The 72,089-nt window shown below is 43.7% G+C and overlaps 1 protein-coding gene and 1 long non-coding RNA gene across 2 annotated transcripts in view; both read right to left on the bottom strand.

The window, feature by feature from the left end:
• Positions 1–9,253: 9,253 nt before the first annotated feature.
• LOC140195171 (uncharacterized) lies at positions 9,254–36,348 on the bottom strand. The gene is made up of 3 exons (XR_011885382.1): positions 36,302–36,348; positions 27,278–27,381; positions 9,254–9,505 (listed from the first exon to the last, which is right to left on the bottom strand). It is a non-coding gene; the product is annotated as an uncharacterized lncRNA (long non-coding RNA).
• Positions 36,349–66,553: 30,205 nt separating this feature from the next.
• ccng2 (cyclin G2) overlaps positions 66,554–72,089 on the bottom strand; it is a 9,820-nt gene continuing 4,284 nt past the window's right edge. The window contains exons 7-8 of the mRNA XM_072253056.1: positions 69,169–69,374; positions 66,554–69,011 (exon numbers count right to left, since the gene is read on the bottom strand). Of these exons, the coding sequence (XP_072109157.1) occupies positions 68,858–69,011; positions 69,169–69,374 (360 nt within the window). The 3' untranslated portion in view covers positions 66,554–68,857. The remainder of the gene's footprint in view (positions 69,012–69,168; positions 69,375–72,089) is intronic.

The following is a 72,089-nucleotide window of genomic DNA, read 5'->3' on the forward strand; positions in this document are numbered from 1 at the left end:
TCTTCCTCCCTTCTTGAAGACAGGGATAACATTAGCCACCCTCCAATCCACAGGAACTATAGAACATTGGAAAATGATTACCAATGCGTCCACGATTTCTAAAGCCACCTCCTTAAGTACCCTGGGATGCAGACCATCAGGTCCCGGGGACTTATCAGCCTTCAGACCCAACAGTCTATCCAACACCATTTCCTGCCTAATATAAATTTCCTTCAGTTCATCCATTACCCTAGGTCCTTTGGCTACTATTATATCTGGGAGATTATTTGAGTCTTCCCTAGTGAAGACAGATCCAAAGTACCTGTTCAACTCGTCTGCCATTTCCTTGTTCCCGATAATAAACTCACCTGTTTCTGTCTTCAAGGGCCCAATTTTGGTCTTAACTATTTTTTCCCTTTTCACATACCTAAGAAGCTTTTACAATCCTCTTTTATATTCTTGGCCAGTTTACCTTAGTACCTCATTTTTTCTCCGCATATTGCCTTTTTAGTTATCTTCTGTTGCTTTTTAAAAGTTTCCCAGTCCTCTGGCTTCCCACTCATCTGTGCTATGTTATACATCTTCTCTTTTATCTTTATACTGTCCATTACTTCCCTTGTCAGCCACGGCCTCCCCTACTCCCCTTAGAATCTTTCTTCCTCTTTGGAATGAACTGATCCTGCACCATCTGCATTATTCCCAGAAACACTTGCCATTGTTGTTCCACTGTCATCCCTGCTAGGGTATTGTTCCATTGAACTTTGGCCAGCTCCTCCCTCATAGCTCCATAGTTCCCTTTGTTCAACTGTAATACTGACAGTTCCGAGTTTCCCTTCTCTCTCTCAAATTGTAGATTAAAACTTATCATATTATGGTCACTACCTCCTAATGGCTCCTTTACTTCGAGGTCCCTGATCAAATCTGGTTCATTGCACAACACTAAATCTAGAATTGTGTTCTTTCTGGTAGGCTCCAGTACAAGCTGTTCTAAGAATCCATCTTGGAGGGACTCCACAAACTCCCTTTCCTGGGGTCCAGTACCAACCTGATTCCTCCAGTCTACCTGCATGTTGAAATCCCCCATAACAACTCACTGCACACTGCTCGTATATCAACTACCCCATTCCTCAGCCCTATCACTTAGTTCCCATTCCCCTGCCAAATTAGTTCAAACCCTCCCCAACAGCTCTAGCAAACCTGCCCGCAAGGATATTGGTCGCGCTGGGTTCGGATGTAACTTGTCCCTTTTGTATGGGTCATCTCTTTCCCAATGATCTGGAAATCCGAAACCCTGCCCCCTGCACCAGTTCCTGAGCTACGCACTCACCTGCAAACTCATCCTATTCTCACCCTCACTGGGGCATGGTACAGGCAGCAATCCCGAGATTACTACCTTAGAGGTTCTGCTTGTCAGCTTTCTACCTAGCTCCCTACATTCTCTCTTCAGAACCCCCTCCCTCTTCCTACTTATGTCATTGGTACCAATATGTACCAAAGCATCTGCTGCCCCTTTAGAATGCCCTACACCTGACCCAAGTCGTCCCTGACATTGGCACCTGAAAGGCAATGTACCATCCGCGTGTCTCTGTCATGTTTACTCCTCTATAGAATCCCCTGTCACTACTGCAGTCCTCTTCTCCCCCTTCCCTTCTGAGCCACAGAACTAGAGGCCTGGTCACTGCAGCTTCCCCCGACAGGTTGTTTCTCCCTACAGTATCCAGAGCCTAATACCTATTATCGAGGGGCACAGTCACAGGGGTACCCTGCACAGACTGCCTATTTCCTTTCCCTCTTCTCACAGTCACCCTGGTACCTGCCTCCTACAGCTTGGGAGTGATGACCTCCCGTTAGCTCCTATCTATCTCCTCCTCAGTTTCCCGTATCAGCCGAAGGCCACCAAGATGCAGCTCACGTTCTCTGAGGAGCTGCAGCTCGGTGCACCTGGAGCAGATGGGGCTATCGGGGAGGCTGGAGTTCTCCCACAATTCCGGCATCTCACACGTAGAACAAAACGCTGTCCTGGAGCCATTCTCACTGCTCTTCCTATGACCCGGATGGTAGTCTGCCTCCCTGGTGCCAGGGTCCGGGATATTTCTGATCGTGTCCAAGATATCCTGAAGTGGGAGGGTGAGGAGCCAGAGGTCGTGGTACATATAGGTACCAATAACATAGGTAGGAAAAGGGATGAGGTCCTGAAAGGAAAATGTAGGGAGCTAGGAAGGGAGTTGAGAAAAAGGACCGCAAAGGTAGTAATCTCGGGATTACTGCCTGTGCCACGCGACAGTGAGAGTACGAATGCGATGAGGTGGAGGATAAATGCGTGGCTGAGGGATTGGAGCAGGGGGCAGGGATTCAAGTTTTTGGATCATTGGGACCTCTTTTGGCGCAGGCGTGACCTGTACAAAAAGGACGGGTTACACTTGAATCCTAGGGGGACAATATCCTGGCAGGGAGATTAGCGAGGGCTACTGAGGTGACTTTAAACTAGAATGGTTGGGGGGTGGGAATCAAATTAAAGAGGCTAGGCGTGAGGAGGTTAGTTCACAACAGGGGGATGGGAACCAGTGCAGAGAGACAGGGGGGTGTAAAGTGAGGGTAGTAGCAAAAAGTACTAAGGAGAAAAGTAAAAGTGGCAGGCCGACAAATCCAGGGCAAGCATTAAAAAGGGCCACTTTTCAACATAATTGTATAAGGGCTAAGAGAGTTGTAAAAGAGCGCCTGAAGGCTTTGTGTGTCAATGCAAGGAGCATTCGTAATAAGGTGGATGAATTGGAAGTGCAGATTGTTAGTAATGATTATGATATAGTTGGGATCACAGAGACATGGCTCCAGGGTGACCAAGGGTGGGAGCTCAACGTTCAGGGATATTCGATATTCAGGAGGGATAGACATGAAGGAAGGGGAGGTGGGGTGGCGTTGCTGGTTAAAGAAGAGACTAACGCAATAGAAAGGAAGGACATAAGCCGGGAAGATGTGGAATCGATATGGGTAGAGCTGCGTAACACTAAGGGGCAGAAGACGCTGGTGGGAGTTGTGTACAGGCCACCTAACAGTAGTAGTGAGGTCGGAGATGGTATTAAACAGGAAATTAGAAATGTGTGCAATAAAGGAACAGCAGTTATAATGGGTGACTTCAATCTACATGTAGATTGGGTGAACCAAATTGGTAAAGGTGCGGAGGAGGAGAATTTCTTGGAATGTATGCAGGATGGTTTTTTGAACCAACATGTCGAGGAACCAACTAGAGAGCAGGCTATTCTGGACTGGGTTTTGAGCAATGAGGAAGAGTTAATTAGCAATCTTGTCGTGAGAGGCCCTTTGGGTAAGAGTGACCATAATATGATGGAATTCTTCATTAAGATGGAGAGTGACATAGTTAATTCAGAAACAAAGGTTCTGAACTTAAAGAGGGGTAACTTTGAAGGTATGAGACATGAATTAGCTAAGATAGACTGGCAAATGACACTTAAAGGATTGACGGTGGATATGCAATGGCAAGCATTTAAAGGTTGCATGGATGAACTACAACAATTGTTCATCCCAGTTTGGCAAAAGAATAAATCAAGGAAGGTAGTGCACCCGTGGCTGACAAGAGAAATTAGGGATAGTATCAATTCCAAAGAAGCAGCATACAAATTAGCCAGAGAAAGTGGCTCACCTGAGGACTGGGAGAAATTCAGAGTTCAGCAGAGGAGGACAAAGTGCTTAATTAGGAAGGGGAAAAAAGATTATGAGAGAAAACTGGCAGGGAACATAAAAACTGACTGTAAAAGCTTTTATAGGTATGTAAAAAGGAAAAGACTGGTAAAGACAAACGTAGGTCCCCTACAGACAGAAACAGGTGAATTGATTATGGGGAGCAAGGACATAGCAGACCAATTGAATAATTACTTTGGTTCTGTCTTCACTAAGGAGGACATAAATAATCTTCCAGAAATAGTAGGGGACAGAGGGTCCAGTGAGATGGAGGAACTGAGCGAAATACTTGTTAGTAGGGAAGTGGTGTTAGGTAAATTGAAGGGATTAAAGGCAGATAAATCCCCAGGGCCAGATGGTCTGCATCCCAGAGTGCTTAAGGAAGTAACCCAAGAACTAGTGGATGCATTAGTGATAATTTTTCAAAACTCGTTAGATTCTGGACTAGTTCCTGAGGATTGGAGGGTGGCTAATGTAATCCCACTTTTTAAAAAAGGAGGGAGAGAGAAACCGGGGAATTATAGACCGGTTAGCCTAAGGTCGGTGGTGGGGAAACTGCTGGAGTCAGTTATCAAAGATGTGATAACAGCACATTTGGAAAGCGGTGAAATCATTGGACAAAGTCAGCATGGATTTGTGAAGGGAAAATCATGTCTGACGAATCTCATAGAATTTTTTGAGGATGTAACTAGTAGAGTGGATAGGGGAGAACCAGTGGATGTGGTATATTTGGATTTTCAAAAGGCTTTTGACAAGGTCCCACACAGGAGATTAGTGTGCAAACTTAAAGCACATGGTATTGGGGGTAAGGTATTGATGTGGATGGAGAATTGGTTAGCAGACAGGAAGCAAAGAGTGGGAATAAACGGGACCTTTTCAGAATGGCAGGCGGTGACTAGTGGGGTACCACAAGGCTCAGTGCTGGGACCCCAGTTGTTTACAATATATATTAATGACTTGGATGAGGGAATTAAATGCAGCATCTCCAAGTTTGCGGATGACACGAAGCTGGATGGCAGTGTTAGCTGTGAGGAGCATGCTAAGAGGATGCAGAGTGACTTGGATAGGTTGGGTGAGTGGGCAAATTCATGGCAGATGCAATTTAATGTGGATAAATGTGAAGTTATCCACTTTGGTAGCAAAAATAGGAAAGCAGATTATCTGAATGGTGGCCGATTAGGAAAAGGGGAGGTGCAACGAGACCTGAGTGTCATTATACACCAGTCATTGAAAGTGGGCATGCAGGTACAGCAGGCGGTGAAAAAGGCGAATGGTATGCTGGCATTTATAGTGAGAGGATTTGAGTACAGGAGCAGGGAGATACTACTGCAGTTGTACAAGGCCTTGGTGAGACCACACCTGGAGTATTGTGTGCAGTTTTGGTCCCCTAATCTGAGGAAAGACATCCTTGCCATAGAGGGAGTACAAAGAAGGTTCACCAGATTGATTCCTGGGATGGCAGGACTTTCATATGAAGAAAGACTGGATGAACTGGGCTTGTACTCGTTGGAATTTAGAAGATTGAGGGGGGATCTGATTGAAACGTATAAAATCCTAAAGGGATTGGACAGGCTAGATGCAGGAAGATTGTTCCCGATGTTGGGGAAGTCCAGAACGAGGGGTCACAGTTTGAGGATAGAGGGGAAGCCTTTTAGGACCGAGATTAGGAAAAACTTCTTCACTCAGAGAGTGGTGAATCTGTGGAATTCTCTGCCACAGGAAACAGTTGAGGACAGTACATTGGCTATATTTAAGAGGGAGTTAGATATGGCCCTTGTGGCTACGGGGATCAGTGGGTATGGAGGGAAGGCTGGGGCGGGGTTCTGAGTTGGATGATTAGCCATGATCATAATAAATGGCGGTGCAGGCTCGAAGGGCCGAATGGCCTACTCCTGCACCTATTTTCTATGTTTCTATGTTTCTATGTACTAACTAGGAATGAAGAAGAAATTTATCAGACACGTACCTCACCCAAGTCTGTTTGCGCTGAAGCCTGATGAGTTAAAGCCACTCCACTCTAACACTGGTCCACTCACACATTGGCTGCTCCGCTGATCCCTGCTCTATTTTTATTTGCCCTTGCTAATCAATCACTATTTCATTGGGCCACTGGAAAATCATCAAAAACCCATGAACACCCCTTTTTTAAATCTCAGCTCACAGACCTGTGAGTTGCCTCTTCTCTCACTCCCAATTCGATTGGGTTGGCAAAAAAATGCTGAAAGCCCATGAACTTCCAGTAATTTTTCCCTCCTCCCCATTCTCTTCCATTCCCCATTCTGGCTGCCCTATCACCTTTTCTCTTCTTACCTGCCTATCACCTCCTTCTGGTGCCCCTCCGCCAATTTCTCCCATGGTCCACTGTCCTCTCCTATCTTCTTCAGCCTTTTGCCTTTCCACCTGTCAACTCCCAGCTTTTCACTTCAATCCCTTCCCCACCCACTTACCTTTCCCCTCACCTGGCTTCATCTATCACTCTCTAGGTTGTACTCCTTCCCCTCCCCCTCACAGTTTTATTCCGGCATCTTCTCCCATTCATTCCAGTCCTGGTGAAGGGTCTTGGCCCAAAGCATCAACTCTTTATTCCTTTCTGACCTGACCTGATGCTGCCTGGTTTGCTGAGCTCCTCCAGCACTTTTTGTGTGGATTTCCAGCATCTGCAGAATCTCTTGTGTTTATTTATTTAGTGGTATAGTGCAGAGTGGGCCCTTCTGCCCATTTGAGCCATGCTGCCCCAGCAAACCCGATTAATCCCAACCTAATCACGGGACAATTTGCAATGACCAAGTATCCTACCCAATACGTCTTTTATAAACAACAGAAAACAGGGCTAACTCAAAACTAAGTTGTTTATGTAGTTGTGTGTGGAATTAATATCACAAATTGCAGGGTAAACACAGGCCATCATTGGATGTCACAGTTCAATGTGCCACATATTTTAATTCCACATATTGGCTATATAGAAATGCAATTGTATATGTTCTTTATTCTGTTTTATTTATTTAGGGACATAGCACAGTGATAGACCCTGCCGGTCCAACAAGCTTGTTCCACCCAATTACATAGAACACAGAAACCTACAGCACATTACAGGCCCTTTGGCCCACAGTGTTGTGCCGACCATGTAACCTACTCTAGACACTGCCCAGAATTTCCCTACCGCATAGCCCTCTGTTCTTCTAAGTGCCATGTACCTATCTAAGATCTTTTAAAGACCCTATTGTATCTGCCTCTACCACCTTCGCTGGCAGTGTATTCCACACAATCACCACTCTCTGCATAAAAAACTTACCTCTGACATCTTCATAAAGCAACATTTTATTTGGAACGCTTCAAGAGAAGTCTCATAATTGCCTTAGATCCTTTGGATTCTCTCCTCCATAGCTTCAACATGGCACTGTCCCTCCCCACTCCCACTTTCCTGACCTGATCACATGGATCTCCTTCTTCATCCACCAATCTCACTTCCAGCCTTCAAACACCTGCCTGATCTTCTGTTCAACTGAGACCCACAATGGAGGCTCAATCTTTGAACCCACCTCCTGCCTCTTCCTACCTGATTTCAGTCCCCCAGTCCACCTGGTTGTCATTCACCTTGAGCTCAGTCTTGCTAACTGACATGTCTCACCCACTTCCAACCTTGACTTTAATCATTGGCATCCCACTTCTCTGATTGTTAATCTGACCTCAGGCCCCAATCCACAGCTAACAACCACTGACTCTCCCCCCCCCAAAAAAAACATGGCCAGTCTCAGTTCTGCATTCTGAACACAAAAAGGAAGTGCAAGGCAATACTCCCTCCAATTTGTAATGACCTGTGTGTGCAAAAATCTTGCGCTGTGCAATTTTTTGCCCGGTGACAACAACATGGGGACACAGAATAATTTATTCAATATAAACAGTATAAATAAGCTAGCTTTAAAATCTGCAGACAAATCATCACAAATCCCACATTGCCAACATCGCCCAGATCAGAAACTGGAAAAGGAAATGTGACTGTGTACGATCGTGAACTTTATTTAACGAGATAGTGGGTGACAACCTTTCGTGCGCAGTTTTAAGTTCCTTTGTGTGCTAGTGGCAAAAGATGTGTGCATGCACACTCCTTAGAGGAAACATTGGCACAAGGTCCCTTTTGTGGTACCTTTCCCTTCTATTAAAATTTGCATCAGTAGTCACACGTACCATGACACACTGCATGCTAATTAGAATACAACAATATTTCTTGGCCAGTGACCATTTAAGAAACTCTTAGATAGACACATGGATGATAGAAAAATGAAGGGCTATGTAGGAGGGAAGGATTAGATTGATCTTAGGGTGGCAAGAATGGTCGGCACAACATTGTGGGCCGAAGGGCCTGTACTGTGCTGTACTGTTCTATGTTCTATGACTGCAAAAGTGGTGGAATAAGAGCCAATCAAGGCATTTGAAAGTGAATTGGACAAGATTTTGGGAGAAAATGATTTGTACAGCTATAGGGAAGAACAGAGGATTGGCATTGCTGGAGAATCCACATGGTATTGATGACCCTTAAGAACTGCCTGATTTCCTGAGTCCATTTGTAACACTGATGGAGTCCCTTCTCTCAATGAGTCTGCCACATAATCAATGACCCTTGGGGAATGTCACTCTAAGAAGCCCTGTGTGGGAGAAGGTTCACAGGGAACTTCGAACAAACTTTGGTTTCATCCCACAAGCAGCAGCCAGAAGCAACGGGTGTAGGGAAAATAGCAAAAGAATAGCATTTCAACAACATATCCCAGCAGTAAAATCAGACAAAGACCTGCAGATCTCTCTGGTGTGATAGTAGGGAATTAATGGTTAAGGGGAAAAGGCAGGTAGGTGGAGCTGAGTCCATGGTCAGATCGGCCATGATCTTATTGAATGGTGGAGCAGGCTCGATGGGCAAGATGGTCGACTCCTGCTCCTATTTCTTATGTTCTTATGTGATGGATTCCACACATGGGCATCCTCTACAGCCTCATAGATCTCAAGTCTGAGGGACCATTAACCCATGAAACATGGATCCATTTCAACATCTGCTTTCATTCTGACGAATTAATTTTTTTCCAAAAATGTGCTTTAATTATGTAAACTACCATGCGAATGTTGCAATATCTTCAAAAGTTTTGCATAATTTGTGTACTGCCATTCTAGAACTTTCAACTCCGTATGGTATTCTTATGTGATATTATAGATTTATCCAGATGGGCTCAAAGAAAATCCAATAATTATTTTATATTTTCTCTTGTAGACCTTTACAGCCCAAACTGCCCATGCTCATGTGACCAATGTGGAAGGAGAACCGAGCGCCCTGAAGAGCCCACGCAGTCACGGAGGGAACGTATGGACTCCTTACAGATGCTGGCGGGAATTGAACCCGGGTCACTGGCGCCATGATAGCGTGTTAATTACTACGCTAGTGTGCCGCCTGTGGTTATCATATGCCATTCCATTCAAATCCGTTCAGAAAAGGCGCACAGGAATTGGAACAACAATGGCTGACACACCAAAAAAAAGAACCAAGCCAAAAGCAAGTTAATTAATTGACCAGGAACAAATTCTTAATCTCCAAACACTACATAAAAATAGAGTTACTTTATAGCTGTAGTTTACTTCATCTCTTTTATTAACACCTGGCTCCCAAAGTTGATGCTAAAATAATCAGACATGGTTCATGTCATAACTCAGCTGATGTTGTGGTTTATGATATAACAAACAGTATAATCAAATGATCCAGGCAACTACGGTGGTGTAAACACCTGAAGAAGTGACATTGTGTTCTGTACTTCGGCTAAGGATGGAATTTCCATGGATATGCCTTGTTCTACAATAAATGAAAAAATTGATATAAAATGAAAGAAACCAAATAATATGAAAAATTGTAATATTGCAGCTAGGTTATATTGCAATGATACCACACTAATTTAATGTGCAATACTGATGTGATTTAGAAATATTCAGTCACTGCACTCTGCCCTTCATTTGGCTGATCAGTGTGCTCTAGACACTGAAAATGGAGGGAAAACATTTGCATTCGCCGAGCACCAATGCTCCGTCCACCAGAAAAAGCAGGATCTCCCAGTGGCCACCCATTTTAATTCCACTTCTCATTCCCATACCAACAGGGGTCTCCATGGCCTCCTCTACTGTCGCAAAGAGGCCACACTCAGGTTGGAGGAGCAACACTTTGTATTCCGTCTGGGTAGCCTCCAACCTGATGGCATGACATCGATTTCTCAAACTTCTGGTAATGCCCCTCCTCCTTCAGCATTCCCATTTCCCTCGCTCACCTTACCTTCTTACCTCCCTCTGGTGCTCCTCCCCCCTTTTCTTTCTTCCGTTCCCTTCTGTTCTCTCCTATCAGATTCCCCCTTCTCCAGCCAGGGCCAGATTAACCTAGTAGCAAAAGTAGCATATGCTACGGGCCCCGCATTTTCGAGGGCCCCACCTGCACTAAATGCTTGCAAGCTGCAGTCTGGTGAAATGGGCATCTCACCGTATTCTCACGACTGTTAGAGTGAGTTTTGGGAAGACAATTCATTTACACTTAAATAAATGACTTCAGCCATCGGTCTTCTGTTTGAAAAAGCACTGTGGATTGAGTTTATAACAATGCATTTCCTAGAAGCTGTGAACCCAGTTTCATTTGTAACAATGCATTTTTGGCGCCTCTGAGACAAGAATACTAAGTTTACAGGTAGTTGCGAAGACACCGTATCTATGCATTTTGAATATGAATTGTCCTCTATGTTAGCGCGTAACATACCAAATAATGTATTATGGATTTTAACTTGCATTCCTAAAGGCCATGAATGCCAGTTTAGGCATACTGGCACCAGTAGAATGGACTTAATCAAAAGATGTGAAAATTTCAAAGAATTGTCTATACTTGTAACTACGAACTATCCTCTGTGTTTAGCAAATAAATATCGAGGTCAATCACAAGGCGGTTAGACCTGTTCTGGCAGGGGTCTCTGCCTGCTGTAACCTTGTTTTGTCAAATAAAGAAACTGCCTTGTACTTACAGGTAACGCAATGCTCTGTGATTTCATCCACGCCACAACAACGACGATCTGGCAACGCTGTTATTTTCATGTTGGGGGAGCTACATGCTGCATGGTGCAGTATATGTGTGTGCAGGCGTGTGTTGGCTCCTTGCTGTGTCGTGGTATAAATGCTCGTGTAAACCAAGGAAGGGGACATAAATCATACCTACCTAAAACAACTAGTGAGGAATTCATCTATCTGATTGGATCCAGCATACTGGATTACATTATCGGTGAAGTGAAGAAATACAAGTATTATTCTGTTTCATTGCATTCTACTCCAGATATATCTAATGTGGACCAGCTGACTTTGAGTGTGCGCTATGTTTTGCCGTCTGGACCAGTTGAAGGATTTGTGAAGTTTTTGGATATGGAAGGTCATAGTGCTGAACAGCTTGCTCAAAGTTTACTTGACTTTTTAAAGGAAAATGACATTGATATAAAAGACTGCCGTGGTCAAAGTTATGGCAATGCTGGCAATATGAGCGGCAAGTATAGTGGCTTACAAGCACGAATTAAAGAGCTGAATGAGTTTGCGGATTACATTCCATGTTTTGCACATTCACTAAATTTGGTTGGAAAATGTGCTGCTGAATGTTGTCAAGAAGCATTAATTTTCTTTCAATTTGTAGAAAGCCTGTACACATTTTTTTCTGCTTCTACTTATCGGTGGGATCTCCTTTCTGCTGCATTATCTGATGGTGGTGCTCATTTGTCCATTGTGAAAAGAATGTCAGATACCAGGTGGTCAGCTTGTGCAGATGCAACAAAAGCACTTTTACACAGCTTTTCAGCAATAAAACAAATCTTGGATGACATTTCAAATAATGATCAGAAGGCAGAGTGTTGACAACAGGATCGTGGACTACTTTCAACCATGATGAAGTTGGAAACAGGAATAATGGTCATATTGTGGGATCAAGTATTACAGCGTTTTCAAATGACCAGTGCTTTTTTGCAATCTTCTGGCCAAGACTTGAACACAGCTTGTGCACTCTATGAATCCTTGCATGGATATATTCAAGCCATGCGGTCTACTCCTTCAGACATTGAGCAAAAAGCTAAGGATCTGACTAAATGTGAAGATTATCAACAGCAAACTCGAAGAAAACACAAGCAAAATCGCGTCTATGATGATTTCAGTGGTTCTAGCACTCTTGATCCACTTGTTGAATCTCAAGCACCTTCTCAGAAGTTTAAAAAGCCGAACATTTCTTGCCATTATTGACAGCTTGCTTTCTGCCCTGTCAAAAGAGCAGAAAGCTTATCTAAAGGTGAATGGTGTTTTTGGATTCCTTCATCAGTTACAGTCATTTACTCCTGAAGAGATCGTAAAGAGGTCATCAAATCTTATTAAATCATATCCGGAAGATCTGGAAGAAAGTCTTGATGAAGAATTTGTGCAGTTTACTGAACTGTTGAAAACTGATCTTGCTTCTCATATTGGCACCAAACAAGACCTTGTAGAGTTACAGTTGTACCGTTTGATAACTGACAATCCTTTGGAGCCAGGGTTTCCAAAATGTAGAAAATGCCTTGTGCATCTTTTTGTCACTCAGTGTTACCAACTGCAATGGAGAACAGTCATTTTCAAAACTGAAAAGGATTAAAAATGAACGAAGGACCACCATGGGTCAAAACAGATTGAACAATCTCACTCTAATGAGCATCGAACATGAACTTCTGCGTGAAATAGACATTTCCAGGATCATTAACAAATTTGCTCATGCTAAATCTAGAAAATGTAACTTTGAAATTGTAGTTTTGTTACTTTTGACATTTGAAATTGATACCTACATGTAAATAATACAATTACTGAAGTGTCAGACATTTGTCATATTATCTGGCTGTATAGCAAATGAAGAAATTGAATTACTTTACTATGCAAGTAAATAATTTATCTTTTAATACTTATGTGCATTTTTAAAATTTGGGGCCCCTTTACAACATATGCTACAGGCACCGCACTAGCTTAATCTGGCCCCGTCTCCAGCCCCATCCCCATCTCTTTCATCACCCCCACCCCTAGTTTCACCTATCACCTTGTGTTTCTTCCAGCCCTCCCCCCACCTCTTAACTATGACTCCTCATCTTTTTTTGTCCAGTCCTGAGAAGGTCTTGGCCCAAAATGTTGACTGTACTCTTTTGCATAGATGCTGTCTGGCCTGCTGGGTTCTCCAGCATTTTGCGTGTGTTGCTCAGACTTCCAGCATCTGCAGATTTTCTCGTTTGCATTCCTGTAACATTAAAAAAAATCACTGTATCCCAGAGGTTCTCAAAGTGGGCAATATCAACCCCTGGGGATGGGGTGAGTTTTTAAGGGGGCAATAAAGATACAGGGGGTGATGGTAGCTCGGTAGCAAAGGGTGCAGCTGAGGGATTACAGGCTTAATTTAAGAATGAATTGCTTATTATAAGCCTTTGATTCTCAGTGCCTTATTATTGCTTATAATAACCATGTAATCACATCATCTCTTGCTAACCCACTTTGCTTAAAGCCTGTTATAATTTTTGAAAAGCAATGTGACGCTTCTGTATTTGGTATATCATGAGAAATCTGGACTGAAGAAATTATGTTACTTCCAGACATTGTTCCCATTCACTGCTGTAGTACAGTGTTAGCTGGTACAATTCCCATACTCTAGTCACACAGTGACACAATTCCTGTGAATTAGGGTATGATAGTCAATGGAGTAAAGCTCAGAATCTGCCCTCTTGAATAGTCCTGAGCACATTTCTCCAGCCCATGACCCCGCTGAGGTATCACTGCCCCAATTCTTGTACCTTCAGGCAGAGAAAGGTTTTGCTTGAGCTGTGGTGACACCACACAACTTTTCCCTTTATTAATTGCAGCACTTCAGGTTGGATTAAACAATAGATGATTGACCGTGTTTGTTAATCCATAGCAAAAATGGCAGAAGCAGACCAAATGAAAAAGACCTGTAGACAGTTTAGTGTGGAGTATCTGAAATATGGATTGATACCAGCAGCAAGCAACCAACAGCAGCCAATGTCTCCGTTGGTGCAGACGTTTTTTTTCAAATGAGACAATGAAACTGTCCAGGCTACTTGAACACTTGAAGAAAATACATTCTGAGTGGAGGCCTGTGACTAGTGGTGTGCCACAGGGATCAGTGCTGGATCCATTGTTATTTGTCATCTATATCAATGATCTGGATGATAATGTGGTAAATTGGATCAGCAAGTTTGCTGATGATACAAAGATTGGAGGTGTAGTAGACAGTAAGGAAGGTTTTCAGAGCCTGCAGAGGGACTTGGACCAGCTGGAAAAATGGGCTGAAAAATGGCAGATGGAGTTTAATACTGACAAGTGTGAGGTATTGCACGTTGGAAGGACAAACCAACGTAGAACATACAGGGTTAATGGTAAGGCACTGAGGAGTGCAGTGGAACAGAGGGATCTGGGAATACAGATACAAAATTCCCTAAAAGTGTCGTCACAGGTAGATAGGGTCGTAAAGAAAGCTTTTGGTACATTGGCCTTTATTAATCGAAGTATTGAGTAGAAGAGCTGGAATGTTATGATGAGGTTGTATAAGGCATTGGTGAGGCCGAATCTGGAGTATTGTGTTCAGTTTTGGTCACCAAATTACAGGAAGGATATAAATAAGGTTGAAAGAGTGCAGAGAAGGTTTACAAGGATGTTGCCGGGACTTGAGAAACTCAGTTACAGAGAAAGGTTGAATAGGTTAGGACTTTATTCCCTGGAGCGTAGAAGAATGAGGGGAGATTTGATAGAGGTATATAAAATTATGATGGGTATAGATAGAGTGAATGCAAGCAGGCTTTTTCCACTGAGGCAAGGGGAGAAAAAAACCAGAGGGCATGGGTTAAGGGTGAGGGGGGAAAAGTTTAAAGGGAACATTAGGGGGAGCTTCTTCACACAGAGAGTGGTGGAAGTATGGAATGAGCTGCCAGACGAGGTGGTAAATGCGGGTTCTTTTTTAACATTTAAGAATAAATTGGACAGATACATGGATGGGAGGTGTATGGAGGGATATGGTCCATGTGCAGGTCAGTGGGACTAGGCAGAAAATGGTTCGGCACAGCCAAGAAGGGCCAAAGGGCCTGTTTCTGTGCTGTAGTTTCTATGGTTCTATGGTTCTATGGTAAAAGAACTTGGCTTATTTTAAGTCACTTCATGAAAACTTCCAGAAATGTAAATCACCTCAAAGTGTGTTTGCCAGCACTTCACAACATAGCAGTGATGGTATGAGTTCTTCAAACAACATTTCATTGTTCATTACTAAATCTGGAAAGCCCCATACAATTGGAGAAGAACTGATTCTGCCAGCAGTAAGGTAAGTTCTGAGTACTGGTTTACATATGTCACAAGACGAAATAATTAAAGTGATAATGCTCAGCAACAACTCTGTTCAAAGACAAATAGGTGAAATGTCTGAGACTGTGGAAGCCATATTGTGCAACATACTTAGGATAACAGAATTTGCTCTGCAGTTGAATGAGTCAACTTTGCTGGACAACGAATCTTTGCTTCTTGTTTATGTTCATTTCATAAATGATGAAAACATGGTTGTTACTTGCAAGAAGACTAGAAACAGATATGAAAGGGGAGTCAATATTTTAGGTTGTTGAGCAATTTTTAAAAGAGAAGGACATTTTGCTCACCAACATTCTTTCTTGTGCAACAGATGGGCACCATCAATAACAGAACACCATTATCAAGTTATTACTTTCTTGAGAAAAGTTGTGCCTAACATAATTACCATTCACTGGATAATGCACAGACAACATCTTGTCGCAAAAAAACCTAAATGGTCAGCTGCACAAATCATTAAACACTGTTATCACAGTGATAAATAAAATCAAGTCCCGTGTTCTCAATTCTCGATTATTTCAAGAGCTTTGTATTGAGAACGATGAGCAGTTTGAACTCTTGCTGTTGCACACAGAAGATGGCTCTCAAAAGGAAATTGCCTGAGATGCTTTTATATAAAACATAGAAACATAGAAAACCTATGGCACAATACAAGCCCTTCAGCCCACAATGCTGTGCTGAACATCTACTTACTTAGAAATTACCTAGGGTTACCCATAGCCTTCTATTTTTCTAAGCTCCATGTACCTGTCCAGACTTCTCTGAAAAGACCCTATTGTATCTGCCTCCACCACCATTGCCAGCAGCCCATTCCACGCACTCACCACTCTCTGCATAAAAAACTTACCCTTGCATCTCCTCTGTACCTATTTCCAAGCACCTTAAAACTATGCCCTCTCGTGTTAGCCATTTCAGCTGTGGGGAAAAAGCCTCTGACTATCCACACGATCAATGCCTCTCATCATCTTGTATGCCTCTATCAGGTCACCTCTCATCCTCCACAGCTCCAAGGAGAAAAGGCCAAGTTCACTCAACTTATTCTCATAAGGCATGCTCCCCAATCCAGGCAACATATTTGTAAATCTCCTCTGCACCCTTTCTATAGTTTTGACATCCTTCCTGTAGTGCGGTGACCAGAACTGAGCACAGTACTCCAAGTGGGGTCTGATCAGGGTCCTATATAGCTGCAACATTACCTCTAGGCTCTTGAACTTAATCCCATGGTTGATGAAGGCCAATGCACTGTATGCCTTCTTAACCACAGAGTCAACCTGCCCAGCAGCTTTGAGTGTCCTACGGACTCAGACCCAAGACCTCTCTGATGCTCCACACTGCCAAGAGTCTACCATTAATACTATATTCTGCCATCATATTTGACCTACCAAAATGAACCACCTCACACTTATCTGAGTTGGACTCCATCTGCCACTGCTCAGCCAATTTTGCATCCTATCAATGTCCCGCCGTAACCTCTGACAGCCCTCCACACTATCCACAACACCCCCAAACTTTGTGTCATCAGCAAATTTACTAACCCATCCCTCCACTTCCTCATCCAGGTCATTTATAAAAATCACGAAGAGGAGGGGTCCCAGAACAGATCCCTGAGGCACATCACTGATCACCAACCTCCATGCAGAATATGACCCATCTACAACCACTCTTTGCCTTCTGTGGGCATGCTAATTCACAAAACAAGGTCCCCTTGGATCCCATGCCTCCTTACTTTCTCAATAAGCCTTGCATGGGGTACCTTATCAAATACCTTGCTGAAATCCATATACACTATATTTATTGCTTTACCTTCATCAATGTGTTTAGTCACATCCTCAAAAAATTCAATCAGGCTCGTAAGGCGCAACCTGCCTTTCAAAAAGCCATGCTGACTATTCCTAATCATATTAGACGTCTCCAAATGTTCATAAATTCTGCCTTTCAGGATCTTTTCCATCAACTTACCAACCACTGAAGTAAAACACACTGGTCTATAATTTCCTGGGCTACCTCTATTCCCTTTCTTGAATAATGGAACAACATCCACAACCCTCCAATCCTCTGGAACCTCTCCCATCCCCATTGTTGATGCAAAGATCATTGACAGAGCCTCAGCAATCTCCTCCTTTGCCTCTCACAGTAGTCTGGGGTTCATCTCATCCAGCCCCGGGGACTTACCCAACTTGATGCTTTCCAAAAGATCCAGCACATCCTCTTTCTTAATGTCTATATGCTCAAGCTTTTCAATCCGCTTTAAATCATCCCTACAATCGCCAAGATCCTTTTCTGTAGTGAATACTGAAACAAAGTATTCATTAAGTACCTCAGCTGTCTCCTCTGGTTCCGTACACACTTTTCCACTATCACACTTGATTGATCCTATTCGCTCACGTCTTATCCTCTTGCTCCTCACATACTTGTAGAATGCCTTGGGGTTTTCCTTAATCCTGTCCGCCAAGGCCTTCTCATAGCCCCTTCTGGCTGTCCTAATTTCATTCTTAAGCTCCTTCCTGCTAGCCTTATAATCTTCTAGATCTCTATCATTACCAAGTTTTTTGAACCTTTTGTAAGCTTTTCTTTTCTTCTTGATCAGATTTTCAACAGCCTTTGTACACCACGGTTCCTGTACCCTACCATTCTTTCCCTGTCTGATTGGAACATACCTATGCAGAACATTTGCCACATTTCTGCCGTACATTTCCCTGAGAACATCTGTTCCCAATTTATGCTTCCAAGTTGCTGCCCGATAGCTTCATATTTCCCCTTACTCCAATTAAACGCTTTCCTAACTTGTCTGTTCCTATCCCTCTCCAATGCTATGGTAAAGGAGATAGAATTGTGATCACTATCTCCAAAGTGCTCTCCCACTGAGAGACCTGACACCTGACCAGGTTCATTTCCCAGTACCAGATCAAGTACAGCCTCTCCTTTTGTAGGCTTATCTACATATTGTGTCAAGAAACCTTCCTGAACACACCTAACAAACTCTACCCCATCTGAACCCTTTGCTCTAGGGAGATGCCAATCAATATTGGGGAAATTAAGATCTCCCACCACGACAACCCTGTTATTATTACACCTCCCTGCTTCTTGATGTCCCTGTTGCTATTGGGTGGTCTATAAAAAACATCCAGTAGAGTTATTGACTCCTTCCTGTTCCTAATTTTCACCCACAGGGACTCAGTAGACAATCGCTCTGTGACTTCCTCCTTTTCTGCAGCCATGACACTAGTTCTGATCAACAGTGCCACGACCCCACCTTTTTTGCCTACCTCCCTGTCTTTACTGAAACATTTAAAGCCTGGTACTCTAAGTAACCATTCCTGCCCCTGAGCCATCCAAGTCTCTGTAATGGCCACAATATTGTAGCTCCAAGTACTGATCTATGCTCTAAGCTCATTGTCTTTGTTCATGATGCTTCTTGCATTAAAATAGACATATCTCAAACCATCGGTCTTTTCAATCACCTGCCTATCTTCCCTCAAACACTGTCTCCAAGCTTTCTCTATTTGTGAGCCAACTGCCCCTTCCTCTATCTCTTCAGTTCGGTTCCCACCCTCCAGCAATTCTAGTTAAAACTCTCCCAGGTAGCCTTAGCAAACCTCCTTGCCAGAATATTGGACCCCCTCGGATTCAACTGCAACCCGTCCTTTTTGTACAGGTCATGTCTGCCCAAAAGGGGTCCCAATGATCCAGAAGTCTGAATCCCTGCCCCCTGCTCCAATCCCTTAGCCACGCATTTATCCTCCATCTCACTCTATTCCTATACTCACTGTCGCGTGGCACAGGCAGTAATCCTGAGATCACTACCTTGGAGGTCCTGCTTCTCAGCTTCCCTCCTAACTCACTGTAGTCTGTTTTCAGGACCTCCTTCCTTTTCCTACCTATGTCGTTGATACCAATATGTACCACAACCTCTGGCTGTTCACCTTCCCACTTCAGGATCAGATGACCACATGATCACACATGATCAGAAACATCCTGGATCCTGGCACCTGGGAGGCAAACTACCATCCGTGCTTCTTTACTGCGTCCACAGAATCACCTGTCTGACCCCCTAACTATAGAGTCCCCTATCACTGCTGCCATCCTCTTCCTTTCTCTACCCTTCTGAGCCACAGGGCCAGAGTCTGTGCCAGAAGCACAGCCACTGCTGCTTCCCCCAGGTAGGTCTTCACCTCCCCCAACAGTACTCAAGCAGGAGTACTTATTGTTAAGGGGTCAGCCACAGGGGTACTCTCTAGTATCTGACCTTTGCCCTTTCCTCTCCTAACTGTTACCCACTGATCTGTCTCTCAAGGCCCTGATGTGACTACTTGCCTATAGCTCCTATCTATCACCTCCTCACTTTCCCTGACCAGACAAAGGTCGTCAGGTTGCAGCTCCAGTTCCCTAACACGGTCCCTAAGGAGCTGCAACTTGACGCAACTGGTGCAGATGTGACCGTCCAGGAGGGTGGGAGTCTCCCAGACATATCACATCCGACACCCAGTACAGAACACTGGCCTTGCAGACATACTTCCTGTTTCTATTCTTCTCAGGTAACCTACCTCACCCCGACCCGTTTATCGCTGAAGCACTGTTGAGCCAAAGCCCTCCTACTCTGTCTACCTCTACTCAGTCACGCGCTCTATAAAGCTGTTTCCTTTTAAACTCTTCCGGCTGGTCTAACTCACTGACGTCCACGCGTTTGCACAGTCGTCCCTCAATGTACTTTTTGAAAATGGGATAAAATTCTTTGAAGACCCAAATGCTTCATTCAGTAATCAACTCAAGAATGTTAGGCATGACATTGCTTGTTTTTCAGAACTATTTACAAAGTTTAATGGAATCAATTTTCAATTGCAAGGAAATTATGTGAATTTTATCAAAGACAAATCAGTCGTCTCCACACTTTTATCCAAGTTATTGGCCATTGCATCCTGTTCCAATTTCCAAGCCTCCCTGAGTTGGAAGAGAAAGAAAGAATACCAGATGATGATCTTCAAGTATTCTGTGCTCACTTGCTCACTTGGCTGAGTTGCATAGAGACATGTCAGAGAGAGTTCAGGAAGTGTGAAGGAAGAACTGATCTCACTACAGAATGAATTTGAGCTGAAGCCAAGGTTCAAAAACTCATATCAAAACTTTTGCAGAAAGAAATCTCTGAATGCTGTCCTGTACCGTGGCAAAAGGTCAAGATGCTCTTTATTGCCTTTCTAACATCATGTTCAGTGGAGCGCAGTTTCAATGCAGTCGCCCAACTTCTCTGAAAGCAGTGAAACAGACTGCAAGTTACTGAACGTGGGGATCTGAGGCTCCTTCTGAGTGACATTCACCCTGATGTTGAGAAGCTGAGATCACTGCACCAAGCCCATCCATCTCATCGAAAGGTGAAAGAGCTCTTATGTCATGAATAGTTGGACTACTAATGTATGTTCTAAAACTGTTGATGAAAATTGTTTTTAATGTAATTAAATTTTATTTGTAGCTTTAAATGGATTTGAATAATTTTTCAATTATTTGTCACTGCATTGAATTTGCAGTTCCTATTTTCTTTCATGTGCATCATAAATCAAACTTCTTTATAGTTTTTATGTGTTGTGTCAGAAAGGGAGAGCGGGTGCCAGACAGGGTGGTTTGAGTATCTCAGAAACTCCTGATCTCCTGCGATTTTCATGCACAACAGTCTCTTAAGGTAAAGGTAATGATATACACTCAGTGGCTACTTTATTAGGTACATCTGTACACCTGCTCATTTGCATTTGTTGTGTACATACATCTATTGATGCTTCTGGACACAGCTTCAGTGATGTTCCTGGAATCATCGGGTGTTTCGGGTCTTTCAACATCATACAACCTCCTCCAGGTGACCCAGCCGGGGCTGATCAGACTCCAGCTTGTGTCCAGATGGCTAGCTACTTATGACTGCATGGCTCCCCTCTTTTGAGCCACAGCCATCTTGAGGCCCTCTCTGCCACATCGGTGGTACTGCAGATGGCTCTCCTCTTCCTCTCTCCCTCGATGCCCAAAATGCTGAAGGCTCTAACTAAAGAATGGGCTACGAATCCCCTACAACCACCCTCCACTGGGAGACACCTCGCTCTCCATCCAGCCTGCTGACCAGTCCTGCGTACTTGGAGAGCTTCCTTTCAAAGGCCTCCTCCAAGCTATCTTCCCATGGGACTGTCAGCTCCAGCAGCACCACTTGCTTAGTAGACTCAGACACTAGGACAATGTCTGGTCGCAGGGTGGTGGCTGCGATATGGTTGGGAAACTTCAGCTGCCCTTCGAGGTCCACCAACAGCTGCCAGTCCCTTGCAGAGGTCAGGATGCCTGCAGATGTTCTTTTGGCAGGTATTGGCTGCTCCCCAGCCTCTGACAAGGGCAATGGTCTGCTTGGAGGGTCGGGACCACTTCACCCACTCAACTCCTGCGCTGACGGCTTCAGCGATGGTCTTCAGGACCTGATCATCCCTCCACCTGTACCGTCCCTCACCAAGGGCCCTTGCACAGCCGCTGAGGATGTGCTCCAGGGTTCCTCGCTTGCACAGTGCGCACGCAGATGACTCTGCCTTGCCCCATGTGTGCAGGTTTGATGGGCTTGGAAGCACATCGTACACTGCCTGGATGAGAAATTGGATGCGGTGTGGTTCGGCTTTCCAAAGATCAGCCCAGGTCACTTTCCTCTCAACCGCATTCTCCCATCTTGTCCAAGCACCCTGTTGCTTCATTGCCACCGCCTTGCAGGCTATCTCCTTCACTACTGCTCTCACCTCCTCCTGAACTAGACGACGCCTTTCCTTCCCTCTGGTGTCCATTTGGGGAGTTGGAAAGGATCCTAGCCCAGCTCAGCCTCGTGTGACCACTCCCACCAGCCTCCTGTGACGCAGTCTTGCCTCTGCCTCCTGAACAGCTTCCTCTGCCCTCCACTTCCTGCCAGTACTTACTTGGCTCCCTGCTCTAGCCACCTTCGGGTCACTTGAGTCCCTATACTGTAGCACTTCTCTGGCTCTTGTTACCTTGAATTCTTCCTCCAAGGATTTGAAGGGCAGTTGCAGTTTGTTGTGGTGTCCATAGAGTGCGATGCTGCTCAGGCTCTTTGGCAGCCCCAGCCATCTCCTGAGGTGGTTGCTAACCCTCCTCTCTAAGGTTTCGACTGTCGAGATCGGAACTGCATAGATGAGGAGGGGCCACAGGATTCTGAGAAGAATGCCATGCTGATACACCTAGGCTTTAAACTTCCCAGGTAGGCCAGACTTGTCCACAGATTTCAGCCAGCCATCCAACTCGGTGCAGGTTGCCTGAATGGATGTTGTGTCCCTTAAAGAGCTGTCAAAAACTTTGCCTGAGCTCTTGACTGGCTTTTCTGTGATGGTTGGGATGGCTGTGCCTGCGATGCTGAACCGGAACTTGTTCTCCACCTTCCCTTTCCTCAGCACCATCGATCTTGATTTGGCAGGTTTGAAATGCATCCGGGCCCACTCCACCAGCTTTTCGAGCCCTTGCAGAATCCCCCGGCAGCCTGGGACTGATTCTGTGGTGACTGTGAGGTCATCCATGAATGCCCTGATAGGTGGCTGCCGTTGAGCGGAATTCATTCTGGGCCCTCTGCACTCTGGTTCAGCAGACTTGGTGAGCATGTTCATGGCTAGGGACAACTGTGTCACTGAGATAGTGCACCCTGTGATGATGCCGATCTCCACCTTGTGCCAGGTTGATGTAATTGCTCCTGAAGAGACCCTCATCCTGAAGTTGCTGTAATAATCAGCGATAAGGTCTCTGATCCTGCTGGGGACGTGATATTTGGTCAGTGTGAGCTGCACCAGCTTGTGCGGAATGGAGCCATATGCATTTGCCAGGTCGAGCCACAACACTGACAGGTTGCCCTTGTTCTCTCTGGCCTCCCTGATGAGCTGTGTCACCACACCGATGTGCTCCAGACAGCCCGGCATCCCTGAAATGCCACCCTTCTGGACTGATGTATCAATATAGGTGTTCTTTGCTAGGAAGGTGCACAGCCGGTTAGAAACTGCACTGAAGAAGATCTTCACCTCGACACACAGCAGGGAGATGATGCGAAACTGGTCTATCTGGGTGGCATTTTCCTCCTTCAGGATCCACACCCCTTCAGCCACTCTCCACTGTTCTGGGGTCTTCCCCCTTCTCCAGAAGGTTCTCAGGATCTTCCACAGACGCAGCAGGAGTTTGGGGCAGTTCTTGTACACTTTGTACGAGGTGTTGCTTGGTCCTGGAGCCGAGCTTGCCCTTGCTTTGCGGACGACCTCTCTGACTTCCTTTAGTTGCAGATCTGACATGTCGAACTGCACATCCGGTTCAAGTGGGTCTATTAGGATGTCGCACTCTCTCTTTCAGGATCATTATATATCTTCTTCAGATGTTGGTCTATGTCTTCCTGCAAACAGGCCAGTTTCCCACTGTGCTTCTCCCCCAGCAACTCCTTGGTGAACTTGAAGGGGTTGGCGATAAAGGCAGCACGTTTTCGAGCCCTTTCACGACGCCGCCTCCGATGCCACTCTGCCCGGCGGAGGACCCTGATCTTCTTTCGTAGTATGCACATCAGCTGGGCCAAGCCCATGCGCTCCTCTTCTCCTGCCTCCTTGTATTGGGACTTCAGCGCTTTCATCTCCTGCCTGATGTTGTGGATCCTCAATGCTCTTTGGTTCTTCGAGTTAGATGTTTTGGAGCCTTCCTTCTCCTCTTCTCCAAACCGTTCAGCTGTGATACTAACAATAATTGTTGTCATGGCTTGCAGCTTCCTATCAACCCCTCCCTTTGCCGTTGCCTCAAGAATTTGGTTAATGTCGTCATCAAACTGCTTCCACAGTGAAGTCATGTTAGCTGCAGGCCATTTGATCCGCCTCCTGTTAGACTTCATGTTCGAGGGATTAGTTTGCAACACTTGGATGTTCCAGGCATTATGAGGTGACTCCAGGCCTGGCCCCTCCTTCATCTCACCAGGTTGGACACCTGCGCGTTGTGCTGCTCCTGCTCCCGCCAAACACTTCATCCTCGCTTGGTGGATCTTCAAGCCGTGATCGTTCTTGCAGATTTTGCCACATGCACACTGCTTCCTCATCGTCGTTTGTTCATTGCCTGGGTCTGATGTCGTTGTGTCCATCCTCCCCCACTCTCGGGCACCCCTGGGGGTATCTTTTCCTTAGATTAATACTTAATCAACTGATCCTGTGGCAGCTACTCAATGCATAAAACATGCAGACATGGTCAAGAGGTTCAGTTATTGTTCTGACCAAACAGCAGAATGGGGAAAAAATGTGATCAAAGTGACATTGACCGTGGAATGATTGTTAGTGCCAGATGGGATGGTTTGAGTATCTCAGAAAATCCTGACCTTCTGGGATTTTCTTGCACAAATGTCTCTGGAGTTTGCAGAGAATGGTACGAGACACAAGAAAATCCAGTGAGTGGCAGTTCTATGAGCGAAAATGCCTGGTCATCAGACAATGTCCAGATTGGTTGAAGATGACAAGAAGTTGACAGTAACTCAAATAACCACACATTACAACAGTGGTGTGCAGAAGAGCATCTCTGAATACATAGCTCATCGAACCTTGAAGCGGGTGGGGTACAGCAGCAGAAGGCCATGAAAATTAGTTATCTTGAATATAAAATACATATTTGTAGTCAAAGCTTTTGAACAAAGGGAAATAGTGGCAATAAATCTTTAAATTTAAATCCAAGGTTAAAATCTGGATATGATCTCAAAAGATTTTCTGTGACATGAAGAAATTCATTTTGTAAAGACCAGCAAAGAAAACTAAAATTGTTATTTATTAACCAAAGAATCTTGTTGTTCAGCTTAATTTGGAAAACAGAGAAGGTACTTACTAGAATAAGGTGTCAATAGATGGGCCAGGATGGTTAAAAGAATTAAGGAGGACAGAATCCTAATTCCATTACCCAGATTCCCAGCGGAAGTTTGAATCAGGTGAACACACAGCTGAATTAGCTATTCAGAGATTTAATAGCCTGCTGGTCACTCAATTTATCTTAACAAGGGCCTTTGGTTTAGGTGACTATGCTGTTTGCCTGACTTAAACAGCAGATCAATGTTGTAGGTTATAGTATAAGCAGCAAAGGCTGGAAATTCTCAGCAGATCAGTCATCATTTGTTCAAAAGAAACAAATAATGTTTCCTATTCAGGAACCTTGGTCAGAAATGGGTCCAAGAGTTGAAGCATTAACTGTTTCTCTTTCCACAGATGCTGCCTGACACTTTTATCATAGATTTCCAGCACTTAATTTTAATTTAAACTCGGTTATTATGTTGAGGCCTAAAAGTAAGGGAGAAGTGGATTAAGATGGCTATTGGATGCCAGAAATTGGATTACATCGTGCTGCTTTTGCAGTAATGTGATTGAACATTGATTTAACCTAGAGTAATCCTGTTTACAGCCTTCTCTTGGCTGAATGATGCCAGTCAGGAGATGAGACTGACAACATCCTATCAGAATCAGGCTTATTATGGATGACAGATGGGGGGGGGGGGCAATCTCATTGAAACCTTTTGAATATTGTAAGGCCTAGACAGAGTAGATGTGGAAAGGATGTTTCCCATGGTGGGAGAGTCTAGGACAAGAGGGCAAAGCCTCAGGATAGAGGGGCTCCCATTCAAAACAGGTATGCGGAGAAATTTCCTCAGCCAAAGGGTGGTGAATTTGTGGAACTCGTTGCCACAGGCAGGTCATTGGGTGTATTTAAGGCAGAGATTGATATGTTCTTGATTGGACACGGCATCAAGGGTTACGGGGAGAAGGCCGGAAAATGGGGTTGAGGAGGAGATGGAAAAAAAGGATCAGCCATGATTGAATGGCAGAGCAGACTCGATGGGTCAGATGGCCTAATTCTGCTCCTACGTCTTATGGTCTTATTATCACTGGTATACCTGAATGTTGTGAATTTTCTTCTTTTGTGGCACCAGTACAGTGCAACACATTCAAAAAAACTGCTACAAGCTATAAAATAAATAAATGGAAACATAGATAAATAAATAGTATAAGATAGAAATCGCGTGGTAATATTCATGAACTCATGGGCCGTTCAGAAACATGACAGTAGAGGAAAGGAAAAGTGCAGATCTTCAGGCTCACAGAAGAAGCATGTCCCATGTCCCAGGTAGTGATGTCCCATGTCCCAGGTAGTGATGTCCCATGTCCCAGGTACTGATATCCCATGTCCCAGGTAGTGATGTCCCATGTCCCAGGTACTGATATCCCATGTCCCAGGTAGTGATGTCCCATGTCCCAGGTAGTGATGTCTCATGTCCTGGGTAGTGATGTATGTCCCAGGTAGTGACATATGTCCCAGGTAGTGATGTCCCATGTCCTAGGTAGTGACGTATGTCCCAGGTAGTGATGTCCCATGTCCTAGGTAGTGATGTATGTCCCAGGTAGTGATATATCCTGGCTTCTTGAGTCACTGCCTTTAGCAGATGTCCTCAGTGATGGAAGGGTTGTACCCATGATGGAGCTAGCTGATTCTACACACTTATCTGCACTTTCTCTATTTTCCATTCTCTGATCCACACAAACATAAACATCCCAAAATTTAGACTGTCCCTCCAAGGTACTGTCGCACTGTCAGAGGAACTATTTTCCAAGTTTTGGACTGTCCAAACAAGGCCTTGGGTGGATAAGAAAGATACTTTGGAGAAGAGCGGGAGTAATGAACCCTTTGTCCTGACCAATAGAAAATGGATTACCTGACTGTTATCACATTGCTGGTGCTGAAGCTGTTTTACCAGCTTTACAACAGTAACATGTTCGATTATACTTCACGAGCTGGAAGGTAGGTTGCGATGTTCTGAAAGTAACATGTGCTGCAGAATTGTAAATCTTCCATGATGATTGGAACACTTCCAAATTCTAATCTGCACCTAAGATAAAGGACCAACTTTGCTCCAGCCCTACAGACTGTGTTCCTTAAACATGTTAAATTTATGCAATTATCTTTTCTATTGCCTTGCATTAGTTGGAGGGGACAGAAAATGTTAATGCTTTTGCCACTTCAATTATTGCAAGTTTACCTAATGGAATAGGGTTTGTTTGCGTTATGAGGCAAGTCTAGGTGTGATGGAATTTATTGTTAATCAATGCAGACGTAGGCAGTACCTCTTAGCAACAACGTCCACATGCAGCATGCAAAAAGTGCACCCCTTTATTGTAGTCACACTTACAGTTCTGTGCCGAAGTCGTAGGCACCCTAGTTTTCTTACATGGTTTCAGATGGTATTGCCTCCAGAGCCCTGATCCCAACATCGTCGAAGCTGTCTGGGATTACCTGGAGAGAAAGAAGCGAGTGATTCAGCCAAAGTCTGCTGAAGAACTGTGGCAAGTTCTCCAAGATGCTTGGAACAACCTACCAGCCATTTTCTTATAAAACTGCACAATAGAGTACCTAAGGGAAATGATGCCGTTTTAAAGGCAAAGGGGGGTCATATCAAATATTGATTTGATTTAGTCTTTTACTGTTTACTGCTCTTTATAGTAATTTCTGATATTTAGAAACATTTCATTTCCTTTTTTTTGAAAGCACCTTGGCATTACAGACGTTTTTATATGTGCCTAAGACTTTTGAACAGTACTACATATTTCCTACTTATTATGTATAATAATTAAAATTTAAATGCCTCACTCTTAAAAATCATTCATTGAAAAGAGAAGCTATAAACTAGACAGGATTGCACCATGTTCTTTGTTGGGCTCTGGTCAATAAACAGGAATGCGAGATTCATTGATGCAAGTTTTCTGCAAACTTCTCTCCTGGAGCCAGAAAAGAACCAATAAAACTGAAGTTTTCTGCTGTTTCAGATGTTAGTATTAAAGAATCATGGGACTGAAGGGCAAAAGGAAACTGGAGAACCCTCCACATCTGGGTTTCCGTCTCCCTTTCTCTGTGACAAGAACTTCCATCAGTGAAGGTGGATGCGCTTGTCTGTTTCATTTAACCTCACCAACACATTCACTGCTCCCCCAGCTATTCTGGGTTTCATGGTTGGGGCAACATGGTCAGAACCACAGATCCCCAGGGAATTCCTTCCACCTGCATCTCCAATTCTGCCAGCAGTGTATGAGCCTGCTTGAGAGGCCCCTGAACAATCACGTTCAAACAACAAGCAACCAGATTTCCTCGCTCCCTTTCACTTTCCCCGATTTTTCACCCAGATTCTTGATCTGGCAGTGTGTGTGGGATGAGAAACAGTGTTGATGTGTGGGGTCGAAGTTCCCTCAACAATTCCGGCAAAGGAGCTTCAATCTGAAGTGTTGGCTCAGTTTCTCCAATTTGCTGAGTACCCCTTGTAATTTCTGCTTCAGTGTCTGTAGTTTCCCAAATTTCCATTTCAGAACTGCCTCACTCCACCACTACCCTATTTGCCTTAAATAGTTTTAATTTATTTCATTCTATTTCCAATTCGCTTCAGCCATTTAAGTTCAATTTAAGTGCATGACCCTCCAAGGGGACGGCAGCCTTGCTGTGGTTTAGAGGCTTACATCCCTCAGGAGGTTCCCCTCAGGGCAAACAACACTTTCTGGTCAAAAAAAAAATGGCTATGGAAACAGCAATGAAGAATTCTTCCACATCTGAGTGCAACGGTATTCCTGAGTCTCCATCATGGCTGACAGTAGTGAAAACCGCAGGAAGCCTCTGACATGATGAGGGAAGACCTGAGCACCGCCAGAGATGGAGGACCTTTATTGCTGCCTGAAACGCTAGCAGCATAACAGGCTTAGTTACTGGCTGCTACCTACTTTCTTGTGAATTTGTATGCTCAGTCCCTCCTTGGCCCTGTGTTCTTGTCCAGGTAATCACATTCATTATAAAATGACAACCATTGATGGTCTGACATTACTACATCTTTCTCATTAAAACAGACCTATAACAATACGATCAGTAAGATTAGCTGACACTGTAGAGGAGTTACAATGAGTTTTTATAACCCAAATACCAAATCCAATATGTATTAGCGTCCCAATGAAGGGTCTCGGCCCGAAACATCAACCACTTACTCCATTTACTCGGCCCGAAACATCAACCATTTGAAGGAGGGAGGAGAAGATGGCGGCGTGACGCAGCGTGCGCGGCCGCTCCGAATGATATCCTATGTGTTAACTAGGATGCCGTGCACAATCCTGATTTGATGGAGACAGCCATGAGAAGCATGGAGAAACACCTGGAGAAACTTCTGAAATGCCCGCTTCGCTGCCGCTGTTACTGTGCGATCGAGAATCTCCGGAGGAGAAGGCCCCAAATCCTCGGCTTTGCCTATTGCCTGTTGCGAGGCCGGGGTCAAAGCGCTCAGCAGAAATGGTGCTCGGTGCTCGGTGTCGGAGGGCTGGTCGGAGGCTCGAAGTTTTCGGATGGACTGGGAGTCGGACTGTGGTCGGGTGCTTCCAGGATGCTGCATCGGCAAGTTTGCGACGCTTGGAAGTCCATGGCAGGAAGAGTTTTTTTTTCCCTTCTACCATCTGCATGAGATGATGGGACTTTCGAGAGACTTTGAGACTTTTTATTTTACTGTGCCCATGGTCTATTCTTCAAATTACGGTATTGCTTTGCACTGTTGTAACTATATGTTATAATTATGTGGTTTTTGTCAGTTTTTCAGTCAGTTTGTCTTGTGTTTCTGTGATATCATTCTGGAGAAACATTGTATCATTTCTTAATGCATGCATTACTAAATGACAATAAAAGAAGACTGTGTGTCCTCATAATGTAATAATCTAATTTTCCATAGGTGCTGCCTGGCCTGCTGAGTTCCTCCAGCATTTTGTGTGCATGGCTTGGATTAGATGTTTGTTGCTATTCTGGGCTCATTATGCATTTGGAAAATAGCACAAGGATAAATAAGAGCAACACACATAAAAGTTGCTGGTGAACGCAGCAGGCCAGACAGCATCTCTAGGAAGAGGTACAGTCGATGTTTCAGGCCGAGACCCTTCGTCAGGACTAACTGAAGGAAGAGTGAGTAAGGGATTTGAAAGTTGGAGGGGGAGGGGGAGATCCGAAATGATAGGAGAAGACAGGAGGGGGAGGGATGGAGCCAAGAGCTGGACAGGTGATAGGCAAAAGGGGATACGAGAGGATCATGGGACAGGAGGTCCAGGGAGAAAGACAAGGGGGGGGGGGCCAGAGGATGGGCAAGGGGTATAGTCAGAGGGACAGAGGGAGAAAAAGGAGAGTGAGAGAAAGAATGTGTGCATAAAAATAAGTAACAGATGGGGTACGAGGGGGAGGTGGGGCCTTAGCGGAAGTTAGAGAAGTCGATGTTCATGCCATCAGGTTGGAGGCTGGTTGGATTCTGCCTTTGGTATTCCCTGATACAGTCCAACCTGAATTCAGCTTTATAAATGGAATATGTATAAAACAAACCTGATCCCAACACATAACATGAAGGAACTGACCCTATGTGAGTGCATGTATTTAGCTCTTTCAGTCAAGGACACTCATTGAGGACATCGGTAAATATGCAATCAAAATACTTCTTCAAAAACTAGATTTTGTCAGACAATATTCAACCCTATTGTTTTATTCTGACAAGTAGATTGTCTCTTAAGTTTGGGGCAGAAAACTTTATCAATATGTTGCACTTAATCAGGCAGTTGTGAGGCAATGAAGGGTAGACTTTCTGTTTTATTTATCTAAGGCATGGGTTCATCACATCCAGCCTCAGTGTTTATTGTCAATATCTAAATAAGGTTGAGAAGGTGCTGGGGTACAGTATATGATCATTAAGATGCTGTTAGTTATAAAATGAAAAGAATAGACTATGCGAGGTAATTTTGCAACTTTATAAAATCTCAAGTTAGAGTGTTGTGTTCATTTCTAGTCCCCACATTATAGGAAGGATGTGAAAACTCGAGGGGAGATTGACCTGGATAAGTAAAGGTCACAAACTAGGACCTCTCTGTTTGGAGCAAGGGAGGATGAGAGACAACTTGATAGATGTGTATAAAATGATAAATAGTATTGATAGCAGGAGTGTGGAGGAAGCCAGTTTTGAATTTTTAGTTTTTTTTCCATTGGCGTTCAGAGAGGCGGGACTGCGCAGGCGTGTGACGTTGGGCAGTGAAGCGCGGAAGATTTAAAAGGAACAGAGCCTTATACAGTGGGCAGCGTCGTTTGCGGGTGGCGGAGTGAGCTGGGAGCAGAGTAAAGGCTTAAGAGCTTTGGCTCAACGGGCTTAGGCGGAAATGGGCGAGGCGAGGAAGGTTTGGTATTCAGTTTTTGTTGTTATTTGAGGAGAGGGGCAGTATGAGTGTGAGGGCAGCTTCTTGTTCTCGGTGCCGGATGTGGGAGACCCTGGAGTCTCCAAGCCTCCCGGACGTCCACATCTGCGCCAGGTGCGCCGAGATTCAGCTCCTAAGGGACCGCGCTAGGGAAATGGAGCTGCAGCTCGATGACCTTCATCTGGTCAGGGAGAGTGAGGAGTTGATAGAGAGGAGTTACAGGCAGGTGGTCACACCGGGGCCACAGGAGGCAGACAAGTGGGTCACGGTTAGGAAGGGGAAGGGGAAGAATCAGGTAATAGGGAATACTCCAGTGGCTGTGCCCCTTAACAATAGGTACTCCTGTTTGAGTACTGTTGGGGGGGGAGAGCTTACCCGGGGGAAGCGACAGTGGCCATGCCTCCAGCACAGAGTCTGGCCCTGTAGCTCAGAAGGGTAGGGAAAGGAAGAGGAGGGCAGTTGTAATAGGGGACTCGATAGTAAAGGGGTCAGGTAGGCAATTCTGTGGACGCAGTCCAGAGACCCGGATGGTAGTTTGCCTCCCTGGTGGCAGCGTCTGGGATATTTCTGATCGCGTCCAAAATATCCCAAAGTGGGAGGGTGAGGAGCCAGAGGTCGTGATACATATAGGTACCAATGACATAGGTAGGAAAAGGGAAGAGGTCCTGAAAGGAGAATATAGGGAGTTAGGAAGGTAGTTGAGAAAAAGGACCGCAAAGGTAGTAATCTCAGGATTACTGCCTGTACCACGCGACAGTGAGAGTAGGAATGCAATGAGGTGGAGGATAAATGCGTGGCTGAGGGATTGGAGCAGGGGGCAGGGATTCAAGTTTTTGGATCATTAGGACCTCTTTCGGCGCAGACGTGACCTGTACAAAAAGGACGGGTTACACTTGAATCCTAGGGGGACCAATGTCCTGGCGGGGAGATTTGCGAGGGCTACTGAGGTGACTTTAAGCTAGAATAGTTGCAGGGTGGGAATCAAATTAAAGAGACTAGGAGAGAGGAGGTTAGTTCACAACAGGGGGATGGGAACAAGTGCAGAGAGACAGAGGGGTGTAAAATGAGGGTAGAAGCAAAAAGTAGTCAGGTGAAAAGTAAAAGTGGCAGGCCAGCAAATCCAGGGCAAAAATCAAAAAGGGCCACTTTTCAACATAAATGTATAAGGGCTAAGGGTGTTGTAAAAGCGCGCCTGAAGGCTTTGTGTGTCAATGCAAGGAGCATTCGTAACAAAGTGGATGAATTAAAAGTGCAGATTGTTATTAATGAATATGATATAGTTGGGATCACAGAGACATGGCTCCAGGGTGACCAAGGATGGGAGCTCAACATTCAGGGATATTCAATATTCAGGAGGGATGGACATGAAAGAAAAGGAGGTGGGGTAGCATTGCTGGTTAGAGAGGAGACTAACGCAATAGAAAGGAAGGACATTAGCCAGGAGGATGTGGAATCGATATGGGTAGAGCTGCATAACACTAAGGGGCAGAAAACACTTGTGGGAGTTGTGTACAGGCCACCTAACAGTAGTAGTGAGGTTGGGGATGGTATTAAACAGGAAGTTAGAAATGCGTGCAATAAAGGAACAGCAGTTATAATGGGTGACTTCAATCTACATATAGATTGGGTGAACCAAATTGGTAAGGGTGCTGAGGAAGAGGATTTCTTGAAATGTATGTGGGATGGTTTTTTGAACCAACATGTCAAAGAACCAACTAGAGAGCAGGCTATTCTAGACCGGGTATTAAGCAATGAGGAAGGGTTAATTAGCAATCTTGTCGTGAGAGGCTCCTTGGGTAAGAGTGATCATAATATGGTGGAATTCTTCATTAAGATGGAGAGTGACCTAGTTAATTCAGAAACAAAGGTTCTGAACTTAAAGAAGGGTAACTTTGAAGGTATGAGACATGAATTAGCTAAGATAGACTGGCAAATGACACTTAAAGGGTTGACGGTGGATATGCAATGGCAAGCATTTAAAGATTGCATGGACGAACTACAACAATTGTTCATCCCAGTTTGGCAAAAGAATAAATCAGGAAAGGTAGTGCACAAGGCTGACAAGGGAAATTAGGGATAGTATCAATTCCAAAGAAGAAGCATACAAATTAGCCAGAAAAAGTGGCTCACCTGAGGACTGGGAGAAATTCAGAGTCCAGCAGAGGAGGACAAAGGGCTTAATTAGGAAAGGGAAAAAAAGATTATGAGAGAAAACTGGCAGGGAACATAAAAACTGACTGTAAAAGCTTTTATAGGTATGTGAAAAGAAAAAGATTGGCTAAGACAAATGTAGGTCCCCTACAGACAGAAACAGGTGAATTGATTATGGGGAGCAAGGACATGGCAGACCAATTGAATAACTACTTTGGTTCTGTCTTCACTAAGGAGGACATAAATAATCTTCCAGAAATAGTAGGGGACAGAGGGTCCAGTGAGATGGAGGAACTGAGGGAAATACATGTTAGTAGGGAAGTGGTGTTAGGTAAATTGAAGGGATTAAAGGCAGATAAATCCCCAGGGCCAGATGGTCTGCATCCCAGAGTGCTTAAGGAAGTAGCCCAAGAAATAGTGGATGCATTAGTGATAATTTTTCAAAACTCTTTAGATTCTGGATTAGTTCCTGAGGATTGGAGGGTGGCTAATGTAACCCCACTTTTTAAAAAAGGAGGGAGAGAGAAACTGGGGAATTATAGACCGGTTAGCCTAACATCGATGGTGGGAAAAGTGCTAGAGTCAGTTATCAAAGATGTGATAACAGCACATTTGGAAAGCGGTGAAATCATCAGACAAAGTCAGCATGGATTTGTGAAAGGAAAATCATGTCTGACGAATCTCATAGAATTTTTGAGGATGTAACTAGTAGAGTGGATGGGGAGAACCAGTGGATGTGGTATATTTGGATTTTCAAAAGGCTTTTGACAGAGTCCCACACAGGAGATCAGTGTGCAAGCTTAAAGCACACGGTATTGGGGGTAAGGTATTGATGTGGATAGAGAATTGGCTGGCAGACAGGAAGCAGAGTGTGGGAATAAACGGTACCTTTTCAGAATGGCAGGCAGTGACTAGTGGGGTACCACAAGGCTCAGTGCTGGGACCCCAGTTGTTTACAATATATATTAATGATTTAGACGAGGGAATTAAATGCAGCATCTCCAAGTTTGCGGATGACATGAAGCTGGGTGGCAGTGTTAGCTGTGAGGAGGATGCTGAGAGGATGCAGGGTGACTTGGATAGGTTGGGTGAGTGGGCAAGTTCATGGCAGATGCAATTTAATGTGGATAAATGTGAGGTTATCCACTTTGGTGGCAAAAACAGGAAAACAAATTATTATCTGAATGGTGGCCGATTAGGAAAAGGGGAGGTGCAACGAGACCTGGGTGTCATTATACACCAGTCTTTGAAAATGGGCATGCAGGTACAGCAGGCGGTGAAAAAGGCGAATGGTATGCTGGCATTCATAGCAAGAGGATTCGAGTACAGGAGCAGGGAGGTACTACTGCAGTTGTACAAGGCCTTGGTGAGACCACACCTGGAGTATTGTGTGCAGTTTTGGTCCACTAATCTGAGGAAAGACATCCTTGCCATAGAGGGAGTACAAAGAAGGTTCACCAGATTGATTCCTGGGATGGCAGGACTTTCATATGATGAAAGACTGGATCAACTAGGCTTATATTCGTTGGAATTTAGAAGATTGAGGGGGGATTTTATTGAAACGTATAAAATCCTAAAGGGATTGGACAGCTAGATGCAGGAAGATTGTTCCCGATGTTGGGGAAGTCCAGAACGAGGGGTCACAGTTTGAGGATAAAGGGGAAGCCTTTTAGGACCGAGATTAGGAAAAACTTCTTCACACAGAGAGTGGTGAATCTGTGGAATTCTCTGCCACAGGAAACGGTTGAGGCCAGTTCATTGATTGTATTTAAGAGGGAGTTAGATATGGCCCTTGTGGCTAAAGGGATCAGGGGGTATGGAGGGAAGGCTGGTATAGGGTTCTGAGTTGGATGATCAGCCATGATCATACTGAATGGCGGTGCAGGCTCAAAGGGCTGAAAGGCCTACTCCTGCACCTATTTTCTATTTTCTATGATAGAGTACCTTTATCCCATGGTAGCAATGATCAATATCTAAGGACTTCCATTTAGGGCGAGTGGAAGAAAATATAGGAGGGATGTCAGAGGTAGTGTTTTTTTAACAGAGAGTGGTGGGTGTGTGGAACGCACTGTCAGGGTTGGTGGTAAAGACAGATACATTAGGAGCGTTTAAGATGCACATGAATGAATGAAAAGTAGAGGGCTATATGGGAAGGAAGGGTTAGGTTGATCTTGAAGTAGTTTAAGTGTTCGGCACAACATTTCGGGCTGAAGTGGCTGTATTTTTCTATGCTCTATGAGCCCTGTCCTGTGCAAAAGCAGCTAGAGTTATTGTTGAGAGAGAAAACCTGCGTGATTCTTTCTGCCATTTCATTCAGTCTGCTGGAGTCCTCTACTAATTCACCATCTGCTAATCAGAAATTCAGGGGAAGTGGCTCATCTGCTAATTGCTGAGCTGCGAAGGATCTGTGAGAGCAGCGGGGGGAGCGAGGAGAGGGGAGATTGCAGCAGCTGCCTCAGTGTTCTTGAACTGGGCAGGAAATGGATTTGTTTCTTTTCTCTCAGGAGGAAATTTCTGCATCTCTTGCTTTCATTGACAAGCAGACAAATTACACCCAGAACTGCACCTCTTAGGGAAGTGTTTCCTTCCCTGAATTCAATGAATTTGCATATCGCGATGAACCAGTATATTCAAGCAGTACCTTTGGAAGAAGTTACTTTTTAAAACACTTTCACCTTAAAGCAATTCCCTGATAGCTTGAAAATGAACAGTACAATTTTATTAATACAGATAACATCTTGTGAGTCACACATGATAAACTTTTAAATTAACTGATAAGTTAATCAACTTTAAATAACATAAAATATCTTAACCAGCGTTACCCATGAAAATCCTGATGAAGGTCTTGTGCTGAAACATCAACTGTTTATTCCTGTCTACTGACGCAGCCTGGCCTGCTGTGAATCCCGGCTGACCTGCTGAATTTTGTAAATCATCCAGAACAATTTCAAGTTGTCTTGCTTCTCAGTATGCAAAATGAAAGTTATATATTCAGAAGCTATAAATCAGGATCAATTTTGTCTACAACATTGTCAATACTACAAACTTAATTTTTACAGCTTCCTTTAAGCCCTGTAATTGTGATCAATCATCGGAAATCCTAGTGGTGATTCATTTATCCAGCGACTTAAAAGCCATTTTTGTGTGTGAAATTGTTTTGTGGTTGTATGTTTTGTAACTTCAAAGCATTAAACTAATTGAAGGGAAGACACAGGAGTCTGAAGTGTGAGTCTAACTGAGTTTAATTTAAGCAGGCGCTCACGTCTCACTTGGTAATACGATGATGTACACAATTCACTTATTTTTACATATAATCTGTAATTAATTATTCTAAACCAACAAGAGTGCTTAATCAACAACACATTTACAAGATTACTCAAGTATTACCAAAATATGAAATACACAACAGTGGTGATTCTTTAAATAACACAAGCAAACAGTTTCCATTGAGCATAATTTGCATTTAAATTCTGTCATTTTTTTGCTGTTTACCCAATTTCAGGCACGTTTAACTGAGGAACACAAGGCAATGAGGCTCCAGGCCTTCAGCATTCCTGTCCTGGTTACACTGGATCTCTTTTCCCTTACCCCGTTCTCTTTCCCTATCTTTCATCCCCTGTTACTCCTTTCTCCTGGCTCTTTTCTCTCCTCTTCCTACCCTTCCTTCTCACCCTCCCGCCCCTCCCTTTTCCCATGTCCTATCTTTTACACTTTCTAGTCATCCTTGCCTCTTCTCCCTCCTCTCGCCTCTATCCAGGCTCCCTCCCACATAAGTTTTCTGTCTTTTACTTTCTGAAGGGAAACACATTGCAGTAAGAATGCAACAAATCTAGGACATTTGCGAGATGGAAAAATTGTGCGGGGGAGAAAAAAATCTGAGGAATTAATGCGTGTATGCATTTGTAAACCAAACCTCCAGACACAGTTCCCAGTGTGCATCATTCAGAAAGAGGCACCACAGCTGTAAATATGAGTTTTGCATAGAATCTGGTAAACTCCAGAGTTTTCCTGTTGACAACCTGTTCTGGAGTATTTTAGAGTGATAGAAAGAAACCGTGTGGAAATAGACCCATTGATCCATTGAATCCACACCAATCACCTATTTATATTTGCCCTGTGTGAATCCTATTTGTATTTTTAATTCTCCCAGGATTGAACCCGAGATTCTGGCAATGTGACACAGCAGCTCTGCTAACTGCGTCATTTGGTTTCCACAAGTCCTTCCTCAGTTGAATATAGTCTCAGAACCATCTCCCACCCACTAGTTCCTATTGCACAGCTAGACCTGTCAATGCAAAGGATCACAAAAAATACCTTTGCTCTAAATCTTTAGTGATCTAGTTTACCATCAAATATGCAGCAAGAACACAGGCAAATGAGAATCAGTCAGGCATTGCTATGGACAGGCGAGTTCTGTCATTTGACTGACTGTGTAGACCTAATTACTCCACAACGTTCTGGTGGTGTGTGGCTTAATCTTACCAATTGCTGCAGTTTGTAAGGATAGTCACACAACCAACACATTCCCAGCGTGGCGTGGATACTTTACTCCCTTGGATCAGATGGGAATGTTTGTTTGAGCAACACGCACAACACGCTGGAGGAACTCAGCAGGTCGGACAGAATCCGTGGGGGGAGAAGGTGGGGGGAGAAGGTGGGGGGAGGGTGGGAAGGAGAAGGCTGGTAGGTGCCAGGTGAAAAACCAGTAAGGGGAAAGATCAAAGGGTTGGGGAGGGGAAGCAGGGAGGGGATAGGCAGGAAAGTCCATACATGGCCTCCTCTACTGCCATGATGAGGCTAAACTCAGGTTGGAAGAGTAACACCTCATATACCGTCTAAGTAGTCTCCAGCCCCTTGGTATGAACATAGAATTCTCCAACTTCTGGTAATTCCCTCCCCCTCCCTTCCTCTATCCCTATTTCACTCTGCCCCCTCCCCCAGCTGTCTATCACCTCCCTCATGGCTCCGCCTCCTTCTACTACCCATTGTGTTTTCCCCTTTTCTTTCTTCACCTTTCCTGCCTGTCCCCTCCCTGCCTCCCCTCCCCCACCCCTTTATCTCTCCCCTTACTGGTTTTTCACCTGGAACCTACCAGCCTTCTCCTTCCCACCCTCCCCCCACCTTCTTTATAGGGTCTCTGCCCCTTCCATCTACAGTCCTGACGAAGGGATCCGGCCCAAAACATTGACTGATCGTTTCCGCGGATGCTGCCTGACCTGCTGAGTTCCTCCAGCGTGTTGTGTGTGTTGCTTTGACCCCAGCATCTGCAGAGCATTTTGTGTTTATATTTGTTTGAGCCTGTTTCACCGTTACTCTGCCGCCATTCCATTATGTGTTGTGTGCAGCCAGAACGTCAAACCAGCCGACTCCAAATGAAACAGGCTTCAAAACAGTCCCCCCCGTCTCTTAATAAATTAGACGAACCACACAGCATCGCAGCAATTAACGCTGGTGCTTTGCGGCTCTGGGGGCCTTGGGAGTTGTCCGTGTAGAGTTTGTCTGTGGGCTTCCTCCTGCCTGCCAGAGGTGGTAGGTGAATAGGGGAACAAACAGTGGGAAGCTGCTGGGGATATTTGAGGAAAAGTGGGAGTAGGACAGATGAGTGCTCAGTGCAAATACACTGGAGCAAAGGACCCATGTCTGTTTGTAAACAATATGTGTCTGATACTGCACAGAAAGGAAATCAGTGGGTCTATACTGTGGATGCAGAAAGGAGAGTAACTGGTTGCATCATGGCCTGATATGGAAACACTGACACCCAGGGACAGAAAGGTCTACAGAAGGTAGTGGATACAACACAGTCCATCACGGGCAACGTCCTCCCCACCACTGAGCACAGTCTCAAGGAGCCCTGCCACAGGAAAACAGCATCCATCATCAAGGACCCCCAGCATCCAGGCCTTGCTCTCTTCTTGCTACTACCATCAGGCAGGAGGTACAGGAGCCTCAGGTCCCACACCACCAGGTTCAAAGGCTTCAAAGGTCCGATTTAATGTCAGAGATATACACTCTGAAATGCTTTTCCTTCGCAAACATCCACGAAAAACAGAGAAGTGCCCCAAAGGATGAACGACGGTTAAACGTGAGAACCCCAAAGTTCCCCCCCAGCTCCCCACTCCCACGTATAAGCGGCAGCGAGCAACAATTCCCCCTCCCCCCACCGGCAAAACAAAAACATTTTTACCCTATGACCATCAAGCTCTTAAACCGGTGATATCTTCACTCCTCACTTCTCCGATCTGATTCCACAACCTACAGATTCACTTTCAAGGACTCTTTACAACTCGTGTTCTCAGTATTATACCTCTATTTGCATAGTTTATCTTCTTTTGCACATTAGTTTGTCAGTCTTTGTTTCTGTGCAGTTTTTCATAAATTCTATTGTATTTCTTTATTTTCCTGTAAATCCCTGCAAGAAAATGAATCTCCATGTAGTATATGGTAACAGATATGTAATTTGATGATAAATGCTACTTTTACTTTGACTTTGCCCTGTAGAAAGTTGGTGACATTGAAAATCCTTTCAGGAAATTGACATAGAGTTGTGTTAATCTGATCTGTGAGATGTCAGAGAGAGGTGGGATATTGAAACAATGGAAAAACTATTGCTCAGTCCCAGCCATCCTAAAGACCCTAGCAATTGCCTCAAAGGGAGAAGCCATTTCCATAGAGGCCAAAGCAGGATATTGAACCGAAGTAATTGCCTGGCAGCTCCCAAAACCCGCGTTCATTCCCAACCTTGAGTCCGCTGCGTGGAGTTTACACACTTGCGAGGTGGCCACATGGCTTTCTTCTGGGTGCTCCGGCTTCCTGCAGCGTCCCAAAGACGTGCGGCTTTGTAGATTAATTGGCCACTGTGAATTGCCCTCAGTGGGTCACTGAGGGGTAAATCTGCATGGAGGTGTTGGTGGTGGGGAAGGGACAGAATGAGTTTAGAGTAAGATTAGTGTAAATAGGTGCTTGATGTTCAACACAAAATCGGTGCGATGAAGAGCCTGTGCCCTGATGAAGGTTGCTGCCCGAAACGTTGACTGTTTACCCTTTTCCACAGTTGCTGCCTGGCCTGCTGAGTTCCCCTAGTGTTTTGTGTGTATTACTTTGGATTTCCAGCATCTGCAGATGTTCTCTTGTTTGTGAAGAACCTGTTGCCTTGTTAGATTTTGGGACATTTAAAGCTTCAAATTTCAAGTAAATTTATTACAAAGTACATGTACCCTGAGATTCATTTTCTTGCAGGCGTTCACAGTAAGTACAAAGAACACAATAGAATCAATGAAAAACTGCACACAAAGGCAGACAATCAATATCTGAAAGACGGCAAACTGTGCAAATGCAAAAAGTAAAAAATAAATAAATACACAATAAATATTGAGAACATGAGATGAGTCCATAGGTTGTGAAATCAGTTCAGTTTTGGGGTGAGTGAAGTTATCCCCTCTGGTTCAAGAGCCTGATGTTGAGGGGAAATACATTACTGTTTCTGAACCTGATGGTGTGAGAGCTGAGATTCCTGTACTACCTTCCTGACGGCAGCAGCAAGAAGAGAGCTTGGCCTGGGTGGTGGGGGTCCTTGATAATGGATACTGTTTTCCTGCAACAGCGCTCCGTGCAGATGTGTTCAATGGTGCAGAGGGCTTCATCCATGATGGGCTGGGCTGTATCCACGACATTTTGTAGACTTTTCCATTCAAGAGCGTCGGTGTTTCTGGACCAAGACATCATGCCATCAGTCAGTATGCTATCTATAGAAGCTTGTCAAAGTTTTAGATGACAAGCCAAATCTTTGCAAACTTCTCAGAAAGTAGAAGTGCTGTGGTGCAGAAAAGTAGAAGTGGTTACGTGCTGGGCCCAGGACAGGTCCTCTGAAATGATAACACCGAGGAATTTAAAGTTGCTGACCCCCTCCACCTCTGATCCTCTGATGAGGACTGGCCCATGGACCTCTGGCTTCCTCCTCGTGAAGTCAATAATTGGCGCTTTAGCTTTGCTGACATTGAGTGACAGGTTGTCGTTCTGGCAACATTCAGCCAGATCTTCAATCTCTCTTTATGCTGATTCATCACCACCTTTGATTTGGCCAACAACAGAGGTGTCGCTAGCAATCTTAAACTTGGCATTGGAGTTGTGCTTAGCCACACAGTTATAAGTGTAAGGTGAATAGAGCAGGGTGCTAGGCACAAAACCTTGTGGTCCACCTGTGCTGAGGAGACTGTGGGGGAGAGGTTGTTGACAATCCAAACTGACTGGGGTCTTCAAGTGAGGAAATTGAGGATCCTGGTTGCACAAGGAGGTTCTGCGGCCTGGATGTTGAAGCTTATTGATTAGTTTTGAGGGGATGATAGTATTGAATGCCAAACTGCAGTCAATGAAGAGCATCATGATGTATACACCCTCACTGTCCAGATGTTGCAGGGTTGAGTGAAGAGCCAATAAAATGGCATCTGCTTTTAACCTGTTGTGATGGTAGGCAAATTGGAGGTGAGCCAAATTGCTTCTCAAGCAGGGGTTGATATGTTTCATCGCCAGCCTCTCAATGTGCTTCATCACAGTGGATGGAAGTGCTACTGGATGATAGTCATTGAGGCAGGTTACCATGATCTTCTTGGGCACCGATATAACTGAAGGCTGCTTGAAGCAGGTGAGTACATCAGTCTGCTGAAGCGGAAGGTTAAAGGTCTCACTGATCGCTCCAGCCAGTTGATCTGCACAGGTCTTCAGTAGTCAGCTGGATACCCCAACCGAGCCGATGCTTTCTGAGGGTTTACCCTCCTGAAGAATGGCCTCAGAGACCGAAAATACGGGGTTGCTGGGGGCCGTGGGTGTTAATGAAGGTGATCCATCGATGATAACTGGGTAGAGATTTCTTCATGCAAAACTGATTGAAGCCCCTGGCAGCAACAGTCTTACAGTTTGATGCAATTGACTTAGTCATCTGAAAATTTGAAAGGCTGGCTGAATTCTATGGTGATTCACATCAAGGGTTCAGCTTAATAGGAGCATTATTGTTCTGAACAAGGAGGTCCTGCATTCTAATCTCAGTTTCATATTGCAGTGCCTCTGGGTCTGACTGAAATTGTACGATGGCTGTATCAGGAGAACAGCAGAGAGTTAGCCCTGAACAATGCTTATCACTTAGCCAGCAGAGACCGTAATTAAAATGGAATTCTCTGCTGTGATAATGCTATCTGAGTTCTTTTTATTCAGGATATTAACTATGGAGCTTAGCTGCTCTGGTTTAATTGGACAGCCTCGATTTTAGACGTAATGTTTAATCCTGTTCTGATTTTGGCATAGATATCACAATTTCAGAATGTACGTTGATCCTAAATTGACTGGGCCTTTAAATTATATAACAGTGTCACACGATGCCTGGAAACCCTAACTAAATGGTACAAATGTTATTACAATTTCTCCTCTGAAATTCACCCTCTTGGTTCGTAATTAATTTTTGTAATTATAGGAGTTTGTGGAGAACCAACCATGTGATGGTTATCTGTTCTTTATTTTCATCATTCTCAAGCACAGGGTTTCCATACAGTGCTAGTTTCATAGTGCCAACTTCACAAGTCTGTGCTCTTGCGGGAGATTGGCCAGGAAGGAACCTTGTTCACAGGCATCTGCCGGATCTCTCCTCTCTCAGGGAAAGCAACTCACCTCTGAATGATACTTCTCCTTCACACTCATGATACCAGGCGTTAGAAAGTACTCCTTATGTTCAAGACCCGTAGTCCTCATGTTGAAACTTGGATGTTATCAGGTGTGTTACTAATGATAACCTTTAATTTCACCAGCCACATAAGCTACATAACGATAGCCAGCAGAGTGATGCAGCTGGTAGGGCCGTTGCCTCAGGCCTCTAACCCAATCTGTGTGGAGTTTGCAGGTTCTCCCTGTGACTGCATGAATTTCCTCCGGGTGCTCCAGTTTCCTCCCTCCCAAAGATACGTTGTAATGGGCTGGGGTGATTCACCCCAGAAGGCCCAAACCAATTCAAGTGCCCAGAAGATGTGGCAGTAAGTGTATCAGCACGACAGAGTAACTACAGCCTGACTTATTATCATAGAACAGAAAGCACAAATATACCACGCCAAATACTACGTAGTAAGTTACAAAGACTTCACAATTCGTAGCCTCCACTTGATTGTTAGGGGAACTCCGAATTCCAGCTCATGAAATCACCTTGGGTCCATCCAAAGCACCAATTCTGAGCCCTTGGTCTCGGGGAAGCTCAAAAGACCGAGCAAAAGTGCCCCAATGAATAGGGGTTCAATCCACAAGCATTGAGAGACAGATAAACTCTTTGTTTTTTTGTTCTCATGCCACTCGTGTCTGAGGCCAAGAAGAATCCAGCCATTATTAGCAAACGTTCAGCGAACCTACAGTGTAAGAGTCCAGCCACTATCAGCAAACATCTAACAGACACACAATGTTTAACTTGCACCTTACATGCTGCCAGCTCACAAAGAGTTAAAGAGTAACTTGGAATTATTCAGACTTTCGTCTAATATTTTTACAACATTTGATAAACCACACCACATATGTGGGTTGGTAGATTAACGGGCTGATGTAAGCTGACGCTGATGTGCGGATGGATGGTAGAATCAGGGGGAAGTGTGTGGGTGTGTGGGTAGAGAATAAAATGTAATTAACCTAGATTAGTGTAAATGGGTGGTGCAGACCTGCCATTTTATTGTTCCCACACTCCCAGCAACTGACCCCAAATTCTACCACCTACCTGGATGTTTGGGCCTATATCCATTCTCTGTGACTCCATGACACCAGGAGGAGTTTCTTGTTTCCCATTATACCTGTATTCTATGCGGCTCTCTTAACCATTCTGTCTGGAATCATTCCATACTATGCACACCTATCAATTGTAAAAATAGTTTACAAGCCCTGGCCAAGGTATTAGTAAGTAACTTAGCTCTATGTAGTATTTTGTTCTGAGCATGGAACATCTGTGTAATATGAGGCAGCAATCTGCTGTAAGGAAAGCAGAAGGGGGAAGTAGACTTGTGTCAGTGCTTCTCCTGCACCGACAGTTCCCGGTTTTGCTTAGGGGAAGTGTCATTACTGGTCAACGTAGAAGCCTGTGAAAAGGGACCTTCCAACCGGCTTTACAGTGGAACTGCTCCTAACCTGCCTCAATGACCGTCCACTTACATCCACTGTGACAAAATGCTTCGAGAGGTTCGTGATGAAACGTATCAACTCCTGCCCGAGAAGTGACGTGGATCCACTTCAATTTGCCTACAGGTCAACAGCAGTTGCCATTTTAGTGCCTCTTTACTCAACCCTGGAACATGTAGACAGTGAAGGTACATACATAGGATGCTCTTCGTTGACTACAGCTCATCATTCAATACTATCATCCTCTTAAAACTGGTGAATAAGCTTCAAGATCTAAGTCTCAGTATCTCCTTAATCAAGTGGATCCTTGATTTCCTCACTTGCAGACCCCCCAGTTCGGAATGAGAACACTTCCTCCACAATCACTATCAGCACACTGTCCTGGGTCCATTATGAAGAAAGTTTGGCAGCACCTCTACTTTCTTATGTGACAAGAATACACATAGATAAGATGTTAGCTGCCCTGTGTGATCAGCAGTTGGTCTGCCACCTGTCTTCAGGAGAGAGAGAGATAAGGAAAACAATGGAGCAGCATTTGGAGATGTGTAATGAAGGGACGGGAGAGAGAGCTGTCTAGAGCAGCTCCCCTTTTGAACCCTGAACTGTTTGGACAGGCGATACCCCAGCAGGGGGATAAAAAGAGACAGGTTCACTAAGGCAGGACACACACGACACCCGAGGTAACGAGACCCTGGAAGCGGTGCGTCTCTCACAAGTCGGTGGGAAGCTTTTAGGACGGCTGATCGCGGGATCAAGCCTTAAACGCACAGGGTGGAAAGGCACGATCGGCAGGAACCTGGTGAGTGTCCACCCTTGCCTGGGTGCCAGGTTCAGCGCAGAGAAACGATCGCATCTGAAAACGGAGGGGTCACGGTCGGTGACCTCAGATGACATCACAAAGGGCTCGCACGAAAGCTGACTGCGAAGGTCTGTGTGTGGAAGCTGTTTTGAATATTCATTCATTTTGCTCTCTCTCTCCTTCCCCCCATTGTCCATCTCCCACGGCAGCGATTACTGCGAACTGAACTAAATTGAACTGGACTTTGTGTCATTTTTGAAACTGGTCATTTACCCCTAGACAACGATAGAGCTTGATTGATCCTGTTATCTGAATTCTGTGTACATGTATGTTTATCATTGCTGAACTGTTGCATTTATTATCCTTTTGATTAGAGTACTGTGTTGCTTGTTTCTTTAATAAAACTCTCTTAGTTCCAGTAATCCAGACTCCAACTGAGTGATCCATTTCTGCTGGTTTGGCAACCCAGTTACGGGGTACGTAACATAAGTGGGGTTCTCGTCCGCGATTTTGAACGCTAAATTTGGGACGGAGTAAATTGATTGGGTCAAAATTCCTGAAAGAAAGAAAAGACAAACAGCAGGAATGGAGGCTGAGGAATTTCTAAAGGCGCCGACCTTGGAGGCATTAGAGGATGCCAGGAAATCGGAATTGGTAGCTGTGGCCAAACAGTTGAATCTTGCTAAGGGGAAGTCGACAATGAGGAGAGAGGAGATACACAGAGCTATCGTAGAGCACTATGCATCTAAAGGTGTGTTTCCCCAAGGCGAGCTGGGGGTGGTGTCTATTGAAAAACCTGCTGGAGACGCGGTACAGGTGCAGCTTGAAAAACTGAGACTCGAGCACGAGTTCCGGCTACGGCAGTTAGAACACGAAGAGAAGCAGTTAGAAAGGCGGGAGAAAGAGAGAGAGTTAGAAAGGTGGGAGAAAGAGAAAGAGTTAGAAAGGCAAGAGAGAGAGAGGGAGAGACAGTTGGAGAGAGAAGAGAAAGAGAGGCAATGGGAGCGAGAAGAGAGAGAGAGGCAGAGGGAAAGGGAATTCGAGCTGGAGAAGTTAAAGATAAGGGCAGAGCAGGGGCTCGTGCCGAACCAAGGTGGAGGGTTCAGGGCGACTCAGGAGGTTAGGCTGGTTCCCCCATTTGACGATACCGAAGTGGATCGGTACTTTCTCCGTTTCGAAAAAGTTGCTATAAGTCAGGACTGGCTGAGGGATAAGTGGATGGTTTTGCTTCAGAGTGTACTGAAAGGGAAAGCCCAAGAAGCTTACTCCGCTTTGTCCGCGGAAGATGCCCAGAGGTATGAGGTGGTGAAAGAGGCCATCCTCAGGATTTATGAGTTGGTCCCGGAGGCATACCAGCAGAGGTTCCGGAATGCGAGGAAGCAGTGGGACCGCACGTATTTAGAGTTTGCCCGTGAGATACAGACATATTGTGAGCGTTGGTGCGCCTCAAAGGGGGTAGAGGGGGATTATGACAGACTGCTACAGCTGATCCTGATTGAGCAGTTTAAAGGTTGTGTCCCTGAGGGTATGAGACCCTACCTAGATGAGAAAGAGGCAGCCACGTTAGCCGCAACTGCTAAGTTAGCGGATGAGCATGCATTGACGCATAAAATGAAGTTTGCCCCGAGTAAAGGCTACCAGAAGGGTAGTCAGGACGGCGGGGAGAGTCCGCCGGAAAAGTCAGAAAGTAAGCCGGGACCTAGTGAGAAGGATAAGGTAGACCGGGAGCAGTCTGGTAGGAAGTCTCCTGGGATCGTCTGCTATAATTGCGGGAAAGTCGGACACTTTGCGTCCAGGTGCTTTGCCCCAAAGAAGGAGACAGGAAAAGGGAAAACAGCGATTTTAACTGGCTGTATCGAGCTGGTAAGTGAACCACTAGGACAGGACAGGTCTGCCAAAGTTCAGGAAGGGCGCGAGAAGTTTATCTCGGCCGGATCGGTGTCAGTGAAGGAGGGGTTAAAACCAGTTCCAGTGCGGATCTGGAGAGACACGGGAGCGTGTCAGTCACTAATACTGAAGAGTGTATTAGAGTTTAGCTCAGAGACCCAGACTGGGGAGGTAGAGGTCAAAGGTATTGGGGAAGGGACAGAGTCAGTCCCTTTGCACCAGATACACTTACAAAGCAACCTGGTCTCTGGACTAGTCACGATCGGGGTGAGGTCCGAATTACCGATGAAAAGCGTGGAAGTCTTGCTCGGTAATGACGTCGCCGGGGGAATCGTGTTCCCAGTCGTGAGATTGACAGGTCAGCCTGCCAGCATTGAGGCCCCGCCCATGGACTCACAGGTTCATCACGGGACAGTCTTGTACGAGACGGGGGTAGAAAATGAAAAGAAGGAGTGTAGTGAGACAAGAGGTAGTGAGGGAGCTGGGACAGACGTAGCATTAGCCAGGAAAGAATTTGTGCAGACGCAGGAGCGAGACGAGGGGCTGATGATTTTGGCAAAGACAGCTCTCTCTGACACAGACTTGACAAGGGAACTAGTAGGCTATTGTGTGGAGGAGGAAGTGCTAAGGAAGCAAGGGAGACCAAGTGCCGTGCCCGCAGATGAGGAATGGGGGGTGGTGCAAAAGAGTTATGGGGATGAGGTTTTTAACCTGGCCCACAAGGTACCCCCCGGTGGATATTTTGCGGTGCTGGAGGAAACAGTTGGTGGAATCATGAAAGAGGTTTACCGGCTGCCCAGGGGGGAGAATGTTATTGATTATGGCCGACGCGAACTGAGACAGTCACAGGCTTTTGATATGCTAACAAACCTAGTCGGTGTTAGCACGGAAATCAATGAAGCTAGGGTCCCCTCCATAAGAGAAAAAAACCATTTTGAAAAGATGAGTATGGTATCGACCAGATGAGAGAAGGCTATTGTTTTGGCCAGCTCTGCTGATAAGGTCTCTCCCTTAATCCCCGAACAAAGCGACTCTTTAGGAGAAGTAATTAAACGACTCGCACCCGTGTGTTTTATTGTCCCGAGGCGATGCAAAGAACTGGGACGTTGGGTGGTGTCTGTTACAATAGGTCAGCCTAGTAAACAACATCCCTATAGAATGAGGAATTCAGTGACTAAAGGGCTGACGGACACAGAGGTGTGTATTGGCAATTTAATACGGCTGTCTGAAGCCAGCTTGATAGTGAACCTTGAAAAAAATGAGTTCGGCCACTCGAAGGTCACTTACCTGGGAATTGTGGTGACACAGGGGCAGCTGGCAGCGATGCAAGCTACAGTGCAGGCTATCTCTGACCTCCCAACCCCGACAGACAAGAGGGCCCTCAGAAGGCTCTTGGAGATGGTGGGGTACTGTAGGAAGTTTTGCAATAACTCTGCGGTCACTACCCCTCCCCCTCCTACTAAGCCCTTGCAAGAGAAAACTAGGTCGGAATGGGACGACCCTTGTTATTGTGGTCCGGGACAAAACCAAATGAGAGGTTACATTGATCGCAATTCATCAGTGTTTTTGGCCACTATGAAGTTTGCTAAGTTGGAGCCTGGTCTAATGGATTATTAATAACACATATAAAAGGGACGGAAAATGTGATTGCTGACTGTCTGTCAAGGTGTTGACAACTTCAAACTCGCAGTGTTAGCCAAATAGCTGATAAAGATGTATATTTGTGTGTGTATCAAATAATGTATTCATGTTTGTAATTTTTACCCCCCGGTAAAAATCCTTAAAGGGGGGAAGTGTGACAAGAATACACATAGATAAGATGTTAGCTGCCCTGTGTGATCAGCAGTTGGTCTGCCACCTGTCTTCAGGAGAGAGAGAGATAAGGAAAACAATGGAGCAGCATTTGGAGATGTGTAATGAAGGGATGGGAGAGAGAGCTGTCTAGAGCAGCTCCCCCTTTGAACCCTGAACTGTTTGGACAGGCGATACCCCAGCAGGGGGATAAAAAGAGACAGGTTCGCTAAGGCAGGACACACACGACACCCGAGGTAACGAAACCCTGGAAGCGGTGCGTCTCTCACCAGTCGGTGGGAAGCTTTTAGGACGGCTGATCGCGGGATCAAGCCTTAAACACACAGGGTGGAAAGGCATGATCGGCAGGAACCTGGTGTGTGTCCACCCTTGCCTGGGTGCTGGGTTCAGCGCAGAGAAACGATCGCATCTGGAAACAGAGGGGTCACGGTCCGTGACCTCAGATGACATCACAAACGGCTCGCCCGAAAGCTGACTGTGAAGGTCTGTGTGTGGAAGCTGTTTTGAATATTCATTCGTTTTGCTCTCTCTCCTCCCCCCCCCCACTGTCCATCGCCATGGCAACGATTACTGCGAACTGAACTAAATTGAACTGGCCTTTGTGTCATTTTTGAAACTGGTCATTTACCCCTAGACAATGATAGAGCTTGATTGATCCTGTTATCTGAATTCTGTGTAAATGTGTGTTTATCATTGCTGAACTGTTGCATTTATTATCCTTTTGATTAGAGTACTGTGTTGCTTGTTTCTTTAATAAAATTTTCTTAGTTCTAGTAATCCAGACTCCAACTGAGTGATCCATTTCTGCTGGTTTGGCAACCCAGTTACGGGGTACGTAACACTTATAAGATTGTGAAGATTTGTCGTGTCATCTAAAACCAACAGACTTCTCTGGATGTGCGATGGAGAGTATACTGAACCGTTGCATCGCGACCTGGTGTGAAAATACCTAGAACAGAAAATCCTCCAAAAGGTCATGAATAGTGCCCATTCCACCATGGGTAAAACCCTCCCTACACTGAGCGTAGTTACAGAGGGCGCTGTTGCAGGAAAGCACCATCTATCATCAAGCAACCCACCATTCAGTCGCTGCTGCCATCAGGAAGAAGGTACAGGAGCCTCAGGACCCACGTCACCGGGTTCAGGAACAGTTATTACCTCTCAATCATCAGGCTCTTGAACCAGAGGGGATAACTTCACTCACCCCATCACTGAATTGTTCCCACAACCTATGGACTCACTTTCAAGTACCCTTCATTTTATGTTTCCAATACTTACTTATTTATTCTCAAGTTCCTTTACTTGGCAATACACACACATTATGAATGTGTTTACTTCCAATGACCATTTCACGTTTGTCTTTCTTCCCTTAACCACTCAGCTGTAAGTGGACTACTCCCCTGAGAGGCACTTGAGGGAGTCGCAGCTTGTGGTGTTAATGGGCTACTTTGAGTGCTGGCAGTACATTTTTTGGGTTTCCCATGTATTAATATTTTCTTTCTTTTTGTATTTGTACAGTGTGTTGCCTTTTGCACCCTGGTTGTCTGTCCCTCCTGTTGTGTGTGGTCTTTCATTCAGTTTATCATGTTTCTTGTATTTACTGTGAATGCCCACAAGAAAATGAGTATCAGGATTGTATATGGTGATATATATGTACTTCAATAGGTTCAGTAGGTACATTTAATGTCAGAGAAATGTATACAATATACATCCTGAAATTCCTTTTCTTCACAAACATCCATGGAAACAGAGCAGTGCCCCAAAGAATGAATGACAGTTAAATGTTAGAACCCCAAAGCCCCCCCCAGCTCCCCCCTCCCACGCACAAGCAGATGAAAAGCAACGACCCCACCAGCAGCAAAAAAGCATCAGAGCCCCCTCACCGAGCACTCAGGCATGCAGCAAAGCATCAATAAAGACACAGACTTGCAGTACCCCAAAGACTACTTGTTCACCCGGTAATTCGACATACCTCAGGCTCTCTCTCTCCCAAATAAAGGATACTTTACCTTGATAGTAAATTGACTTTGAAACTTTAATGTATGAGAAATCTAAAACCAGATAAGAGTGCAAAATAAAGTTGAAACTGAAATTAACACATCACATTTTGGGTAGCAATCTGACAATCCAAAGCTCAAGAGAATTTAATGTCAGCTGTGCATCCTGATTGTCCAAGGTCTGTTCATTGGGAAGTCCATCACCCAGTTGCACAGTGGTGTATTTAGACTGAAGAGCAGCAGCTTGTTCACCAGAGTTTGTGGGACAATAGTGTTAAATGCCAAACTGAAATCCAGAAACAGCATTCTGACATAAGTATCCTGGTTTTTGAGATGTCAGGGCCAGGTGCATGATAGATGTTTATGGCATCTATCATAGATTGTTTCTGTCGGTAAGCGTATACTGCTGAGTGTCTCTGGATGGCAGGAATGGAGGTTTTGATGTGAGCCATTGCCAGCTGTTCAAAGCACTTCATGATGATTGGTGTCAGTGCCACCAGGCAGTAGATGTTTCGTTCTGAAGATGTAGAGTTCTTCGGTACAGGGATGATGGTGGCTGATTTGAAGCTTGTGGGTTAGCAGCCTGGATGAGTGAAGATATCAGTGAGCTGGTATGCACACTCCTTGAGTACTTGGCCTGGGATGCTGTCTGCCCCAGCCGGCTTATGGGGGTTAACTCTGCAGAGTCTTCCTCACGCCTGCTGCTGTTACAGATGGTGGCTACTCTCTTAGGAGGGGTCTTGCTTTTCTGGCTGATGTTGTGTTGCATGCCTCAAAGCGTGCATAAAATTTGTTTAGAGCATCAGGGAGGGAGGCGTCACAGCTACAGTCGATGTTGTTTTTCCTTGTCAAGTCTGTAACACCCTTGATGTCCAGCCACATACACCAGGGATCGTTATCGGACAGGTGTTCCTGATATTTTTGTGAGTAGGCAGTGTTTGCCCTTTTGATGCCTAAGATGAGGTTTCCCTGGTTGCTCTGAGAGCTCTTCTGTCTCCAGACTTGAAAGCAGCATACCAGCTTTTACTTCAGAGTGCACCCCTGTGTTCAGCCAGGGCTTTTAGTTGGACTGAGATGACCGTCTTAAAGTACTGATGCTGACTACACACAGGTGTAGCCGGTGACTGATGAAGCATATCCCTTGAGGCTTGTGTCTTTTCCATCTGTGACAGCCTCCTTGAACATCTGCCAGTCACTTGCAATTTGACCAACCGTGAAAACGTGATTTAAACTCCGCCGCTAAAGGGAGATTCTGAACTAACGCTAGCGGTTCCACCACACACATCACAGAGCCAGTCAGCCCATGGTACTTCAGCATGGCCCAAGCAGTTGAATAAAGCTGAGTAAGTGTGGGTGGAAGGAAGGGAGATCAATATGTCCGGCCAGTTATACTGGGAGGTAAAGGGCTTTGTCAATAAGAATGAAATGTAACAATTAATAAGTATAAAAAAGAAACATATTTCAGAAAGCCCCTTTTCTTGTCAAAGAAAATTTGTGGCCATTTTACCTTTACTTTTGTTTTCTATTCCGATCTGATTGATTTTGAAAAAGGCAGGTTAAATACATTAATTATATATATAAATGCTTTTAGGTTCGCCCTTAATTTGTTTAATGATTGTGTCCCCATTGGTCAATCCCACCCCTCTTGATGTATGCCTCTATTTTAAACCTTTCCCCAGTTTGTCAATTTATCTAATTGTGACATCTTTGGTAATTATCCTAGGTTTAGTTGTTGAATCAGTATTTTTGCAATAATTCTGTAATAGCAACTCTATTTTACTTATTGATGTGCAGATTAATTTGGAAAATAGACAAATGGTGAGGTAATGTTCTAAATGAGGAAAGCAGAGGATTCACACTCTTGAGGCTGTCAGGATGTAATATACAGGTTACTTACAAATGATTCTACCGGAGAGCTTGTAGAGAATGAAACAAATTAATTTTTATATTTTCATTAATGACTAGTACATTGAATCTCACAGGAGTTATAAGGCCAATTTACGTTGCAAGAAACAATGGTCCACAGTTTCAGCCATTAATCAGCAATGAAGCTGTTCGTAAAGTGAATGACATTGTCTTGAAGATTCTGGGTTGGAATATTTCAAACATCAGGCATTTTCAATCTTCTTCCAGCTACTGTTTTGACAGTGCGAATTTTCACCAACTTTTTGAGATGAAGTAGCAGCTGGCCCTTCTGGATTCTGCTGGTTTCCCATTGCATTTCTCCATCACAAGAGAAGGATAAAGTGGGTGAGATGATGGGTGTAGCATCGTCCTTGCAGTAGCCTGTGCCAATTCCAGCCTTTCGCACTTTACACCTCGACCTGCATCACGGCATCCTTCACAGCAGCAGCAGCAAGCAGGGAACTCATGTGTGAAGACCGGAATGGCCGGAATTTGCAATCACTCAAAGGTCTCTACAGTAGGTAGGAGTGTTAATGAAATGAAGCCCTGAGGCTGTCAACCAACCTGAACTGAAATGTTAGGCATGGGGAACTGAAACTATTCAACACAGCCAAGCTCACATCAGTTCTATTGGAGTCTTTGAGCTAACTTCTAATAAATGCATAAAATGTTGCTCTCTGAAGAATGCCCTCCCTCTCATGTTCCCCAAGGTTGTGTAGCCCAGTTTGCTCACTGTCATCTCCCACATAAATATTACGTCAGGGGCCAGAATTCTATCAACTCTATTCAAACCCAATCAACAGCATTGGAAAGGCAATAAGAGAGACATTATCAAAGAACCCAGATTTGGAGCGATTTCACAAAAGTGAAAGCCAAGTGTAAAGTGTATGGAAAGAAAAAGCAATGAGTGCCTGGATTTACTGGTGTTATAAATGGCATGTTTGACAAGTGCAATGCAGCAAAATAATACAACACTAAATCAATACAAATAGAATAAGGTCGATCACCTCAGAGATACCAGACAAAGATTGTTCTTAGAGTAGATATGTTGAGTGGAGATTAGATAATGGTGTTTAAAGTAATCAAAGGTTTGGGAAAAGTTAACGTGAAGAGGAAGTAATTCAGAAAACAAGGTCATTGGTTAAAGAACAAGAGGGGATTTATATATATGGGGAGATGTTAAAATGCCAAATGTGCTACTTGAAAGGAACATGAAAACAGATTCAATAATAACTTTGAAAAGGGAATTAGACACAAAGATAAAGAAGAGAAGTTTTTGCAGCTCAGACTCAGAATCCGGTTTATTCTGGTGAAAGGGTTTACCCTGGTGAAAGAGTAGAGGAATTTGACTAATTACTTAGCTCTTTAAAAGAGCAGTCAAAGATAATAATCTCTACAGCTGGAAAAAAACTAAAAGTAAGTCAGGCATGTGATAAAATCTCTTCTTGCCTTGTCTAGTGAAGGTACAAATCCAGTTGTGTTTAACAAGAAAATGCCTATACCAAATGTTGGAACTCTTAAATATGTAAGTAAGGCTTTTAAAGAATTCCTGTCAATGTTTGATCATGATTAGGTCACAAGGTTAGAATGTAACACTTTTAACACTTCTATTCTCATTTTTTCCTCTATATTCTGACTGAACTAATATTTATATCTCATGATGAATATTTTTACCTAAAAATGTCAGTGAACCCTGAGATTTTGACCTGATGAGGGCTGGCTGCCTCAGTTGTAACTGGACCTGTGGTCAGAGGTGATGGGAATGAGTAGAGTGCAGCACTATCGGATGGAAAGTGAGAGGGATTAGTAATAGGAAACTAGGACACTGACAATGTTAAGATGAAATGAATCAGGATACCAACAATGGTTCGTTAGTGAGGATATAGAAACATAGAAACATAGAAAACCTACAGCACAATACAGGCCCTTAGGCCCACAAAGTTGTGTTGAACATGTTCCTACCTTAGAAATTACTAGAGTTACCCATAGCCCTCTATTTTCCTAAGCTCCATGTACCTATACAAAAGTCTCTTAAAAGACCATATCATATCCACCTCCATCACCATTGCCGGCAGCCCATTCCACACACTCACCACTCTCTGAGTAAAAAACTTACCCCTGACATCTCCTCTGTACCTACTCCCCAGCACCTTAAACCTGTGTCCTCTTGTGGCAACCATTTCAGCCCTGGGAAAAAGCCTCTGATTATCCACACGATCAATGCCTCTCATTATCTTGTACACCTCTATCAAGTCACCTCTCATCCTCCGTCGCTCCAAGAGGAAAAGGACAAGTTCACTCAACCTGTTTTCATAAGGCATGCTCCCCAATCCCCAGGCAACATTCTTGTAAATCTCCTCTGCACCCTTTCTATGGCTTCCATTTCCTTCCTATAGTGAGGCGACCAGAACTGAGCACAGTACTCCAAGTAGGGTCTGACCAGGGTCCTATATAGCTGCAGCATTACCTCTCAGCTCCTAATTCCACGATTAATGAAGGCCAATACACTGTATGCCTTCTTAACCACAGAGTCAACCTGCGTAGCAGCTTTGAGTGTCCTATGGACTCAGACCCCAAGATCCCTCTGATCCTCCACACTGTCAAGTCTTACCATTCTGTCATCATATTTGACCTACCAAATTGAGCCACCTCTCATTTCATCTGGATTGAACTCCATCTGCCACTTCTCAGCCCAGTTTTGCATGGTATCAATATCCCACTGTAACCTCTGACAGCCCTCCACACTATCACAACACCTGCCTGATAGCTTCATAATTCCCCTTACTCCAATTAAACGCTTTCCTAACTTGTCTGTTCCTGTCCCCCCTTCAATGCTATGGTAAAAGAGATTGAATTGTGATCATTATCTCCAAAATGCTCTCCCACTGAGAGATCTGACACCTGACCAGGTACATTTCCCAATACCAGCTCAAGTTCAGCCTCTCCTCTTGTAGGTTTATCTAAAACGTTTGTACATATTGTGTCAAGAAACTTTCCTGAATACACCTAACAAACTCCACCCCATCTAAACCCCTTGCTCTAGGGAGATGCCAATCGATATTTAGGAAATGAAACTCTTCCATTACAACAACTCTGTTATTATTACACCTTTCCAGGATTTGTTTCCCTATCTGCTCCTCGATATCCCTGTTCCTATTGGGCAGCCTACAAAAAACACCCGGTAAAGTTATTGACCCCTTCCTGTTCCTAACTTCCACCCACAGACACTCCGTAGACAATCCCTCCATGACATCCACCCTTTCTGCAGCCATGACACTATCTCTGATCAACAGTGCCATGCCCCCACCTCTTTTGCCTCCCTCCCTGTCCTTTCTGAAACATCTAAAACCTGGCACTTGAAGTAACCATTCCTGTCCCTGAGCCATCCAAGTCTCTGTAATGGCCACCACATCATTGCTCCAATTACTGATTGTGGTAAACCATATATATATGTTGTAACTGGGTTACCTGTCTGGACACACCCCTCTGCTGACTGCCCATGTGGCTCCTCCCACAGGCCCGTGAATAAAGGCGATTGGGCCATGGCTCCTCCTCTCAGTCCAGGGGCATGCTGGAGGTCACATTTTACTGCTAATAAAAGCCTTTCATTATTTACTCGACTTCCAGTCTTTTGGAGTTATTAATAGTGCATCACTGATCCATGAACTAAGCTCATCTGCTTTGTTCACAATACTCCTTGCATTAAAATAAACACATCTCAAACCGTTGGTCTGAGCATGTCCCTTCTCTATCACCTGCCTATCCTCTCTCACACACTGTCTCCAAGCTTTCTCTATTTGAGAGCCAACCGCCTCTTCCCCAGTCTCTTCAGTTCGGTTCCCAACCCCCAACAATCCTGGTTTAAACTCTCCCCAGTAGCCTTAGCAAACCTCCCCGCCAGGATACTGGTCCCCCTGGGATTCAAGTGCAACCCGTCCTTTTTGTACAGGTCACACCTGCCCCAAAAAAGGTCCCAATGACCCAGAAACTTGAATCCCTGTCCCCTGCTCCAATCCCTCAGCCACGCATTTATCCTCCAGCTCACTCTGTTCCTGTACTCACTGTCATGTGGCACAGGCAGTAATCCCGAGATGACTACCTTTGTGGTCCTGCTTCTCAACTTCCTTCCTAACCCCCTGCAGTCTGCTTTCAGGACCTCCTCCCTTTTCCTACCTATGTCGTTGGTACCAATATGTACCACAACCTCTGACTGTTCTCCCTCCCACTTCAGGATATCGTGGACGCGATCTGAAACATCCCGGACCCTGGCACCTGGGAGGCAAACTACCATCCGTGTTTCTTTCCTGCGTCCACATAATCACCTGTCTGACCCCCTAACTATAGAGTCCCCTATCACTGCTGCCATCCTCTTCCTCTCCCTACCCTTTTGAGCCACAGGATAAGACTCTGTGCCGGAGGCACGGCCACTGTCGCTTTCCCCGGGTAGGCTGTCCCCTCCAACAGTACTCAAACAGGAGTACTTATTGTCAAGGGGTACAGCCACAGGAGTACTCTCTAGTAGATATGCTAGGGACAAAGTCAGGGATATTATGTGCAGTGATAGGTCAGAAATGATTGGAATGGGTCAGGAAATGGGGTCTAAAAAGAAGAACATAAACTGACTTTCTAAAGAAAATGCTCGCTGGAATTGTGCTGGGAGGACCTCATTTTCCTCCAATTGTTCCATGATGGGTTCGCCCGGACAACACGGTCCAAGTTTCTTACAATCCTCAGAAAGGGCTCTGTATGAAGAAAAGTGTTGTCCATCATCACCAGTGACATCATGATTCAAGGGTGAAAACATTTCATCAAATTTCCCTAGGATGTTATTGAGTTTATTCAGAAAAAATAATTGTAGTATAACACTGCAATTGAATTTTAATGTTTACAGCTGGAAGTCCAAATCACTTTTATATAAATATGTTACTCAATATATTACACTTGTAGAAATCAGTTTGTACCTCGATACAGGTGAGTTTCTGAAGATAATTCATTTAATTATCACTTGTAATCTTCTTCACATGTCAAACAGGAAATATAAACACAAGAAAGTCTGAAGATGCTGGAAAAAATAGTGAGGGGGAGAAGAAGGAGGATAGGTAGAAGGTGACAGATGAAGTCAGGTGGGTAGGAAAGATGGAGAGCTGGAGAGGAAGGAATCTGATAGGAGAGGAGAGTGGACTATAGGAGAAAGGGAAGGAGGAGGGACAGCAGGGGGAGGTGATAGGCAGGTGAGAAGAGGTAAGAGGCCAGAGTGGGAAATAGAAGAAGAGGGAAAGGGATTTTTTTTACCTGAAGGAGAAATCAATATTCATGCCATCGGGTTGGAGGCTACCCAGACCGACTACGAAGAGTTGCTCTTCCACCCTGAGAGTGGCCTCACCTTGGCACAAGAAGAGGCCATGGATCGACATGTCGGAACGGAATTGGGCAATTGGAATTAAAATGTTCAGCCACCGGGAAATTCCGCTTTTGGCGGATGGAGCAGAGGTGCTGGACAAAGCAGCTCCCCAATTTACGATGGGTCTCAGTAGAGGAGGCAGCAGAGGGATCACTGGACACAGTAGACGACCCCAGCAGATTTGTAGGTGAGGTGTTGCCTCACCTGAAAGGTCTGTTTGGGGACCTGAATGGAGGTGAATGGGCAGGTGTAGCACTTAGGTTGCTGCAGGGATAAGTACTGGGGGGAAGGTTAGTGGGGAGGGATGAATGCTTGCAAGGATAAGTGCTGAGGGGGGACAGGAATTAAATTTTGATAATTTTTAGAGTATTTGCAATCACACTAATATCTGTTAAGTGGGTATCTTTTTCAATATATGCTTTGTGCTCTTTCAATAATGACTAATAACATAATTCTCTGCTTTGTGAAGCTCTCTGGTAGCTGAAGAACATGTGACTTCTTCTAGCACATTGTAACATTTAAACTTTGCAAAGTATACACATCGATACAGGTTCAACATAATCATGCTCTATACTTGTACTTCAACAGTGAGAAATCTCATGAGTATTTTATTACCAGGACATCCTGAGCTCATTGGGGCCACTGTGTAAGTACAAATAGTTTACCTCATAATCATACATGACGTTTAGTACTTGCTTTGTTACACCTCGAGAATTTTTATCTTGGAGCATTTTGTCACATTCTGGGTCAATTAGCATGATAGAAACATCTGCAAAAAGTTATTATATTTAATGAAATACATTATTCCTAACTTTTTCCACTCTGGTCAGAAATGTTCAATAAAGATCTTTGATGAGATGAGTCTGGCTTTAAAGCAGAGACCTACACTGTGATGCAGGTTGTAAAGTCTCTAATTTGAGCTTCGACTTATAATGTGTTGAAATGATATTTTCCTGGACATTACCCTGGAGGAAATGACGGGTGGTTTATAGTGCTGGGTGACGAGTATGCTAACTCATAGCGCATATTGAAATTGATTCCGAAAACTACTTCAGTTATTGAGTTGTTCCTCAGTCCACCTCATCCTCTTGTTAACTTTATGCTCTGATTTATACTGAAGCAATTTATTCTCTTTCCACATACTATACACAAAGTCGCCATTGACAAAATATCAGAAAATAACATGAGGAAGTTGATAGTTTCCATTACCGTCCTGTTACCACATTTCAGAGCAGCTTAGCTCAGTACAATTGCATCAGGGGCATTTGAGATCATTGGCAACCCAGAACAGTTGATGGTGCTTCTAATTAAGGAAAAAGGTAACTGACACTGTTGCGGTCAGAGGATCACAATACGGGTTTTGTTGGGCAAATGATTTGTTGCTAAAAGGTAAAATGAAAAGGAAAGTGTGCAAATATTATTTTGATTGTATCAAATCCTTGACTCGTTTGTTTTCAGAATGAAGGAACATACAGTCAGTGGCCACTTTATTAGGGACCTCCTGTATCACCCATCCGCTTCAAGGTTTGACGTGTTGTGCATTGAGAGATACTCTTCTGCACACCACTGTTGTAATGCACGGTTATTTGAGTTATTGTCATCTTCCTGTCAGCTTGAACCAGTCTGGCCATTCTCCTCTGACCTCTCTCATTAACAGGGCATTTTCACCTACAGGACCAGTACTCATTGGGTGTTTGTTTTTGCCTCTTTCTTTATAAACTCTAGAGACTGCTGTGCATGAAAATCCCAGGAGATCAGCAGTTTCTAAGATACTCAAACCACCCCGTCTGGCACCAACAATCATTCCACAGTTGAAGTCACTTAGATCATATTTCTTCCCCATTCTGATGTCCGGTCTGACAACAACTGAACTTCCTAACCATGACTGCATGCTTTTATGCATTGAGTTGCTGCCACATGATTAGATATTTGCATTAATGGGCAGGTGTACAGGTGTACCTAATAAAGTGGCCACTGAGTGTATTTTCAATATAAAAGTACATGTGGTGAAAATTTTTAAGGTATTTTCTACTGAACAGTGCAAATGGTCAAAGCAATGTCACCACAGCCATACCACCAGGTGGTCAGTAATTTCTGTCTGACACCACAGAAACATGGAGGAGGCCTCACGTAAAGAAGCTGAAGTCATTGAAATTTCTGTGGCTTTTTAACAAGCATTGAAAAGGACAGTACACCCTTGATATCAAGGTCTTGATGACATTTGTTAGTGCGCAGGTAGGGTTAGGGCTGTAAACTTTGCTTGGAGGCATTGTTGGTATCAGGGCTGTTCTGTTAAGGAGACTTGATTATGTAAGTCTGATTGTTTCCCATTTCCTTTATCATTCCACTGAACCCCACAACTCCCTATCTCCATTTCAAAGTTTGCCTCTTCCCCAAGTTTCAAGCACCACAACCACCAAATTCAAAGTCCTCAAAGTCTTGCCAGACTTCTCCCCAATTCAAGCACCCTGCACTGTCCCAGACACAAGGTTCTCTATGACTGAAGGCACTGAACCTGCATCGAGTATTGAGCTACCTGGAGAAAGCTGGGGAATAATTCTGAATAACACTAGTCCCATTTAACCCCGGGCTAATTCTGACACTAATCAGTCAGCTACTAATGATTTATACTACCTCATTATGGCTGTTGTCCAGTGCTCAGCAAAAAGACATTTAAATGGATGATGGCTAGAGTGCTGGAAGCAGAGCTGAGATATAGAATTTCAAATTCCACAGCCCAGAATGAATATTTCAGGAGGTTTGGGAAGGCAGTATAATAAAAACATTGGAAATTTGATGAGATTTACAGTGTTGTGAAAAAGTCTTCAGCACATATATATAATAAGGGTGCCTAAGACTTTCCCACAGTCCCGTAGTAATTTTATGTACTGCTGCCGCAAAAGAAAACAAATTTTATGACATATGTGAGTGATGATAAACCTGACTCTGATCCCGGTCTCTGTTGTGGACTGAGAGTGGGAAGGGGGCAGGGAGAGGGGAATCATGGTTGGGAAAAGGGGAAGGGAGAGGGGAGGGAGCAGGAAGCCCCAGAGGGACATTCTGTAATGATTAATAAACCAATTATCTGGAATCAAATAACCTTGCCTGGTGTCTCAGGGCTAGGTGTGTCTGCACCTGCGACACCACCCAACCCTGGCATTCCTCCTCTGCCACCTGTCCCATACCCCTCCCATGGTGCTCCACCCTCTGCATTCCCAATATCCTTTGTTCCCACTAGATTTACAAACTCGTCTTCTGCTCCACATTGACAAATACAGTACTGGGCACCCTAGCTATATATATGTGCCTCAGATTTCTGCACAGTACTGTAGCAGCAGTTACCAAGGCCAGTCTCTCATCGAAAGGGCAAGCAATAGAGCCCAAAGTGAGACTGAAAACTAATGTCTGAGAAGTGGTCTATGAAATCCAGCTCCTCTAAAACATAGTTATACTGGACTGAATTGTGAAAGCTTTCAGAGCAAAAGTAAGTGGATAGTTTGGGACAATTCAAATGAAAATTGCAAGACTAGCATGAACTGAATTCGGAGTTCCGCAAATACTTCTAATGAAAGGTTTATGATTTCCCCTGCTCATGCTCAGATTTAAGTGTCTTTTTGCTGAGCACTGGACAACAGCCATAATGAGGTAGCATAAATCATTAGTAGCTGACTGGTTGGTGTCAGAATTAGCCTGGGGTTAAATGGGACTAATGTTATTCAGAATTATTCCCCAGCTTTCTCCAGGTAGCTCAATACTCGATCTTTAGACGTAGGTGCAAATGAAGTTTGTGCAGTTTCACTCTACTTTTTGATGTCAAGTTCTAACTGGCAATTTTCCTAAACTGGTGTGGACCTTTTATTAAGTTGTGGTCATTTCTTTAACTATTAGAGTCGTGCCTAAGGTTGAACTTAAATTGAAGAATCTAAAACTCGCCTTTTTTAATACAGAAAATAAGTCTTTCTGTTGCAATTCAATGGTTTTGAAAAATCCTTTGACATAAAATGAACTAACATAATCTCTAAGCAACAACAAGAGTCCATTTTTTAATAATTTTAATATAAACATTTATTAAACTTTAATATGTCTGAATGATGAGTAGCTGACATAGCGGAATGAATTTTCCTGCACTCTCTACTATGATGTAAAATTAATTATCTCCACTTCCCATATTACTGCAGTGACCAATCTTGACAAGTTATTTCATTGGTTGTCAAGTATCTTGGAAGACCTGAAATTGGGGGAAGCATGACCAGAAAATATTAGTATTTGTATAATGTCCAAATTGATGGCAAATTTCAGAACAGGTTCAAATTACTGAGTGTGATTGAAACCAACTTTTCACAGTGAGCTATTATGGGGATATTGTAGAGTAGATTTTTGTCCGTACACTCCAGCTGTCAAACTGGAAGGAAAGAGTGATTAGAGGGAGATGATGTTGGAAGGAAATCCCACAAGATTTGCCTTTCATTTAAAATGGATGAGGATAAGGTGTGTTCTGGACAGGACACATGGTGCTTACTGAGGGGAATAAAAAGTTCCTCTTCCTGTAGGCTGAACTTCAGTTGTTAAACAGTCGAGACTAAAATGTAGTCCCATATTAATCAGTAATCAAGAATTACATTGTAGAGTGGAAGGACACAAGGTATTCTGACATACTGTATATCATGATATACTAAGGACTGAGCCAATAGGCTGGTCCTGGACTTATTTTCCATCTGACATAGTTTGCATTTTGTTGTTTGGTTGTTTGTGGTTTTTGTATTGCTATATTTATGCTCTATTCTTGGTTGGTGTGGCTGTAATGAAACCCAATTTCTCTCGGGATCAATAAAGTATATCTATCTATCTATCTATCTGGGTATCAGGTCCCTCTTCAGGGACTATGGAAGGATTCAAGATTAGATGATGTTATGGTAGCAGAGTTCCAAAATACATGCTAATATTTTTAAAATAAATTTTAGTGGTTAGAAAAATGCCCAACCAAGTCCACGAAATCAACTTTCTAATGGCAGATCTATTTGACAGATGTTTGAAAATTCTTTAGTGAATGTCATTAAGGACTTTCATACCACAATACTAGAAAAGTTCTAAAAAATATCCTCAAAATGTCAGGAAAAAAAAGTCTGGTATCAAGTGAAAATTTCCATTTGTGAAAATGACTGACTTTAGCAGAAAATTTGTTGCCTATAGACTCAACAATTACAGCAATTAACCAAAAGAGATGGGGGGGGCAGATATTAAATGGGCTTTTTGCATCTGTTCTTACTCGGGAGATAGACATAGAACTGAGGCAAAGCAGTAGAGGCCATGCACCACATATGGATTACAGAAGTGGAGGTGTTGCTGTTTTGAAGCTAATTAGGGTGAATAAAGCCCCAGGGCTTGACAAACTGACTCTTCAGAGCTTGCTGGAGACTAGTGCAGAGATTGCAGGGGCCCTGATAGAGGTGCCGGAGGACTGGAGGATAGCTTGTGTTGTTCAAGAAAAGCTCTAAAAATAAGATGGGCAATCATCATCTTGTGATCCTGATGTCAGTAGTGGGTAAATTATTAGAAGGTATTCTAAAGGACAGGATGTATAAGTACTTAGAAACATAAGACCTGATTAGTGATTGTCAACATGGCTTTGTGTGTGACAGGTCATGTCTAACCAATTTTATAGAGCTTTTCCAAGGAGGTTGCCAGGAAAGTTAATGAAGGAAAGGCAGTGGAGATTGTCTACATGGACTTCAGTAAAGCCTTTGACAAAGTACCTCATGGGAGGCTGGTCCAGAAGATTCAGTTGCTTGGCATTCAGGATGAGGTAGTAAATTTGATTTAACATTAGCTTAGTGGGAGAAGCCAAAGAGTTTGCAGACAAGACCAAGACTGGGGACTGTGAGGAAGGTTGTTAAAGATTGGAAAGGGATCTGAATCAGCTGAAATGGGCTGAAAATAGCAGACGGAATTTACTTAAGAGGATCTGGGAATAAAAATCCATACTTCCTTGAATGTGGCATCATAGGTAGATAGGGTTGTAAAGAGAGCTTTTGGTACATTGACCTTCATAAATCAGAGTTTGAGTACAGGAGTTGGGATGTTATGCTGTAGTTGCATAGGACATTGGTGAGGGCTAATCTAGAGTATTGTGTGCAGTTCTAGTCATCTATCTACAGGAAAGACATCAATAATATTGAAAGAATACAGAGAAAATTTATAAGGATGTTGCCGGGAATTGAGGACTTGAGTTACAGGGAAAGATTTAATAGACGTGGACTTCATTCCCTGGAGCACAGGAGAAAGAGGGGAGATTTAATAGAGGTGTACAAAATGACAAAAGGTATAGACAGTGTTAATGCAAGCAGGTTTTTTCCACTGAAGTTGGGTGACCAGACCTCGAAGTCACAGGTTAAGGGTGAAAGGCGAACTATTTAAGGGAAACTTGAGGGGAGCTTCTTCACTCAGAAGGTGATGTGCCAGAGGAGTGTGGAAGGCTATTGTCTAGGTGTGGGTCAATGGGACAGGGCAGAATAGCCGTTTGGTACTGACTAGATAGGCTGAAGGGTCCTGCTTCTGTGCTGTAGTCCTCTATGACACTTGGAACTCATATGGTGACTTCAAAGGTCCTTGCTATAATCCAACATATTCATTCCACATCAATTTCCCCTACCATGCTGCAATCACTTACACCAATATGATTTATTAAATTAGCACATCAACTTGCAGATGTGGTGTATTTCATATTGTCAAATCTGTCAAGGTGCTCAAAAGGACTGTTCAAACAGAAGGATATGAACATCAGCATGTGGTCTGAAGATGACTATAAAAGATACTTTCTGTATCTGTATCTTGGGGCCGAGATAGTAAAAAGGTGCAAATGTAGTATTGGCTGGACAACACACCAAAGCTAGAGAACAAGACCACAGGGAAAAAGCCAAACCTAAGTGGGAGTTTAGCAATTGTATAAGAACACTAAATGGTGGAAGGTGAATAATGTTTATTCACTCCTGTTAAGCATTATTACAGTTTGAGACACAGGCCCTAGGCACTGAAATTTTTTTGTTTATGCATTAGTCTGTTGGTTTGCCTTGCATTTGTTGTGCCAGTTGGATGTGGAATTATTTTTTTGTTGTATTTGAAAATACCACATGACAATTATACTTACTTCATCACTGGAGGATTTGATCGTCCCTCACACAAATCCCCGTTGTCTTCCTTATGCATACCAACCATTAGCAGTTGCTTACTAAACCCTTCCTGCCTTATTGGTGAACTTGCCATTTAATTTTCTATTGCATTAAAATGCAATTACTATAGTTATTATAGGCAGATTGAAAATCTAGTTGAGTAGTACCATTTCAACATCTTACTCAATGTCAGCAAGACCAAGGAGCTAGTTATTGACTTCACGAGGAGGAAACCAGAGGACCACGAGCCAGTCCTCTTCAGAGGATCAGAGGTGGAGAGGGTCAGCAACTTTAAATTCCTCCGTGGTATTATTTCAGAGGACCTGTCCTAGACCCAGCAATTACAAAGAGAGCATAGCAGTACCTCTGCTTCCTTAGGAGTTTGTAAAGACTTGGCATGACATCTAAAACTTTGACAAACTTCTATAGCTGTGCAGTGGAGAGTATATTGACTGGTTGCATCAGTCTGTTATGGAAACACCGATGCCCTTAAATGGAAAATCCTACAAGAAGTAGTGAATACAGCCTAGTCCATCATGGGCAAAGGTCTCCCCACCACTAAGCACATCTACACAAAACAATGTCACAGGAAAGCAGCATCCATCATCAGAGACTCCCCCACCCTGAACATCAGGGACATGCTCTCTTCTTGCTGCTGCCATCAGGAACAGGATACAGGAGCCTCAGGACCCACACCACTGGGTTCTGGAGCAGTTATTACTCCTCAAACATCAGGCTCTTGAACTAAGGAGGATAACTTCACTTTGAGATGCTTCCACAGCCTATGGACTCACTTTCAAGAAGTCTTCCTTTCCTGGTCTCGATATTGTTTATTTATTATTTCTTTCTTTTTGTGTTTTTTGGCTTTTGCACACTGGGTGAACATCCAAGTTGCTGTAGTCTGTCACTGATTTTATTACAGTTATTATTCTATTATGGATTTATTGAGTATTCCCACGGGAAAATGAATCTCAGGGTTGTACATGGTGACATATTTATTTTATTAATAAATTACTTTTAACTTTGGCTCCTTACAGCTCACTTCTCCCAGACAATCCTGACTACTATAACCAACTATCACTTACAAAATCTGAAACCATTAATTGAAATCAGGACGGTTATTGCCAGTTATAAGAACTAAATTGCTGAGATGCAACCCTTCAACCACTCCTTGCATTAACTTTCATAATTTTTCCTTACATCAAATTTAATAACCACACCCAGCTCTAGCAATTGCGAATGCAATAATGAGTGACTGTAGTCATGATGCTCCCAAGGACAATAGAAGACAGTTTACATGAAATGCTTATGGTCTGGACCAGTTCTAAATAATATACAACAATTTCAAAACATGTATTTATTTACCAAGCATCTCTTGGTAGAAGTATGACTGATAAGTGGCACAATATTTATAAAATGGAAATAAACAATAAATTAGTATCTACAAAGTATTTTTACACAATGCTACACAACAATCGGACAGTGCTACAGATTCTTTAAGTGCATTGGATTGCTTTCATACCTGAATAGGGAAAAAATAAGTGCACTTTTTTTGTATATTTAAGTTATGTTTTTACACAATTTTCTATATACTTTCCATAAACTAGGAATTTTTTCTTGCAAACATCCACACTGGATAGCAAGTAGCTTCTTGTTACTGCTGCAGAGTTTCAACTAAGAAAGCACATTTATTGACTAACTATGTCAAGCTGTACATTACTAAAATTACATGGTAAAATCCTTGTCCACTTGGCACTCAAACCACCGAAAAATTTTAGAAAACCAAACACTGCCGAAAGGTTCCTGACTGAGGCAATTCCTGCTTTAAAAAAAGGAATATGGTGGCTTTGACAATAGTATTTGCTGGATCTTAGAGGAGGGCCACTCCTCTAAATGGCACTCTGGAAAAAACTGCACATGACAATTATGAAAGGCATGCATAATCTAAATAATCTGGGTTCTTTCCAGATCAGATGAAGTGACAGACTAAACTACTAATGAGACTTGAGATGCTCTTACATCTGTCATTGTAACAGGTACAGCCTGTGGAGTGGTTGGTGGTAGGGCAAGAAAGGGAGAGAGATACAAGATTACAGATGGGTGGGAACACAAACTTGACATTGGCTGCTTTGTTAAACACTGGAAGTGCCATCATTTTGCTTTAGGAGTTCCAGTAATTAAGATTTACACATCTACACCCAAGTATAAAGTTGCTAACTTGTGATTAATTCATTCCAAATAAAATATCAATATTCTAATTATCGGAAAACTTAATATATGCAGCATAAAACTTGCAATAATTACTCAGCTCCCTGTAGGACATGGCAAGCAACTGGAACAGGAGCATTCACATTTTATCCAAATATTTTCACTTCTCTTGTATAAGAAGTCATCAATTGAAACAGCTGTGCAGCTGCAATCTACATCCTTTTCTATAGAAAACTTCAGCATGGGTCCATTTAATCCCCTCAATTTAACTGCTCCTAAAAATAATTTCTAGAAGAAAATCTGGTAGTACAGGATCAATTTATTGATCCATTTTCAAGCAGAGAAAGCTGTTCTTTAGTGCACCCAAGTTGCCCACCTCTGGGAGTTTTAAAATATAACACGTCTCTCCCAAGGAATACAGTGACGAATACGGTCCTTCATTTCTGCCAATGGACATAGATAACATAACAAAATACAAATGTTTCACAAAGAGCACATTACTGTTAGGAAACTCTGGAAGACCGTCATAAAATTCTTTTTTTTTTGCATCAGGTTATGCAAATTAGTTGAGGGATGTACTTTTGTTATAAATTACTATGATTTGAGAAAAAATTACTTAGCATTTCATTTTAATCTATCTCAAGAAAGTGTTTTATATGAATGTGTTGAAGGGATCCATCCAGCCAGACCTAAAATTAAAGCGCCATACAATATTACTAAATACTATTATTAAAATCAATACAAATAAAATTTGCTTAAAGTGAGAAGCTTTTAAAATGTAACTTCCCAAATAAAAATGTTCAACTAAAAGTAGTTCCATCTGGCCAAAACTTTAGACCAGCATAATGTGGTCACAGGTTAGGCAGATCCCAGGGAAATTCCACAAATCTTTAGCTATTTTTGTTATTGTTACAAAGGGACCAAAGGTTATGCAGAATAGATCAGTTGAAGTCTCAGTAAACAGTGACTCAAAACCACATTTACATTAAAAACTGAAAAGCTCTTGCATTTTTAAAAAAATGCTTCAGAGGACAATTTAAAAGCCAGAATGCAAGAGTGTTTGACGCAGCGATCTACAATGAATTTGCAGATGTAGTTTGGAAACACAAATTTTGCCATTTAGATTGATGCAAGAAGTCTTCAGGAAAGAATTCTTCTGTTGTGTCACTCCTCGGGGAAATGCTCAGACTACTTTCACCATAACTCATTTCTTCACAAGAATCATCACTAAAAAAAAACCAAAATGACGATCAGTAATAGAAAACCTCAAAGGAAAAATCAAATTCAGCACTCTACTATACAGAACATTATGTTTCAGCAAACAACTATGTAAACACGATTTTAAATATAAGAGTGGCTCCATAAGACAGCCAAAGATATTTACCTTTCTGTTTCATTGTAACAGCCAGCTTCTGGAATTGTTGGCAGTTCAGGAACACTATAATAACTATTCTGCAAGTGACGGGCTGTACGCCGTGAAACAATCCACACTAGCTTCTTGTTATCAGGTTTGCAGCATTCAGGTGAAGAGTAGTCAGCCAGGCATTTTGAGACCAATTCACGCCAGTATGCCAAGTCACCATGGCTTATCTGAAAAACCATGTTGACAAAATTGTTCCATAAATCATAAAAGCTCACTAAAAATAGTCTACTTTTCCCATTACAATTCCTTATTGTCACATATACTTCTAAAATTAAAGACAGTGAACTGGATTGTGCAGATTTTTTCCCCCGAGCATTGATAGCAACAATGAATGTCAGCTTGTTCTTAACTTCATTGTTTACACATTGCAATACAGAAGATAAGGCGAGCTACAGGTCAGATGCCAGCACATCCAAAGACCAATTGGTCTCAGCATTGATTGCAGGAGCAAAGCCAATACACTAAACTGAAGGGCCAGATGTATGGTTCATGTAGAACACAGGGGTAGGCCCCTTGGCCCAGAATATTGTGCCAAACTAATTAAATTAATAATCAAATGTCCAACTAAACTGTCACTTCTGCCTACGCAATGTCCATATTCTTCCATTGCCTGCATACATGTGCATATCTGAGAACCTCCGGAACGCTTCCATCGTACTGTCTCCACCACCCCATGCAGTGCATTCCAGGCATCCGCCAGTCTGTAAAAGAAACCTTACACATTTGATTCAAGGTTGTTTAATATCATTTCCATTACACAACTCACACCTTAAATACCTGACATTTCAAGCTTCAGAAAAAAGATACTGGCCGTCTACTCTCTCCATGCCTCTCAATCATATAAACTTCTAACAGACATCCTCTCAGCCTCCACTGCTCAAGAGAAAGCAACCCAACTTTGTCCAACCTCTCCTTATAGCTCCTGCCCTCTAATACAGGCAGCATCCTAGTAAACTCCTTCTGCACCTTCCCCAAAATGTCCACATCCTACCTATAATGCAGGGGTTCCCAATCTATTTTATGCCATGGGGCCAAGTGATCTGTGGGAACTCCTGCATAATGTGACTGGAACTGAACGTAGCACTCCAGGTGCAGCTTAGAGTTTTGTTAAACTGCAACACAGCTTCCTAATTCCTGAACTTGGTTCCTCAAATCATAAACAAGTATGTTAAATGCCTTCTTTACCACCTTACCTGTGTAAACTCATTCAGGGTGCTATAGACTTGGAGTGTTAAGTGTTTTGCCATTAATAGTGTACTATCCCCTTAGACTTGTTCTCTGAAAGTGTAATCCTTCACATTTGGCTGGGTTAAAATCCATCTGCCATTTCTCTGCCTATACCTGCACTGACTACATCCAGCCACTCTGAGCTATTGGCACCACTACTAATCTTCGTAAACTTACTAACCAGCCATCCACACTTTAATCTAAGTCATCGCACAAATAGCAGAGGTACCAGTTCAGATCCCTGCAGGACACACTTCCAACAGAGCAAATCCCATAGACCACTACCCGTTGTCTTCTATGGGCAAGCCAATGCTGCACCTAACCAGCAAATTCACCTTGGATCCCACGCATCTTACTTCTCTGGTTGAGCCTCCCATGAGGAACCTTGCCAAACACCTGACTAAAATCCACAGAGACAACATCTACAGCTCAATCTTCGTCACCCGCTCAAAAAAAATCATAATCAAGTTAATAAAACCATGATTTGCCCTGCCTACAGGCATGCTGACTGCCTCTAATTAGGCCTTGGTTTTCCCAATTGCTTACTAATCCTCTCTAGTAACTTCCCTACACTGACATGAGCAAAAAAAACTGGTACTTTAGAAATTAATTTTAGTAATCACTAGAGACTTTTAAGTGCAGTTCAACGACATCTGACAGGACACAGGACTGTCCTGGCACAAGATCTGCAGTACAAATCAGACATACCAGTTTGCAGAATGAGGAACCTGTATGTTGCAAGGAGTGAGACGTAGGACAGAACATATCCATTGTACTTCAGTCTATCTAAGTGTAAATTTGCTGTATATTGCAGCATTGACTGCTGTATAACAATGGTCAAAGAAACTGTAAAGTATGCTCACAGCCATAATTCTTATTTTTAGTGAGAAAAAGATAAAATTCACATCAAATCTGCATCACTGCATGATACGAAAACCCCACTGCAGTGCAGAGCAAGACTCAACAACGGGTAGTCAAAATTGTCCAAAGCATCACTGGCACCAGCCCATCTGCCATCAAGGACATAGATACAAGAAAGGTGCTAGAAAAGGGCCAGTAACATCATGAAGAATCCCACCCATCCTACTCATGGACTGTTTGTCCCACTCCCGTCAGGGTGGAGGCATCGTAGCATTCACACCAGGATCATCAGAAACAGTTACCTTCCCTAAGCCATCAGACTGATCCACAACCACCACCACCACCACCATGATTTAAGGTCAGAGTCACCTTATGCACAGATACTCCCGTACCTAAAGTTACTTCATGTACAGTACATACAATGTATGCAAGCTATATTATGTATTTATATTTATTATTTTTTAGTTGTGTTCTTTATCTTGCTTTTTTTGTGCTGTATCAGATCTGGAATAACAATTATTTTGTTCTGCTTCACATTTGTGTACTGGAAATTATATTAAATGACCTTGAATCATCATATATTCTGCTAATTTACAGCCTGCAGTGGGGAAAGATCCTTGTTTCTGCAGTGAACTTTGCATCTGTGAGCATTACTGTGCAAAACTGAATTTCTAATAAGTTCCAAGTCAGCAATTCCCATTGATGGCAAAACAATTTTTATTGGATGCAAGTTAAAATGAAAAAAAAGTGTATATGCACTCAATAGAGGGCACTGAGAAATATTTTGAAGAAAT

This window comes from Mobula birostris, chromosome 3 (genome assembly GCF_030028105.1).
Source record: "Mobula birostris isolate sMobBir1 chromosome 3, sMobBir1.hap1, whole genome shotgun sequence".
Classification (NCBI taxonomy): domain Eukaryota; kingdom Metazoa; phylum Chordata; class Chondrichthyes; order Myliobatiformes; family Myliobatidae; genus Mobula; species Mobula birostris.